This window comes from Ictalurus furcatus, chromosome 6 (genome assembly GCF_023375685.1).
Source record: "Ictalurus furcatus strain D&B chromosome 6, Billie_1.0, whole genome shotgun sequence".
In the NCBI taxonomy this organism is placed as follows: Eukaryota; Metazoa; Chordata; class Actinopteri; order Siluriformes; family Ictaluridae; genus Ictalurus; species Ictalurus furcatus.
In genome coordinates, this window is record NC_071260.1 from 2,220,932 (window position 1) to 2,293,020 (window position 72,089).

Sequence of the window (72,089 nt, forward strand, 5' to 3'; positions counted from 1 at the left end):
GACCGGCTCAGCCTCATCTCACACAACAGCGCAGTTCTTCCCTAACAAGCCGTTAATACACCTCCTTCCATTTCTCTCAAGTCGATCTTCTGATGGTATGTGCAACGAATCCAGGGTTCACTTTAAAGATCGTAAAGACCACGGGACGGTCAAACATACCGCCTGAGAAAGGTTCTGATCTGGGACGGCGAAATGATACGCAGCTCTGTCGTGTGTTTAGAAGAAGACCCTACATGATCTACACTTCAGAAGTTCACAGTATGGAAGTTCTTACACCACAGGAAAAGTCCAAGTGTGTTTTCTTTAGTAGCTCAACACCACTTTTTTTGAATTTGGATGTTCTCGATGGTTCTGGCCACGTTCCACTGTCGTCAACGTGACGTCGTGCGGATAAGACCTAGCGGCTAATCGGTAGCTAGGTTAGCTTTAGTTATTAGCGACAGTAATCGAAGCTCAGCGGGTCTCAGGTTTACAAGAAGACCCGATGTTCTTCATACTGACGTACGCATGGTGATCAACGGCGACCTGCTACGAATTACCGAAAGCGTTCGCGGCACTCAGCGACGCCCTCAAAACTCCATGAAAGGCAACGCTCACAGAGAGCTGAAGACTAAACGTCGAAAGAGTGCCTCTTTGGAAAAACCGGACTCAGCAAAGGAATTAAAATCATCTTGTGGCCCATGATAGACCTGAAAGATTGACTCTGAAGAAGGGCGCTGAGGAAGGGCGCTAGCGGAGGAAATAGAGCGATGCATTCATGGCCGTAAACTAAGCTACTGATGTAATTTTTCATTAGCACGCTAAACTTTTGTTGCATTATTCCAAGCAAGCAATGTTCAATCGACTCATCCTCATCAAATGATGATCACGAGCAAGTCCTGGAACGTCACTAAACACTGCCTCGAGCACTAAATCTACAAAAGGACAGGAAAACAGTTGAACCGCACTCTGTTTTCTAACAGCGTTCTAGCTGTGCGATATTCTCAGGGTTCTCTCTTGTACGCCGCGTCGATCCGCTTTAAACGCAACACCGACGTGTCTTCTGGTCACGCTCGGGTTCGAGAGTCTCAGTCCTCTTCCAAGTGAACGCGGTAAGGAAGTGATTCGACTCCGAATCGAATCGACTCGAGGAAGCGAATCAACCCAAACACGCGTTGCGTTTCGGGTTGCAGCATTCCTTTTTAAACCGAGCCGAAGTACCGAGCTGTAGCACTGCAGGAATGCCACGTGTTCTTGAAGATCGACTAAACAAACAGAAAATAAAGCCTACTAGTCAGTGATCAAATAAAATCAACTCATTTACTTAGCGCTAGCGCTGCGATTTTCGCGATACGCGAAAATGTTTACCGTACGGTTGTTTACGTATTTCTGAGCGGCGAATTTTTACGAGGACATTTTCAGCACACCTCAGACAACGTTTTACGTTTAGTTTTATGAGTGCAGTGCGAAACTAAACTGCAAACGAACCAAAAGCGACAATTTAGCTCCGATTCGAACTCGACAAACGGACCGACGGACGTAAAAGCACCTTTAAAGCCCGATTTATTTGTACTAGCGTGATGTTTTTCGATGGAGACCATAGTTCTTTTGGATAAGGATGTCTGCTAAATGCTAAGGTAAATGTAAAAAAAAAAAAAAAAAAACCTGCAGCCACACGGTCCCTTTGTGAAGACTGAAAACCTTTAAGCATTATGTCACGAACACGTTATTTTAACGTGTTTCTTCATGTCATTTTGCAACACAGAGTTGCGATTCTGCTCACAACACTCGCACAAGCAACATGGCAGCAAAGCAACAACTACTCTCAATTTTATGCAAATTAGCAATGAACAGAGGCCGAAATCGAAGTGATTGCCTCATAAGTTTTCCATTTTCTACTCTCGCAGCCTTTGTCTAGTTCCCACTCAACAGTAAACTTTCATATATAGATGTTATAGACATTAATACTATATGTAGAAAAAATAATTATCGAAATATTCTCATTTATAGTTTGTAGGAAGTGATCATTCATCCCTTCTGGGAAAGTGATTTAAAAAAAAAAAAAAAAAAAAAGCTTTTGATGATCCATATCTAAGCAGCACTTCATAATCGTCCAATTAAATGCTCTCTAGTATGTCCCACCCCTGGGGGGCAGTATCTCATTAGCTCATTAGTCAGTGTGCGTTCTCTCACGCGACATTCAGTTTCTTCGTTTTTAAAGGCGGTGGAATTTCCACGACAGACGCTTTTCAGACACTTATTTATTTATTTATTTATTTATTTTACAAACTCTACAGCTGGAGTACTGTACGCCGCTTCCTCAGACCGATCTTTACCCGACGTTACGGCTTCTCCATCAGTTAAGAATCAGTAGAAGGCTCTCGCTATACTCTTTACGTTCTCCGTATTCAGCTAGCTCCCTAAGCCGCCGTCGGGTTCGTTTAGATCGGACGGAAGCGTGGCGTATCTCGAACGCCAACGGCTGCTCGTGTGAACGGAATCATTTTTTCAACGCAACTTGCTTCCCATTCAAGAGCTTTTCCTGGGTTTAAAAATCCCACTAGTGCTGGGCAATATGACAACATAATATCAGTATCGTGATCTATATCCGGTCACAATGTAACTTTCCTAAATATTGTGGCTATCATGATATCTTTTTATAGTGTTTTTTTTTTGCTTTTTTTTTTTTTAAATAACAAGCTGTCGACTTGAAAGCTGTCCATTGTTTGTACGTTTACAGTTGTAAAATATAAACAGTTTCAGCATTTACGGTGTTAAATAATATTTTCCGTAGGCGATAAATGAAAGTAAAATCGACTACATCTTTCAGGAAACAGTTTATTCGGAAACCTAGGCTGTATACCGTGACGCACATCATGTCTCGCAGAAATGCCTTGAAATATCATATATGATATGATATTTTTGTCTAAGTCCCGCCCTCCAGATTTTCCCTGCCAAATCAAATTTCTCACCTACGGACTGAGATCCAAGTTATCTGAATAATTACGATAATAATAATAATAATACAAGTACAATCATAAGGTGCGTAATTTAATGAGACTAGTCACTAGTTTACAGCGCAGCACCTACAGTACGACATTCCCGTCTTGTTTTATTCCTCCACCGACAGCACAGCTCAGCGTTTCAGTATTAATCACAGATGTTTAGCGATAAAGCTCAGTACCAGCTCTACGCACGAGCCTCGCTTGTCCGTGATGAAAGAAAATGAAATAACGCTGACAGAATCACAAACAGCAGAACATCAGAGCAGCGCTCTTATCGATATTTGGTGACGCGGTGCTGCGGCTGAGCCGGACAGTACCACGGTACCGCTAAAGCCCGGTTTAGACTGTGCGATTTCAGAAGGCTTTGATCAAATCTTTGCCGAATATTAGAACAGGACGTGTTCTCCGGGTCTGATCATAGGACGAAGAGCCTGCGATTAAAAAAATAACTACAATCTGTTTAACGTCAACAAACCGGCGCGATCCGGAAATCTGCTCGTGCTGAAAAAGTGAGCTTGAGGAGAGTTTAAGTCCATTAGCATGTTTTGTTTTTGCTTCGCTACCTCCACCACCATGCTTCTAGCTCTCCCGTGAGTCTGGCGTCATCCTATTCCGTCCTCCCATTGGTGGATTTTAGATGAGCGCCGTAGCAGCGATTTCTTATTAAAATGATAATAATAATAATAATAATTATAATAATAATAATAATAGTAATAATAATTCCACACCCTTTCCAGAAAAACCAGCAATCTCGACCAACGAATTCTTTTTTTTTTTTTTAAACACAGCAAAAACCACACAGTGTACAGCTGGCTTTAAGTTTCAGAACCCACTCATCTGAATGCAACGAAGATTAAAGACAGACTCCAGGTTGAAATGTGCTCGTATCCAGTCACGATACACACCAAACTGCGTCGAATAAATAAATATCATCCCTCACCGATTCGTGAAATAGATCAACTCTGTGTTTGAGCAGCATACGTGAGAAATAAACCTACAGTGAAGCCATTAAAAGAAAACAAACAAACAATCAAAAAAAAAAAAAAACACCCCAACAGCGTCTTTTGATGTTTCCGCCACTCCAACATCTCCGAGCTGTAAAGTGTATCAGTGTGTGTGTGTCTCTCAGCAGCCTCACTTTAGCCAGCCGTATTGTGCTCGTGCCGGTCAGTCCCTCCCTCGGTGTCCTCGAGGTGGGCGGTCCCCGTGTCTGGGCGCTGCTGTCAATCACGTTTCTATCCATCTCTTTTACCCGTAAGAGTTTTTATGAAGTCTGGCCGTTGAGACACTCGCGCCTCAGACACTGCGCCGGTTTCCACCAGTCCCCACTGTGGCAGCGGCAGATGGTGCAGTCGTCCACCTTCACTTCGATGCCGGCCGGGATGATCGTCGTTCCGGCGTAGCAATTCGGACCTGTCGCGTGGGAAATAAATAGAGACAGAGAGAGAGAAAGTAATGAGACAGAGCTCTCAGGAGGACTTTTTTTTTTTTTTTGGACGAGATGGCGGAGTGACTCGAGACACCCAGGGGAGGTTTAAAGTCGGAACAGACGCACAGATCCATTTCACGGGCACTCAGTAGCGGGCTTGTTTTTAAACTCTCTGTTGAGTTCTCTCTCTCTCTCTGTACATCCTCCACACAAGTTCTTTGATTTATAATGTAGTTGACACGGTCAACACTGTCTCTTTCACACTCTCTCAGTCCAAAAACTATACCCTACCCTAGACACATCCATCAGTAACAGGGCTTATTATAACGCGCTGCTGAATTCTGGATTCGGATTGGCCAGAGGGTGTCGCCTCATTATCTAGAACAGCAGCTCCGACAGTCGTGCAGCTGCAAACATCGCACGTTTCTAATACGTTATCGTCGCTATAGTCGCGACTTCCATAACGACGTATGGTGGATGCTGTATAGAAACTGAGTCAAGATATGAGGCCATGTTTAACATTTCTGGAAGGAATCTCCAGGGTAACAATCTGTAACTCGATCGTTGGGGTTTCTCCGTAACATGACGAGCTGTTTTTAAAAACATAAAAGATAAAATCTTGATTAACTTCAAAAGTTCAAGAGAGATAAAAAGAACGGTTTGTGAGGGAGAAACAAATAAGAACTATATTGTCTCAGCATTAAATGTACCCATAAGAAACAAATAAAGATATATAGGGTTAGCACGTTCGCCTCACACCTCCAGGGTCGGGGGTTCGATTCCCACCGTGGTCCTGTGTGTGCGGAGTTTGCATGTTCTCCCCGTGCTGCGGGGGTTTCCTCCGGGTACTCCGGTTTCCTCCCCCAGTCCAAAGACATGCATGGTAGTCTGATTGGCGTGTCCAAAGTGTCCGTAGTGTATGAACGGGTGTGTGAGTGTGTATGTGATTGTGCCCTGCGATGGATTGACACCCTGTCCAGGGTGTACCCCGCATCGTGCCCCATGCTCCCTGGGATAGGCTCCAGGTTGCCCCGTGACCCTGAAAAGGATAAAGCGGTAAAGAAAATGGAAGGATAGATGGATAAGCTGTAGTAGAAGAATATAAGAATAAAACCCTTCAGGACATGCTGTTCTAGGAAAATAATCAACTTCAGGGTGGTAACAGTAACTCCGCCTCCTCACACCAGGCTATCATTGATTATTTTCCTATAACAGCATGACACGGAGTGTTTTATTCCTTATATACATATTTAAGCCACTTATGATAACGATAATGTATAATATAATATAAACGAGCGATCTGCAGCTGCACTACTGTCAGAGCTGCTGTTCTAGAAAATGAATCCGCGCCTTCTGTCCAATCACAATCCAGATCTCATCAGGTACAGTATAATGATAACGAGTCTTTATTGGTCACATATACAGTAGAGCACAGAAATACTACAGCCTATCAGGAAGCTGGGGTCAGAGCGCAGGGTCAGCCATGATACAGCGCCCCCTGGAGCAGAGAGGGTTAAGGGCCTTGCTCAAGGGCCCAACAGCGGCAGCTTGGCAGTGCTGGGGCTCGAACCCCCGACCTCCCGATCAGTAACCCAGAGCCTTAACTGCTAAGCCACCACTGCCCACCATAATCAGTGTCTTAGGTGCATTTAGGCCTGCAGCTTGTACACCAACGAACAAACGATTCTAAAACCACCGACTAGACGTTATTAGCATTTTAATACCTCAGACCGAGTCGCTCTCGTAGAGGACATCCACGGGGTGTTTTTCCAAATAAAATGGAAAAAAAAAGTTTGACGCGTTGAAGAGCTGAAGCGTGATCTGTCGACTTTTTAATCTAAGTTTGGATTTCACATTTTGTCGGAACATGGCTGAATTTGTCAGATATGAATTCGCTCTCATACATCACGTCTGTGGTGCTTCTTCAAGGTCTCTTTCATCTCCTGCCTTTTCTTCTCCTCTTAAGAAATTGAAAGTGGGGGGGGGGGGGCATAATGAAAAGCTCTTTTTCTTTGGAAGAGACATCGGTGCTCAGCACTCGCACGCCAACACCATCACGCCAACGACCAGCGAGCCGTGCACCTGCTAGTTCGCTCTCCGCCTTGTGTTTAGTGCGCCGTTGTGGTTGATGATGATAATTGGGTGGTGGAGATGACGACAGTGGTGTGTACAGTATATCTGAGATGGCGCTAACGTGTGCGTGCTGTCCAGAGAGCTTATTTCATGAGACTTTTATTTTATATTTATGACACAGAGGGAAGTCGAATGCACTCATGGCCTTGCTCGGAGTATCTTTCCTTTCCATTTTTCAGGTAGACTCTTCTTACATTTCAATACATTTAAAGTTAATCATTAGAAAGCCCTTGACACCAGTATGATATTAGCATGGATGCTAGTTAACCACTTTTTATTTATGTATATATGTTTTACAAGAAAACCGCAGTCTCCACAGTCGTGGAATCACCTTCATGTAATAGTATCAAAGCATTTTATAATTCAACGTTAATTAACGACTTATAGTACGACTTACGAACGTCAGCGGTCCGGGGATTTATTTTCTTAAAGGCCGTGTGACTTTGCAGGTTGTGTAGAGTATGTGAAGGTCTCCGTAGAGAACAAAACCGATTTGTAATGGATATGTTGAAGCAAGTGCTCAGCTGTAAAGCTCAGACTTCGATAGATAATAGAATCGGTAGATAGATGGTGCAGCCCGGTCCGATTTCATTTCTCATCTGGAACGTGTTCTTTTAAGAAAATGAAATTTTGGTCAAAACCAATCTGATCTGTGGTAAATAAATAAATAAATAAATAAATAATGAGCGCAAGTTCAAACGTTATGAGTTACAAGTTCCGGGTATTCAGAGTGTAATAATATTTTCAGCAGGGTTTTTTTTTCCCTCCTCCCTTTTACACAATACATAGAGGCTAGTACATTTTTATTGTGTGTTCCAGGTCTTTGGATCTTCTGCCACACTTTTTCTGTAAACTTGCTGTGACTTTGCCTGGTAATTAGTCTCGAGGCTTTTATTTATTTATTTATTTTTTTTAATAAAAAGCCAAACATGATAAATTGCATTATTTCTTCCCCCCTCATATTGCTTACAGAAACCATTAGGCACTTGTTTAAAAGCCAGTGAGACCGCCGAAGTCTGGCGTGCAGTCACTGTACTTCCAGCCTAATATATAATTTACTATTTATGACGCTACACTTTCAAGGAACATTTAGAGCTGCACTGAAGAACAAATCGCTCTTTAAAAAGCAATACTTATCCACTGGTGCAGTAGGTGGGTTTTCCGGAAAGTTCCGGGTTTCCAGTTCTGGAAAATAAATGAGTAATGGTACTTTGTTACTTTACTTAATGATCATTTTGGCATATTTAACCCTGTGACGCATGGTGGTCATTGCTATTCAATAGCCGTTTTCTTGTAAACGAAGGGGTTTCAATGATGTAACTGCGTATTAGCCGCTACAGTGGACACTACTACATCACTCCATAGGATTCCACCTAGTGGCTAGCAGTTGTAACTGCAGCTAAAATTCTTTTCAACCAAGATGGCTGACAGACAGCCGAAAAAGTTGATCACAGCAGCAATATCTTTGCCAATCCCTTCTATTATAGAGGACCCTTGCAGGGAAAAAAAAAAAAAAAAGACGACATTTAAGACAAGTATTTATTTCATACAAGGAGTAAATTTGAAGTAACCATGCGTCCAAGTTATACCGTTTCTTCAACGTTTGAAAATACTTCGCTTCTAGTACCTTTTTGGTTGTAAATCAGTTTGTTTACGTTATCGTTATGTATCTTGCAGGGTATGTAGTGTAAAAACAACATTTTGTGCGGATTAGTTCTACCGTATGAGTAACGGTTACCATCTTTCTCATCGTTTATATAAAGAATAGAGAGGCTAACTTTCATAGTGAGACGTGATGAACCGATATAAGAGTACGCTGGTACAGAGATTAAAATGATTAAAACTGAGCCATATCGACCTGCAGTTCTCACCTGGTGTCCCACTGAAGCTAAGCAGGGTCGAGCCTGGCTAGGACATGGAGAGACGACCAGGGGGAAAGCAAGGTTGCTGCTGGAAGTGGTATTAGTGATGCCAGCAGGGGGCGCTCACCATGTGGTCTGTGTCGAGCCTAATGCCCAGTATAGTGAAGGGGACACTATACTGTAAAAAACAGCACCGTCTAGATTTTTGGCAGTGGAGGTGTGTGCCAGCACCGCCAAAACCACGTACTCGTCCCCCTTGGACGCGAGGACAGCGCATCATTTTGGCTCGTGCTCAAGAACCGAACGCTCGACGTTAAATCCTTCCGTCACGAATATGAACGTGTTTGTTTTCTGCGCGTGCTTTGTTTCGTAGCTAATGAGCAACAGACGGTCGTGTAGTTCCAGACTTTACAATTATACTGTAATATCTCTGCGAGCAGTGCAGTAGAACTTACGGTCCTGTCTGAAAGTATTGGAACGGCAAGGCCATTTCTTTTCTTTGTGCTTTACCCTGAAGACTTGGGTTTGAGATGGATCAGAATTTCAGCTTTTATTTCATTTCCTGATATTTACATCTAGGCGTGTTAAACGACTTCGAACACGGCACCTTCGGTGGCAGACCAAACGATTTTTAGGTGAGCGAATGTAATGGAACAGATAGTCTTAAAGTAAATAACACTCTTGACGCATTTGGTCGCATATCCCTTGCTAGCAACAACTGCATCAAGCCTGCGACTCACTGACAAACGGTTGAGTTTTTCTTTTGTGTTACTTTTCCCGGCTTTTACCGCAGCTTCTTTCAGTTGTTCATTTCTGGGGGGTTCCTCCCTTCGGTCTCACCTTCAGGAGGTGTGGCCAAATGGACTATTTGGTGCATTCTTAAACAAAGAACTCTGTCATGAGCTCAAACAAAAAAAAACAGAAGACCACTGGAAGCTACTGTTGTAGAGGACAGAAGAATTCTTTCCAGGATGTACGTGTATCTGTGTCAAAGTCAACAATCAAGAGAAGACTTCACCAGAGTAAATACGAAGGGTTTAAATCCAGACGTAAACCATCGGCAAGCCTCAAAAACGTCAAGACCAGATTAGAGTTCGGACAAACGAGACGAAGATCAACTTGTAGCACAGTGAGATACTAAGAGTATGAAGAAACTGCTCATGACTTGAAGCATACCACCTCATCACTGCCAGCGGAAGTGATTCTACTATTCCGAGCTGCTGTTTTAGAGAATTAATCAACACCCTTTGACCAATCAGAATACAGAAATGTGTGTGGGGGGGCATGATGTGAGCTACACAGAGCAGGAAATGAAGAGTCGAGCTGTTGAAGAAGCTGCCATGTGTGAATGCTTTGACTGACTAAGGCTTGGCATGCTCCATGTCGGTGTCGATCTTCTGTCAGCTCCGCCGCTGCAGTGATGAGTGACTCCCGACGCGTCTCTCTGTCTCGCTGTCTCACGAACGCAGTTTCCACCTGATTAAATGACAGCTTGCGGTAAGCCGTCCGAGAGCGGCGCTTCTTCAGACGTGAATAGATCGAGCGGTGATGAAGTTGGAGATGATGTTTCATTTCCTCACAGCCTCTTGTTTTTTTGTTTTTTTTTTAAACCGCATGTACATTCCTTTCCTCTCACGACGCAGCCGTGCGAGACTTAATACGATTATCCGAGATGCGGGAAATTAATTCCGGTAAAGGCCCTTCGACACGCCGGAACGCTTTAGAGTTAAGCTTTGAATACTCGTCTTTCTTCATGTTGTGAGAATCCGTGAACTGACTGATTCCCTCGGGCAGCGGCTCTGATATGTTCTCCTGGAATGCCACCGCCGTGAGTGTGTCACTGTGTCCTGTCTGCCCACATCAGCTCCCGCAACTAGCTTCAGGCTACGTGTGTGTTTACCTACCACACCTTACAGCGTTCTGATGATTGTTGTAGAAGGACTCAGGGGTCAAGCTGAGCTCCAAGGCAACATCTGATGGATCTTACAGCTACAGTTAGAATACGAGTCTCTCATGATTTATTATTATTATTATTACACATCTGGAATGCTGTAAAGCTTCTCTGTGACAATGGCTGCTCTTCAACCTGCTATAGAAATCCAATTGAATTGTTTATTTAAATATGGAGTAATCAATGACATATTTCCCCACCCCCACATAGGCGTTTTAATGGGGTGGGCAATATGACAAAAATAGCATATCATGACATTCGAGGACATTGTTATGGTACATATCATTTATCACAACATGTAATCTTACAAGCGAACCGTCGGCAAAACAGTCACGCTACAACCGTAAAAAATTAAGAAGGGAGTTTTCGACGGTGGGTTTATTTAATGACTATAAAAACTAGAATCTGTTGCGAAATCTGTAATAAATAAATAAAATAAAAAATGAATAAGATTATAAAAAAGTAAAAAAAGGAGCCATTTCATCTGTAATGATTAAAACATAAAAAAATATTTCTTTATACCAACGATATTTCGAAAGTGTATCATGACTTAATTCATCACGATATTGAGATCATATCGTATCGCCCGGCCCTAGGCTTCAAATACAAATTTACAAGATTCCATGCAGGTTTCATTTAGTTAATCACTCTAATGACGTGATCCGACGCTCGTTCGGAGAAGCGACCTTAAACTCTCTGTGCCCCCTTTATTCGATTCCTCGTGTACAGAGAACACCTCGGCTGACTCAGGCCTCTCTCTTGCTATTGGAATCCAATATTTCTAATTTTGGGTTTGGACTTTTGCTGACAAGGAAATCAGAGATGGAGCTCTCTCTACAGGCTAATTAATCCCACTCACCATGGCAACGATCAATAACGTAATGATTCCTGTCATAATTCAGCATATACGTATATATTTTCTGTTTAGTCTGAACTAACCACAGCTATTCTTTCTCTGGCTTGTGGTCGACTGTGTAGATTTATACACTCGCACAGGATGTTCATGGCCGTCTTGTTCATCTCCCTCCGTATCCGTCTGCGGTGCGCTTCGTCGATACGCCGCGTTAACATCCGGCCGTCTGTATATCCGTAACCGTCGTTCGCAGGTCGTGCAGGAGGGAGCGTGCTACACGATCGCAACACGCTGAAATTTTCCTTTCTCTTCTTAGATTTTATTGTGTGCACTTTAATTGTGTTTTTATTGTGTACCCTCCATAACCTTTAAATCCCACCACTGTATAACGTAAGGCGTAAAACACTCGGCATCATGCCTCGATGAGAAAATCATCAACAACGGGGTTGTGCGATGAAGTATAATTTCAAATTGTAGTACTTTTTATCCCCTTACAGTTACAATTAACGTTGCGAAATGAGTTCGTTCCTGTTTTAATGTACATTACAGCGGCATAAACACCAGCCTCTTGTTCCATCGCCAGGCTCGCCGTTTCTTTCACTAGTATACAGAGTGTCATGTTAGGAAAGAAACTAATGTGTGAAAAAAAGTGCTGACACTGGAGACTCCTTCCGTAATTTTTTTTTTTTTTTACGTACAATTCTAGATTGTAAAATACAGCATATAATTTCCACATTCCAGTAATTATTATACGGCCCCTCCCCCGCCCCGTGTAAAACTAAACCAGTCCGAACAGGGCTGTGCACTCTTTCTCCTTCTATAGGGTGCCATTTCTTATGTCCTAACTGAACGGCTAGTCTTCTTTGTCTTAAATTCTAGACGTAGAAAATCGACTAGTTTATGATATTTCCCATGGAAACAACCTGAACAACCCTTAACAATCTAAACTCATCATACCGTGCATGTAGCACTCTGGTGTAGTGAAATCCTTTCTAACACGTTGGCGTTGTGCGCATGACCGTGTCACCATGGCGACGACATCATTAGACCTTACACTACACATATAATTTACTCAAAAATGGATTTTGTGATCAGGACATAAACGTAATGCTTTATGGAATCCCGCTGGGAACTGTGCATCCGTCCTGTGTGGTTTTCTGCGACAGGAAACAGGAAGTGGGTCTTACCGTTTTTACATATGGGGCAGCACTGTTCCGGCTCGTACACCGGGTTAACACACTCAGGAACGGCGCAGTCGGCCACCACACAGTGCACCTCGCTGTTCGGCTCACAGCGACACCACTCACACGGAGACGGCTGCAGAGAAACACAAACACACACACACACACACACTGCTGTGAGAAAGCTTCACAGGACATTCCATTCCATACACACTCATGTTTACACACCTACAAAGAAACTCCATGTCATACTGTTCGAGCAAAAAAATTCAACAAAAAGGTGGTGTGATGAGCGGAGTTACTGTTGCCACTCTGTTGAGTAAGTGCTCTGTGAGTACACTGATAGAAGAACAGTTCTTCACGGGTTCTTCAGAGAGTTATGGCTCCTTCCCTTCCTAATCAGGTTATACACAGAAGCTTTACAGGCTTTTCGTAAAGGGGCATTAAACAGTTCGAGATATTTAACATTGATATTCCCCGAGAGTGTGTATATATATATGGCACCTTTTGTTTGAACCCACCCATATTACAAGCTATTAAAATATTGGAACATGTGACTGACAGGTGTTGCCCAGGTGTGTCCTGTTAGATCGATTGTTTAAATAATCGACAGCTCTAAATGTCTACTCTTGGTTTGAGCTCTAGGTTTCGCCTGTGAAGACTGCATTCGTTGTTAAAAAGGATAAACCAACATAAAGACCAGAGAGCTGTCTATGGGAGAAAAGCAAGCCGTTCTGAAGCTGAGAAAAGCAGATAAATCAAGCAGAGGCATTGTACAAACATTGAGCATAGCCAAAACTACAATTTGGAATACCATGAAAAAGACAGAAACCACTGGTATACTAACAACCAGACATGGAACAGCAGTCAACAGTCAGTGACATCGTCAACAACCTCCACAGGGCAGGGTGAAGCGATCAAAATCCACCGTTCGAAGAGGACTTTGAGAGCAGAAATATACAGGAGGTACTGTACCACAAGATGTTAACCACTCATCAGCAGTAAGAATCAGGAAAGTCAGATTGGAATTCGCAAAGAAATACAGAGATGATCCACAAAAGTTCTGGAACCAAGATGAACCTCTACCAAAGTGATGGAAAGGCCAACGTGTGGAGAGAGAAAGCATCTGCTCATGATCCAGAACATACAAGCTCATCTGTGAAACATGGTGGAGGTAGTGTCATGGATTGGGCTTGCATGGCTGCTGCTGGAACATTCTCACTAATCTTAAATGATGATGGATCCAGAAGTTTAAAGGAACATTTTGTCTGCCAATTTACAGAGAAATGCGTCCGAATTAATTTATGAGGAACTTCATCATGCAGCAAGACAACGATCCAAAACACACTTCCACCTCAACACAGGACTTCATCAGGGGGGAAAGTGGAAGGTTTTAGACTGGACGAGTCAATCACCAGACCTTCACCCAACTGATCAGCATCTCACCTCCTGAAGAGGAGACTGAAGGGAGAAACCCCCCCCCCCGGAACAAACAACTACTCAAAGAAGCTGCAGGAAAAACCCGGAAAAGCAACATAAAAGTGATCGGTGATGTCACCGGCGTGATGCGGTTACTGCAAGCAAGGAATATGCAACCACAAAGCAAGTTATTCACTTCAAATTGACTCCAAGACCATCAGTTCCTCTAGTTTTGCTCACCTAAAAATTGGGTGGTCTGCCACCACCCATGCCACTTTCCAAGTTGCTGAACACGTCTAGATGCAAATATCAGGAACTGAAAGATGGAATTCTGATCTACCATCTCATTCATCTTTTGATGAATGAAACCCAAACGTCTTCAGTGTATAGCAAGAGCAAATAAACTGGCCTTGCTGTTCCAATACTGTATATAACGATATCTCTGATAATCGGATCTTGATAAACTGTCAATATTATCTCACTCCACCATGCGGATGTTTCACAAACGAGTCATTTGTATTCCATCTGAAAGATCAGCACCATCTAATCTGCAACCGCCCCCCCCCAAAAAAAAAAACCTCCCAACAACAACAAAAAAACACAGCACCGTGATTGTGTTTGTTCGAGATCCTATTAAAATCTTCGACAAACATAATCCCCATCGGCGTTCAGAGCACATTTACTTATTGCCGTAATAAAACATCCTCCCCGCGAGTTAATCAGGGTAAACAACTCTCAATTGCGTCTGGCTGCAACTTTGCGAATGTGAAAATGGTTTTGTTTGCCGACCGTTGTTTACTGATGTAATGTGTGCAATACTCTGGTGGGAAAAAAAAAAGCAGCTTTGTTTTTTTTTCACACCAGGGCTCGAGTAAAGCTCAGCTGTGCACACGTCTGCTGAATCGGTGATTAAAAACCTCGCTCAAATCTCCAAATCGGCTTCCCCACGAACAACCCGAGCCGTTTTATTACAATTAACCCCATCACGGATTCATGCTTCTATAGAAACAACTCGTTCACAGGGACGTGTGCGGCGGACGCTCGGCAGAAACGGATTAAAGAACGTGTGTAATCGTCGATATGGTAAAGTTTTCCTAAAGTAAGATGTTTATGTCACTATTATGGAAGGAGTCTCCAGTGTCAGTGGTTTGTGACGGTCAAAGGTGAAGATTTAACTCTTTCAGGGAGCTTTTAGATTATTTACGACAGGCTTGTGTCGAGTTTTACGCAGCGTACGACTCTTCCACTTTCACAGCGCTTCGTGTGATGATCTTTCCAGTTTCAGGTGTGTATCTGCGTGTCACGGCATGCCAATTACTCGGATCTGGACCTGGCTACATGTTTATATCGAGCTAGGTCACTATAGGTCACTATGCCGGACCTGGAGGATTGTGGGAGCTTGGCCTGCTGGTCCACCAGTGGACACGGCTTTCATTCTTCACACACTGTGTAATTGGCACCAAGCAAAGCCCGGGCTCTAATAAACGTCTGCTCGGCATCGATAAGGGCAGCCGATTCCGCCGGGAACGGGGGCATGTGAACTTTCCCTTTAACTGTGCGAGGCTCGTTTCAGAGGCTAAAGAACGCTTGTGCACTCTGGCAGAGCTGAATATGAACGAGTTTTTGCCCATATAATGTTTCCCATTTAATACTTTACAGCCTCGAGTCACAGTCTCTAAAGAAAGACTTAAACACTCCACTTTGTGAAAGGTCACCAGAATAAAATAGCCACCAAAGGGCAATGCTATAAAGGAAATAAAGTACCACAAGTGCACTAATTCTCAAGATCAATCAAGTATTGCCTTAGCATGCCTCTGCTTTTTTCCTCCCCTGTGCCAAGAGTCTCATCCGTTATCCGTTACAGGAAGATCTTAGTAGCAAACTGGATCATTCACGTAAGCTCCTCAGCCCCTGGACAGACAGACATTCTCATCTCCACGGAGGGATTCACGCTAAACCCATGGAAAGCTCATATTTAGACAGAAACTGATAACCTTGTGGGATTTTCTCACCCAATGGTGTGAAAAACAAACAAACAAACAAACATCAAGAGAGATGCAGTTCTGCAGATGAAGACACCTTGCTGTTAAGAGGGTCAGAGGAGAATGGACAGACTGGTCTGATCTAACAGGAAGATTACGGTAACTCCAATAACCACTCTCTAATACCGCCGTGAGCTGAAAAGCATCTCACAACACGTTAAACCTCGAGTCGGACGGGCTACAACAGTAGAAGACGACATCAAGTTCCACTCCTGTCAGGCAAGAACATGAATCTGAGGATACGGTGGGCACAGACTCGCCTAAACTGGTGTCATCGTCAATGATTTGAAAAAGACAGGTGATGTTTTTACAATCTTTAGCCGCCCATTGTAGCATCAGATTCCACTTCCCGCCATCAATCACTTCGAAATTCATAGAAATTTGGTTAGCACTCAACGCTAAGTGTAAGTATAATGCCATATTAGTCTGACCGAGACATTTCTTAGAATTTAAACACCATATCTGAGGGAAATGTTGATATTTATGAAAGGTTTGTCTCATATGAGCTGTAATTCTTGCCTTTACATGGTCTACACAGAACACGTAAAGCCTACGTACAAGCTAGCTTAATTGTGAATAGCTTAGCTATTAGCAAGTATAGGTTTGGAGCCGATTTTCTTCTAACGTTTAAAATGACGGATTTTGCGAGTTACAGCTGTCGTCACCACGACAACAAGCATGGATAAGGGATTATTTTCCCCTTTAACATCTGGATTTTTTTCTTCAGCAGCTCTCAGCCAGTCGGTTAGAGCAGTGGTCTTCAAAGTGGGGGCCCGGGGGGGGCTCAACAATTTGGTGTCAAAAATAAATTCTCACTCTCAGACAACCACACACACACAATCAATTCCTAATGTAAAGATGTAAGATGTAATTATTAATAAAATTTAAAAAAAAGGGGGGATATATTCAGAAGTCTGTATTTTTTAATGGGTTTTGAAGACATCTTGCAAAAGGGGGGGCCTCGGTCAAATGTTAATGCCATTTGGGGGGCGTTGCCCTGGAGAAGTTTGGGAACCTCTGGGTGAGAGCACAAAACCTGCTATACACACAAATTAAATATTGCCATGCTAATGCGCTCCATACCTTCAACACTCATTAAGTGGGCTATAAAGTAGGCTGTAAAACTGGCTATAAAATAGGGAACACATTTGGGCCCTGAAAGATTTCCAATTCACAAATCAGCGCACAAATAACGTAGGAAACGAGTCGCTGTGTAATCGCAGCAATAAACCGAGTCTAAATAGTTTCTATCAAATACCAGACTCACTGACGTGCCGTGAGGATATGATATGAAATTGTGTGTACATGACTTTGAGACCCACCTAGCTAACTGTTCGCCCTGAACCTGACACATGGTTAAGTAAAGAATAAAACATTTGGGGGTGTGCAGTTAGAGGAAATGAATCAACTACGGTGTGGTGCGATGAAGCCGAGTTACTGTTACAGCCTCCAAGTTTTCTTTTCCAATAACAGCACGACTGCTTATAAATCGACGTGAAATATATACCGACGGGACAGGGATGGGAGAGGTGGGAAAGGGGCATGATGGGGTGAGAGAGAGGGTGGGGCCGAATGGGACAAGAACAGTGCTCAGTGGGACAGGAATTAAGCAGAATGGGACACAGATGGGGCAGAGTGGGACAGGGATGAAGCAGAGTGGGACAGGGACTGGGCGAATTGGGACAGGGATGAGGCTGAATGGGACAGGGATGGGGCAACATGAGACAGGGATGGGCAAGACGAGACAGTGATGGGGCAGAATGGGACAGGGATGGCAGGTGGAGTCAGTGATGGGGCAGAATGGGACAGGGATGGCAGGTTGAGTCAGTGATGGGGCAGAATGGGACAGGGATGGGTAGGGTGAGACAGGGATGGGGGCAGAGTGGGACAGGGATGAAGCAGAGTGGGACAGGGACTGGGCACATTGGGACAGGGATGAGGCTGAATAGGACAAGAATTAAGCAGGATGGAACAGGGATGGGGCAGAATGGGACCGGGATAGGCAGGGCGAGACAGTGATGGGGCAGAGAGGGACAGGGATGGGGCAGAATGGGACAGGGATGGGCAGGGCGAGACAGTGATGGGGCAGAGAGGGACAGGGATAGGCAGGGTGAGACAGTGATGGGGCAGAATGGGACAGGGATGAGGGATGGGCGATGCGAGACAGGGATGAAGCATACTGGGACAGGGATGGGCCAGATCGGGACAAGGATGGGGCAGAGAGGAACAGGGATGAAGAAGTGTGGGAAAGGGATGGAGCAAAGTGGAAGAGGGCCATGTCAAGGAGGCACAGAGAGGGAGGGCTAGGATTGGGGTGAGGATGCCAGATAGAGGAGCAGGATAAGGCAGGTACAGGGTAGCTGGAGCCATGATTGACGTACTCCTCAATGTGCTTCCAGAGCATGCTCACAAATACAGATCTCTGTAGAACGACTTCCCTAAAAAAAAAAAAACAACAAAAAAAAACAAGTGTCACAATATTTGTGGTGAATTTTTCCACCTGCTCCGGTGCCTCATTCTCCTCAGCCTATGATCACTCGCCTGACAGACGCAAATATTACACCTCACATGTATCAGTCTATTAGGAAAATTGTCATAGTGTCATAACCGCATCTACTGGAAGGAGTTTACCAGTAATTACATCCTGTTTGGCAAGCAGCCGGCAATTAGCTTAACCGCGTGACAGAGATGTTTTTCTCTCTCTTTGTGCTTTGATGGCACTCTTGCAATCAAGGATTTGTCACGGTTGTCATCATGAGGCGCAGCATGAATCCCAAAACGTTATTAACACATGAATAGACAGTTAACCCTGCTGACTGGCGCTCTCTGGATGAGTGTACTCGATCTGCTGCCAGATATTTCTGGAGAGTCGATGACTCTGAAAATATTAAGTGCAGCCCGTTAAACCTACGTTTATGTTAAAACAAGGGTCGTCGAGGAGATCTTGGTTATATAACTCGCAACGCAGGTGAGATATAGTTTTAGAAACGGACTTAAAAAGCACAGAGCTTTTAAGAGTGCTGCTACTGGGATCATAGCAAAGGCATAAGATGGCCCGATTGTCACAATCACACGTAACTGATACATCTGTACCATCTGCACAAAAACCTGTACCTCTCAAGGTAGAGCTTAACTCTGTAGTTAATTTGGAAGTCTGAATAATATAATAGCATGCAAATTCAGTATTCATTTATTTCTGAATACAAACCCCTTAGGACCCGCGCGTTACTGTTTGTCAGTCAAGTTTGTTGGTTTATTTTTAATCTATTTTTGTGTGATATTCCACATACCCCCCGAGCTCCACACACTTCCCCTGAAAGGTGAAAAGCAATAAATCCATTCAAATACCGGAATGTTTGGAAAAGCTTATCTACCTGTCTAGCTGTTCAAGCAGAATTCTCAAGTGAGGGCAGAAGACTCGGCCTCATATCAGGCTTCGAGGTATCGGCGCCGTCTGCCTTCGCTTTACTTGCTGTATTTTTCAGACTATAAGTCATGCTCCCTAAATCCCGTCTGCTCACCAAAAAAAAAAAAAATGCATTACGTACTGGCGTGCATAAGTATTCACCCCCTCCTTAAACATTCCCACATTTGGTAGTTTTACAACTTGAAACTGAAATGGACTTCATTCAGATTAAGTCATCAATCCACATAAAACAGCCCATGATATCATAGTGTATGAATATGGTTTGCAAAATTACTTACAAATATACAAACCATTTGAGAGTTGTGATGACATAAGCGTTCACCTCATCGCTGTACAACCCATCAATCAGCTCTGGTGCAGCCAGTTTCTAACAGAAATCACATAATGGAGTGTGTGCGTAACGGATGTACAGTATAGTGGACCTTTTCACGCGTGAACCATCAGGAAAGTTTCCCAACGATTATCCCGACGAACATAAATACTAACTGCTGCGGCACATCCTTAAATCTATACATGTATACTATTAAAACTGTACATACAGTACAGCGTCGTATCAGGAAGACCCACCAGACGGAGCGTTACGTGTCCGAGGATACACTTCATAGTTTAAAGATCGAAATCAGTCATTGCATAAATCTTTGATATTTGCTCATTCTTGTGAAAGGTCGCTTACAATTCTGTACTTGACTAAATATTGAGCATATACACCATATATTATAAAGCAGCAGAGAGATCTGAATCTACATAATCTTCACGCTCATTAAAGTTGTAAACACGTTGCTTTGGATCAGGAGTCGTCAAACGTTTGGCAACCAGGGGCCCCATTAACTATGAAATAAATTCCAGAGACCCCCTGATTACAGATTTAATTAACATAATCCAGCTTAAATATTAATTTATTTGTGCCATGGAGATTTTAGTTCCTGAGCTTTGCCCCCCCCCCCCCCAAGAACACACTAAACTTATTTATAGTCTTAGTTGTTTTGGAGTTATTGGGTTTTTGGATTAAACACAGACCCCCCGGCTATACTTCATGAATCCCTGCGGGTCTCCAGACCCCACTTTAGCTAAGAGGCAGCAATCCGGCAAGTTAGTGACCAGGTAAGGTGGGTATTAATCAGTGAATCAAGGGGCTAAGTGTAACAGCTTATACAATGCTACCACAACCGTGCTTCACAGACTCGACTTTGAGAAACACTGGCCAATGGAAGGCATCCACCAAAAGTCAATAAACGGGTAAGGGGGCATCGGTCAGAGAACCAAAACATGAAGGGTAAATCCAAACATGATGCTACCACCACCATGCTTCCCACACTCTACTTCGAGAACCACTGGCCAAGAGGCGGGCATCCACCAAAAGACAGTGACCAGGTAAGCGGGGCATTAGTCGTCAAACCACTGGAAATGCCCAACATGATTCTACCACCACCGTGACCCCAATTTAAAAACCACTACTTTAGAAACCAGAAAATTCCGACCACCGTCCCTAATGCACTTTGGGTTTATACAATCATTCTGAAATCAAATCATCAATCTTGTAACTGATAAATAACGAATATGCATGAATTACTTTATTACACATTCTCGGTTTCTGCAGTTGGAGATTTCGCTCCCGTTCCGAACCATTCTGCATGTTTCACTTCTCATTTCAGCCACTCCCAAACCAATTTCTGAAGTAATCATCAAGCTCTTGATGACTTGGCTCAGACACGCTGTAAGCAGAACACACTTAATAACGCAAAATGCCTCGTATTCCCCGAGGGCGCCGGGTCGCCCCACTCTACTCCTGTATATGGGGAACTAATTCCAAACTGGGACACTTGTGCAGCGATGAGATGAGTGCCGGGGAAAACTTTTAACCAGGAAGGGAAGCTCTGATACACGCGCCTTTCGACGCGGAGAACTTCATTTGCTGCAAGAGCAGGCTCATTTACAATCTCTGTGCATCAATATCTACTGTTCTCCGTTTCTGACTCTGGAAAATGAAAGAAGAGTGCAGCCGTGGGAAGCATCTCTAATTGATTCGTGGATGCTGCACTGCTGTTTCGACTCTATAGTGGTGAGGGAATCAGTTCGTCCGTCTGGCGCGTCAAACTTGCCTGAAGTTGAACCTCCTACGTGAATCTTTACATGCTCAAATGGCCCCGTTTCCCACCTGCAAATCGTAATTACCAAACAGCTACAGCCCATATTTGCTAGCTACATTTAGTTCCCAAAAGCACTGAGGACTCTACCAGTAATCTTAGTACTGTGAGTGGATTCCGGGTACTCGTGTCCAATTATGAACGAACTCAGACTCGGCACGCACTCGGGTAAATCCCCTTTATTTGGGGCGGCTGTGGCTCACGTGGTAAAGCGGGTTGTCCACTAATCGTAGGGTTGGCGGTTCGATCACCAGCCCACATCCCAAAGTGTCCCTGGGCAAGATACTAAACCCCACATTGCTCCCGATGGCAGGGGTGTGAATGGTTGAGTAGTGTAAAGCGTTGTGCAGAACCGCTAAGGTTAAAAGGCGCTATATAAGCGCACACATTTACCGTTAAATATATATACACGTGTGATTTTAAGCTGCACTGCACATAGAGCTGCTGTTAAAGAATTAAAACACCTTCTGACCAATCAGAAACCAGAATTCACTGTGAGAAGGCAAAAATATCATACTGTGATTCCTTATAGATATCGTTATGATACAAATACTGTACATCACAATGTTTAGCTTAGCTGAAGTTTTGCTAACAAAGCAAAAAAAAAAAAATTTATTCAATATTCACCAATTTACTATCCAATCAGTTACAATAGAGTCTCATGGGAAATATGATTATACAGTAATATCGATATTGTGATTAAAATACGTCACAACAGACGTTTCTATTCTGTTCTTGCTATATCTCATTATATATATATATATATATATATATATATATATATATATATATATATATATATATATATATATATATATATATATATATTTAAACATATAACAAACTCAGGAAGAAGCTGATTCAAGGCTAAAATTTTCCTGATTTAATAAATCCTATTTTTCGATGGTAAATAATGTGTTTTTTTGTTTTATTTAAAAAGTATCAAACTCGTATTTCCTACTTAAAAAAATAAAATAAATAAAAAATCATAAATGCAACACTTGCAGTTTGTTAGCAAACACAATACTGTGTATTTTGAAATGTGTGTGTGATATTTTGATCATATTACTGACTTTTGGTGGAACTTTTTGGTCATATACATCAATATTAATATTGTGAAAAAGTATCACAATACACAATCTACTGTACTTTCTAGAATATCGTGCGTATTGACTGAAGGCAGCTGATTTGATGCTAAAACTCTGTATTGAAACTTTATCTTTATCCCCCCCCCACATACTGTATATTGAATTAAACACTCCCGCTTTATAGGCACTTTCTTAGCAAACCTTATACATAATACATATCGTCTTGAAATATCGTGATAGGATCTCTATATCATATCGCCCACCGATACAGGAAAAACCTATCCCGTATTAATACACTGTGATATCGATATTTCGTTACATCTTCCAGCATCTGAACTATTCCAGTGCCATAAATGTCAAATATGTTTAGGCTGTGCCTTACTCTACTTTGTCTTACAGGTAGCTGGGGATTTTAACTCATCGGAACCAGTTCACAGCCCCAGTTTTGGTGCTGGCCTACTTGTTTGATTCTCATCGGCGTGTGAAATTAAAAACGTTCTTCAGGCGAGCGGACTGGAACGTCATTCGGAGCGTTTCGTTTCAGGTGCTTTTTTATAGGCGTTTCTCTTGTAGGTATCCTGAGCAGTAAGTGGTGACTCAAACACCACTTACAAAGGAGTGAGAGAAGAGGTAAAAAAAAAAAGTGTGTGTGGGGGTGTGTTCGTGTAGGTTTGAGCGTTCGATGTGGACGCTGACATTTAAGCTGAGCGTAGAGCCATCCATCATTTCACTCGAGTGTAATTCCTCAGCCTCTTCATTAAGTTTTATTCCTGGCTGATTCATTTATTTTGTGCTACGAATCGTCCTGTGCTTCGTATCGAAGTCCACGTGTCGGTTGAAAAATCATTCAAGCAAGGCGCAGCCATCTACGCACAAGCAACAACACTAGATGAGACTATTCCAACACCTCGAGAACGGCGGGAGTTATCCGATTCAGTCGCGCCCGAATGCCCCGAGGTCCCCAAGCTGTAGATCTATACGCAGTGTCTGGTTTTTTTTCTTTTTTTCTCTTCTGTGGGTGGAGGTACTGCGAGATGCACATCGACTCTAATCACCGCCTCTCAGTCTGGAGCTCCCACGAGCTCGCCTGAGATCGTTTAGAGCTCACGTCCCAGCCCTCGCTCACGGACTCGGCCATCTGAACTCGCCCCGATGCTTCAGGCTATTCGCTGCAGCTGGCCAGGTGTTAAGTGGCTCCACCGGGACTCCTGAGTGGCACAACACTTTAACAAGTAAATACCAAGCCACCAGAGATCCGAGCTCACCGACGCCGACTTCTACACGATTTACAACACTGAAATTTTTTAGATAGATACAGGAGTGAGGATATTGGGAAGGTTAGAGGAAAAATTTGAAAATCATGCAACAAATTCACCTTCACAATCATGACGCTGTGGAGGATTCAGTAGCCCGGGTGTGGTGTCGCAGTAGGCTAGCTTTTTTGTTTTTTTTTTTGTTTGTTTTTTTTAAATCGCCGTTTCTTTCTTCTTTTATTAGTAAAAGGAAAAAAAAAAACCCTCACTCACTACTGACTTTTTTGTGATATGTATATTTAAACATCATGCACTATAAGCAATCACACAATAGCGTGAGCTACCCGTTCTGAATCCCACCAGCTGGGCCTCGGGTATTAAACAGGATATTAACCGATTTATTTGTCAATCATCTGTACGGGAAATTTGGGATTCATGAAAATCTTGTAATTTCAGTAGTCCAGTGTCTCAACCACTGCCCGCATTACGTCGTTTCTCATTCTCACACAATGCAAGAGCCTGAAATCGGGAGCAACCCGGGGGTTCGGCGTCTTGCTCAAGGACACTTCGGCACGTGGAGCCCGCTCTACTGCCTGAGCCACGGCCGCCCCGGGTTCCCTGGGATCGGCTCCAAACTCCCCTGTGACACTGCGTAGGAAAAGCTGGATGGATTTGCTAGTCTAAATTACTTCTAGGTACGTACGAGTGTGTGAATGTGTGTGTGTCCTGCGATAAACTGTCCCCATCCAGGGTGTATTCCTGCCTCACGCTCAGTGTTCCCAGGAGTGGCTCTGGATCTACCACAACCCTGACCAGCATAAAGTGTTTACTGAGGATGAATGAATGAATAATGTAAGGCTGAAATGAATATTAGATTTGTTTTTTTTTTTCAAAAAAGAAAATAAAATAAAAAAATAAATAAAAATAAATAAAGTGTTTATACAGAACCCCTTTGTTCCAAAAGCGTAGTATTAAATCAAGCTATAGTCAAAGTTATATCGCAACAAACACTGTCATGATTTTAACTAATATTTCCTGGCGAACATGCACATAACTGTTAGATATCCATCCATCCATCCATCTTCTATACCGTTTTATCCTTTTCAGGGTCATGGGGGAACCTGGAGTCTATCCCAGGGAGCATGGGGGGCACAAGGCGGGGTACACCCTGGACAGGGTGCCAATCCATCACAGGGCACAATAACTGTTAGATATCATACATCATAATTTGACTTCAATCATCAGCATTACTGTAAATGAAAGCTGGTCCTCAGTGCGTTTCCTGACCCTGGGTTTTACTGGTATTGTGTTTTGGATTAAATTTCCCTACCTCCACAGTAATCTGCTGTAATTACTGACGCATCAGAAGCCCACAATCCTTTCCCAACCCCCCCCAATCTGGCCCTGGACGAGAGACGTCAAATTAAATGCCAGTTTGGCCCTCGCCAAAGGTTACCCTGTCGGCTCGTCTTAATTGGAGCCCTTCTCGGGATCCGCAGTGCCGTTTTGTTTCCCATCTCACAGCTGGACCTCGGCGCTCTCTGTGCCTGATTCAAAGAGACAGATTGGCATTCTCTCTTGACACAAATGAGCAGACGATACCCCCGGCATACGTAATTCCTGGCACAAATCGTCTGCGAGATACACGAATCAGAAATGTATTCTCAGCTCCGCTTTGTGCTGGAGGTTCGTCGTTCCTGCTGGGTTTGATGCAGAGGCATATAAAGTCATAGTGAAACCTCGAATTATGGCTGTGCTGATAAAATGGGTGAGAAAGCCAGTAGAGTAGGTGTTTAAGCTTCCTTTATAATTTATGCATATATATACACACATTCCTTGATAAGAACTCAGAAAGGTAGGAAGTACTTGCATTGACTTCTTTATTATATATATATATATATATATATATATATATATATATATATATATATATATATATATATATATGAAAGAGTCCATAGCATCAAAGACTGAAGACTCCTTGAAAATCAGGATCAGCATCATTCGATGGATAATTAAAAAAAAAACCAACCAACCAACCAAAAAAAACCTAGTCAACTAGTCATTTTCCAGAGTTCAAACCAATTCTATTTTTAACCTATTTTGTCAATGCTGTTAAATTCATAAATGAATTCATACACGGGCTACAATCTACATTCCCAGCTCCAATGATTCTTCAGTCTACACCGTTAATGACGGAAATAAATAAATCAGCCCGATAAGCGTGCAAAAATAATAATATTGTGCATCATTACAGTATTTAAGGATATAATAGTTCTTAAAATGGACTTGTACGGACAGCTCGGCTGAAACTTGCATGGAAGCGCACAGCATGGAAGCTCATGTCCATCAACCGAGACCTCTTTATAGTTTAAAGCATAGCCTCAGCTAAGTGTACGGCAGCATTTGGAAGGTTTTTACAGCTAATAATGACACGGAAGGTGAAAGACCTGGAAGTTCAACTCCAGAACACAATCCGGAATGCCACAGTGCAAGGACATTATCTACCGATTCTGTAGTTTTAAAGGATAAAAAAAAAAAATAATCGCAGGATAAATTCTTTTGGCAACCCCCCCCCCAAAAACAGTCTTACGCACACACACACACTTCATATAGTGTATAAGTGTTAACATTCAATTTGCACATTAAATTATTGTTCGTTTTTTTTTTTAAAGTCTTTCCCAAGTTTTACACAATGCATAGTCGACTGTAGAATCGGCATCATTGATTCTAAAAAAAAAAAAAAAAAATCATTTACGACTAACAAAAGTGAACGTTCCTGCTTCCTCTACTGTCTGCTTCATTGTTTTCTCCACCATTCCAACCAATCCACGTTCCCACAATAATGACGAATAAATGATTTAGTCCACTAGTTCGTGCAGCCCTGAGTGTGCACTCCTGTCAATGGTGATGTTTGAAATTAGAAGCTAACTTGATTCTGTATAGATCTGCCTTGCTGTCGTAACAGTCGGTGGTTTTCGAAGGCGGAGTATTGATACCTATGAAAGTTCCTGTAAAGAAACTGGCTTCAGAAGAAGCAACATGTCATGACATTGCTAAAATACTAACATATTCTAACGGTCACGGTTCCCAAAGGTTTGTTTAGGCTTAAAGGAATAAAGTAGTGTTTTAGCTGTTGATGCTTAGCTGAGCTGACGCAAGGTGAGGAACATTCAATGCAAAAAAGTCAATTTGGAAATGGTGAAGACGTGCTGCATCCAGGAAAAACCATCAGTTCTATACAGTCCATCCGGAAAGTATTCACAGCGCTTCACTTTTTCCACGATTTATGCTACTGCCTTATTCCAAAATGGATTACATTCATTATTTTCCTCAAAATTCTACAAACAATACCCCATAATGACAACGTGAAACAAGTTTGTTTGAAATCTTTGCAAATTTATTAAAAATAAAAAAAAAACAAAAAAAAAGCCCATGTACATAAGTATTCACAGCCTTTGCTCAATACTTTGTTGAAGCAGCTTTGGCACCAATTACAGCCTCAAGTCTTTTTGAGAATGATGCTACAAGCTTGGCACACCTATTTTTGGGCAATTTCTCCCATTCTTCTTTGCAGGACCTCTCAAGCTCCATCAGGTTGGATGGGGAGTGTCGGCGCACAGCCATTTTCAGATCTCTCCAGAGATGTTCAATCGGGTTAGGGTCGTTGTCCTGTTGGAAGATGAACCTGAGCCCCAGTCTGAGGTCCAGAGCGTGCTGGATTAGGTTTTCATCAAGGATGTCTCTGTACATTGCTGCATTCATCTTTCCCTCGATCCTGACTAGTCTCCCAGTTCCTGCTGCTGAAAAACATCCCCACAGCATGCTTCACTGTAGGGATGGTATTGCCCAGGTGATGAGTGGTGCCTGGATTCCTCCAGACATGACGCTTGCCATTCAGGCCAAAGAGTTCAATCTTTGTCTTGGTCTGAGAGTCCTTCAGGTGCCTTTTGGCAAACTCCAGGTGGGCTGTCATGTGCCTTTTACAGAGGAGTGGCTTCCGTCTGGCCACTCTACCATTCAGGCCTGATTGGTGGAGTGCTGCAGAGATGGTTGTTCTTCTGGAAGGTTCTCCTCTCTCCACAGAGACACGCTGGAGCTCTGTCAGAGTGACCCTCGGGTTTTTGGTCACCTCCCTGACTAAGGCCCTTCTCCCCCGATCGCTCAGTTTGGCCGGGCGATCAGATCTAGGAAGAGTCCTGCTGGTTCCAGACTTCTTCCATTTATGGATGAGGGAGGCCACTGTGCTCATTGGGACCTTCAATGCTGCAGAAATGTTTCTGTACCCTTCCCCAGATCTGTGCCTCGATACAATCCTGTATCGGAGGTCTACGGACACTTCCTTGGTCTTCATGGCTTGGTTTGTGCTCTGACATGCATTGTTAACTGTGGGACCTTATATAGACAGGTGTGTGCCTTTCCAAATCATGTCCAATCAACTGAATTTACCACAGATGGACTCCAATGAAGTTGAAGAAACATCTCAAGGATGATCAGTGGAAACAGGATGCACCTGAGCTCAATTTTGAGTGTCATGGCAAAGGCTGTGAATACTTATGTACAGCTGCTTTTTTTTTGTTTTTTATTTTTAATAAATTTGCAAAGATTTCAAACAAACTTCTCTAATGTTGTCAGAACACATTTATTTAACATTAAATCTAGGATGTAGGGTATATTAAGTGTTTTTTTTTTTGTTTTTTTAAACTTACAAAAAAAAAAATAATTAATTTAATTCCATAAAAATAAATGAGGCACCATTTTTTTTTTTTTTTTATCGTTCTGGACCTACCCTTTTACCCTGCGCCGAAACCCCCCTCTGAAGATAAACGTCCACTAGGAAATGTCAATGTGTCCGGTGGGAAAACCAGAAATCCAATACTGCATTTTATAAAAAACCTTCTTTCCCCATTGTTTATGGTTCATTTCAGCAGAGCCTGGACGTCCATTCCTGGCACCAGGACAGGATGCCAATCAAGTCCCGGTCCAGGTTACAGCAGATCTGTATCAGGTTATGAGAGGAAAATGCTGAAATCATGGCATGCATCATAACACGCAGCTAATCAGCCTCACGCTATACACCACGGGATGAATTAAGTGTTAGATTACGGAAGCTGATCCCAAACCCCCTAATTAGCAAAATAGTGCTTTACTTGGCCACACAGCCCAAGCTAATTATTTAAAGCAGCCTTCTTGTTAGCCAGCTAAAAGCCTAATGCCTTTGCCAATGTGGGTTTTAAATATTTAAAACGATATATGTGTGATACTAAATATCGGTCACTTTATAAACATTTCCATTCTCGGATTTTTATTTTTTGGTTCTAATGCGCAAGTGTTTGTACAAGTAGAGTATTAATTACATAAAACAGTCCCTGGAGGATTTTGCCATCGAAAAATCAAGGAGACGCCGCAATATTCGCAGGAGCTTGCGATTTTTCGAAATTACAGCCGATTTACCGCAGATGACGCGTCACGTGACGTCATCACAACCAACTGACGCATTCAGCCAAAGCCCTCGTCGGGTCACGTGCGTCGCTCGTGAGTACAGCTAACAGGCCTCGTTTACCAACAATCACGGCGAAAGACGGTGCGACACAACTTCACGCCGTCGCAAATTTCGGCAGTAGTTTTCCGCAAATTCAAGCATTTCCGGCCACAACAATTATTTTTAAAAAAATAAATAAAAACAAATTAAAAAAAAAAAAAAAAACAACTCTGCGACACTCTGTACGGACTGAAACACCCAAAGGATAAAAGAAAATATGAGTTACGTTTATCTTATTTATATAATTCTAAGTTAACTGATCTGTTGACAGGTGCAAATATAGAAACTCTGAGATTAGTTTATCTTCTAATAAATAAACGAATTCTGTCGAACACTCCATTCTGCCCTTGGAGGTGTTGATTAGTGATCGGTTTCCACAGCCATCGTTGCATAAAGTCCTTATAATTTCAACATGAACACAAGTAAAATGTTAAAACTGTTAACTAGTTGCAGCTTTAATTACATTTCAATTATAATAATAATAATAATAATTATTAACGATGACTATTACGTATGTGGGAAATAGCCGCGTAAACAAGTCACAATAAGCACAGTTTCAGTGCTTATTGCTAATTCCGATTCCTAACCTGATGTCAACGATGTCGAATATAAGCCCCGCCTACTTCTTAACAACTCTGCATCCAACACAGATGCTACTGCGCAAAAAAAAAAAAAAAAAGGCTTCAAATGCAGCCTTAGATTGGGATTTTCTTTTTCGAGCATAAACACAAAATCCCAGCGTGAATTATCATCAACTGTTTACCGTGACACAGATTTGATCGCACGTCACTGCTAAGATCTAAGCCGACGAGTTACACGGTGAAAAATGAGCGGCTGTCAATGTCAACGCCAACGCTGAACTATTAATGTCACTTTCTCCACTTTGATCAAGGATTATAATTTTGAAAGAAGTAAAAATTTGCTGCTAGATCATCCAGCGTGGGGGGGGGGGGGAGCACTTAAAGGAATGAAAGTTCTCCCTCAGTGATTGCCAAGAGGCTCATTAACTTCAGGAAGCGTCTCTTGCCTCGTGGAATTAGTTACATTTAACGTTGATGAAGCGAAATTTACGCCATATAAATAAGTAATCTGAACAGACTGAACTTTGCACTAGCTGTTGTATATCTGTGTGGTGGTTGTGTACTGACTCCGTTTCCGTGAAACCCTCCCTCCACGGCTTTTTATCTTCACATTATTCCACTTCCCGCATCCTGAATGCATTAAGAGACGCCATGTTATGACAATAAGCTACACGGCCGAGTTTTACTCTCGGGTCACATGTACACGTATTTTCTTGGGCCAAGTTTTTGTAACGCCGCTACAGAGAATATTAATAATGCATAAACTTGCTGCGCTACTCAGCGTTTTTAATATTTTACCATACGGTACGCGTTATAATGTATTTTCGGATACAAAGCAAAATGAAATCTCATGTTTCACGTCAAGGGAAATTCCTTCAGTATGAAATATTAACTTGGCTTTTTTTTTTTTTTTTCTTTTTCCATTTACAATAGCAAAGTTACCTCAGGAATGAGACTCGGGCTGCTGTAGGAAAGTCTATTTTGGGTGAAAATTGGGTTTCACATTTTCTGATCCATATCTGATGTGACGTTTGGTGTGACGCGTCCAATATTTGACTTCGAATGGACGTCGCGAACGATTTCTGAATTCTTAGTACAACGCGGTCACGGAAAGTTACGAAGGTTAACGTTGATGTTAAGACGGCGAGGCTAGCGCTTGTACGTTTCCTTAGGACTCCATTTATAAATAAATAAATAAAACCCAACGACATTGATTGTTGCCCCGTCCCAAATGGCGCACTACGGCCTTGCGGCACTCCTCCGAGTCCACGCTTTGGTGACGTCGGCTACGGGGCGCTAAGGCGCGAGTCCACGAGGGCGATTGGGCAATTAAGAGACAGCTTTTGGGACGGACTCGACGTCGTGATGTGCAATGTGACGTTTTTATCAGATAACCATTGATAACGGTCATATCTTCAAGTTCAGTGTGGTACACTGTTGAGGTCTCAAATTGGATCTTGAGCTCATAGGATGCATAATAAAAAAGGTCAAAAGTCTGGGATTTTATCGTATGGATAAGATCTGTGCGATATGTAAAGCTTCCACGATCCATCAGCAGTCTAATGTAGTCGGTGTAAATGGCTAATACGACTAATATACGTGCACGGTTGATGACATCCACAAAAATTTTTTTTTAAAAATGTCCAAGCTGTAACAGTTACAGAAGTCCTGAACTGCAAGGTGTGAAATTTCATCTTTTTTTAATAGGTCGTTATTTTGACAGAGTGTATTTTCACTTACGATGTCATTATTTTGACTTAATATGACATTATTCTGACTTAGTAAGTCAAAGTAACGAGATATTAAGCCATTACTGTGGCATTGTATTGCACTATGTTGATTTAGTATCTCGTTTTGATTTACTACATTGTTATTTTGACTTTTCATTATATTGACTTACTAAGTCATTATTCTGAGATCCTAGTATCTCATTATTTCAACTTAATAAACTGTTATTTTAAATTAGTATCTCATTAATTGGACTTAATATTGTGTTTTTCTGACTTTGTATCGCATCATTTTGACTTCGTTAGTGGTTATGATTGACTAAATTGTTATACCGACGTTGTATTTCATTCTTTTGATGTACTAACCCGTTACTTTATCTTAGTAGGTCAAAGTAACGAGATATTAAGTCGTTATTGTGGCACAGTATTGAATTCTTTTGACTCAGTATCTGGTTTTTTGACTTGCTAAGTCAGTACTAACTAAGACCATCGAGTCAAGACTTAACTTTTCATTATTTTGAAATACCAAGTCGTTATTTTGACTTAGCATCTCGTCATGTTGACTGACTTAATCTGTATTTTGACTTAGTAATGTATTACTTCAAGATATCGTTATGTTTACTTAGTAACAAAGAGATATTAAATCAAAATAATGACTTAGTACATCAAAGTAAGGAGTTACCAAGTCTAAACTTTCTCAAATTTAAATTAAATGACACAGCACTTGGACAAAGGTTCAGGGCTTCAATAAACATTCTACGGAGGATTTACATCTTCCACATGGCGGTATGTGCATATTTGCAAGACTTAATATCATCATGTTTGTACTGTTTGTATTAGATATTCACCGCACATTCACACCTGTAAACACCGATACTGTTTATTTGATTATTTCACGTTCATCCTGCATCCGCTCTTCTCTTCTACGTTACACAATGTGTGCTTGTGACCAGTCTCAGGTTTAGTTCGACCCTTCCGGGAGTCTCAGGAACGACATGCACGAGCTCCGAAAAATCAACCTAAGCTAGCGCGTAACTCGACTCTGAAGACGTGAAACTTTCCCCCTGTGAATATCGATAGAACTTTTGGACTCAAGTTGCACGCTCTGAACGTGGCTCTTTGATTTTCGGCACCACGGAGACGGAGGAGTTATTAACGAAAAGAGTTTTTTTTTAACTCGATGAGCTTCAAGTCCTGCGGAGTAGAAGGAGGATTCATTCGCAGGGCATTAATGCATGAACATGGACTTCTGAAGAGTTTCTGGCACGCTGGAAAACTGCTCATCGAAGCTATACTGCGAATGCTGAGGCGTCTGTTCGAGACTGACAGGACTCTTTAGACACGCCGAGTGTTTCTGTGCATGATTGATTGGCTTGCCATCTCGATGAGATCAATACAGACAAGCTAAATTTCAAACAAGGAGAAATATGCTCACTGATGCACGCAGAAATCAAACGGATTACTTCGTCAGGTGGATTGCTGCTCATTGCACGGACCTGATAGTGCTTTTTATGGTGATGGATGAGCTTTAGATAGGCATCACACGTCGGCACGCTGCGAGGGCAGTCGACGACGCGGGAGTTCATTTATCGCGTGACGTTCGCCCGAGTCACATGGCACAGACACCACACTTCCATATTTACTCGATTTAATCAGGTCGGCGAAAGCGTCTAGACCATTTTCAGGACCTGCATCAAGCTTAACGATGTACTGATGTCTGTTTTTAATGCATAAAAATTCTGAGATTGGCTTTCTCCCCCTCTATTCACCAAGTTCCTTAGTGGTTCCTTGCAGATCGATCAATGCCATTACTTTACCGATTTTAAGTGCTGCGTGTTAATGGAGCTGGAGGTCCTTTTCACATTGTGTTTAGATGCCTGGATGTACGCAGATAAAGCTTCTTCAGGGGGGGATTGTGATTTGAGTTGTATGGGCATATTCATTCATTCATCTTCAGGGTTAGTGGGTCTGGAGCCTATCGCACAAACACCGAGTGTGTGGCAGTATTACACCATGAATGGGACACCGGTTACCACAGACGCACATTCACACGCAATAACTAATCCACCTCCTGGCATGTTCGGTATGTGGGAATTAACCTGAGAACCAGAATCTCAACACCAACACTCTCTTTGAAGCTTTTCACTCGGCTTTCTGTCCTTCATTGTACCGAGCATGCTCTTCTAAGAGTCATTAACGATCTCCATTCTGCTGATGCCTTCTTTCTTCTGATTCTGTTTGATTTGGACACATTTTGACATTCTGCGTTTCTTTGATCAGAATTTCGTGGCCTGAGCCATGTTTGGTTTGCGCCTCACCTTTAAGACAGGCACGACTTTATAACTACCGGTAAAAACAACCCCGCTGCCTGCCTCCGTCCTCGGTCGCCTTCTTTTAACCATATTTCCCTTAGCCACATCGTTCACAAAAGACGGTGTTCGCTTCCAGTGCTATGCAGATGACACTCACATTTCTCTCAGTTCACCAGGATTCACCACAGCTCTTCCTACCACCTCTTTAGAATGCTAAATCATGGATGGACACCAATGTTTTTAACCCCGACCAACCAGAAATCTTACTCGTCTCCACGAAAAACTCCGGAATGCTTAGTTGCTATCGGTGGCGTCGTCATTAAACCCTCAACAAATGTTACAATACAAAATTAAGCAGATTGTAAACACATGACATAAGGAGTAAATATATAAGGATAGAAGATTTTTTAAAAAGGAAGCCTTTTGGAAGCACACAGTCCGCATTGACACAAACCAAGAATGAAAATAACCAACTTCCAGCATCTCACCTTGAACTCCTCCAGTATTTTGTACGTCTTGCTCCTGTACTCGCAAAAGTTCTTGAGCTCCTTGCACTCGGGGCAGCAGCCGTTGTGCTCCACCTTGGTGCACTTGGGGTGGATTTTGGGGCACTCGGGCTGGTCGCACACGGGTCCATCCTCGGTGCATACACACGGGCAGTTCGAATGGCCGGGGAAGAAGCGCTCGCCGAGCTTGTAGACGAAGCCGCTGTCGTCCACGCAGCCTTTGCCGCGGTAGTCGTCGAACAGCACGTCGTTGGTGTTGTGCTCGGCCTCGTCGGCTGCGTAGTCCTCGGGAACAAGGGAGGCTGAAGACAAGGAGGCGGTCAGGACGAGCAGGAGCATGCAGCTCACTCCCAGGAGACGGCCCATCCTGCGCCACGCCAGGCCTGGAGCAGAGGGAATAGCTTCTTTATTCCACGTCCAGAACATTCTAGATGTCCTATAACATGACGTTTAGTCTAACGCAGGAGAGTCCGATCTTATCCGCAAAGGCCCGGTGTGGGTGCAGGTTTTCATTCCAACCAAGCATACCCGATTCCACCTGTTTAATCACTGGATTCAGGTGTGGCTTCTTCTTGGTTGGAATGAAAACCGGCACCCACACCGGACCTTTCCGGATAAGATCGGACACCCCTGGTCTAACGCAATAATTACGAGCCTAACTGTAGATTTTCTGGTCGATGCGACACGTAGAACATTGTACCTACGGTAATATATAAGACGCAAGTCGTCCTAACTCGTTACTCTGGAAAATTTCAAGGCTTAACGTAAACAAAAAAAAAAAAACCCTTGAGCATTGTAAGTGTTTCTCCCATCATGTCTTACGACTCTGTATGAAAACCCGACAAACCCAAACAATACTGTGACGTGAATCAGTGAGGTTACTGTTACCACCCTAAAGTTGATTATTTTCCAACACCACCACGTCCTCAATCGTTTTATTCCTCTTATACAACAGCAATACCAATACTTTAGTTCTCCAACACCCAAGCAGTGCATGTTCTTTCCTGTTCCATTTACCGGTTAACGTCATGTGGTGGTCCTTATGATGCACGCACTGTCTGAAGCGGCTACTATCGTGTTCACACTCCAGAGGTCATGCTCAGGTCATTTCAATGTCATAGAAACAAGGTGAACATAGTTAAAATGAATGCTGTGGAACGCTATCGGAGCTGTAAACAGTAATTCCCTCAATGTCTCTCCTTTTTCTCTCTCTAAGTTAAACAACTCAACGAGTATACGTCATCTCATGTGTCAAATAACATTTTTAATCGGTTTATTATTAGTCTTAGATGATCCGCTGCGAATGGGTTGTTACTATAGAAACCATAACGTATTAGAACGACTTGTGATTAGCAGTTGGACCTTCTGACCAATCAGAGAGGTGTAAAATGTGATCTTCAACATTCTGACCAATCAGAGAGGTGTAAAATGTGATCAACATGCGAGATAAATTAAATATCCGTACTTTGTTCCGTTCGGCAAGAGGCCGATTAAGTAGCGCGCATACGTCTCAAAAAATAGTTCATTTTGGACAAGCTTCACGGAGCATCGAGTGTCCTGGGATAATATCATAAGCCATGATAGAAGGTGAGGTGATTATCACGGCAAGAAATTATTCTGTCGGAATCAAAACTCAAAATAAATAGAAAGAAATGGGATCGGGACACCCCTGCTGCTTATTTTGGTTTTGCATATTCATGAGCATGAGATTAGCATAAGGCTTACGTTTTTTTTTTTCTTCTTCTTTTTCTTTAAATAAAAAAAATAAATCTATTTTTTCATCCAGCCCAAATGATTTTGGAGCCAATAACAAAGCGTAACCCAAATACACACGACTCTCACTGTGCACTATCGAATGCTCAAAAGCAAATAAATAAAAATATGATTTTACAGTACAGTTACGTTGTCCATGCCGTCTATGAAAAGGTCACATTAAACTATCAGACTAATAATATCTATAATATCTATAATCCTCCTGAATATGAAGCTAAATGAGGAGAGAGCTGCTGCGCTCACCATGAATAATGGGTTTATTTTCTCTCAGTGGGAGAGACGGGGAGAGAGAGAGAGAGAGAGAGACAAGGATAGAGGGTGTGAGAAAATGGTGATAGAGAGAGAGGGGAGGAGAGAAAAAAGGGAGGGGGAGAGAAAAAGGAAGAGTGCTAAGGTGAGAAATCAAGAGTTGAGACAGAGGGAGATACCAAGATACAATGATAGAGAGAGAGAGAGAGATGCAAAGATAGAGAGACGGTAAGACAGATAAAATGGGAGAAAGACAAAGATGGAGACAAAAGTTAGAAAGACAAAGAAAGAGGGAGCGAGAGACAGTGTATAGGGTAACAGAGGAAGATGGAAAGGGAAAGATCAAAAGAGAAGGGATGATGGAGGCGGAGAAAGAGAGTGATTGAGAAACTGGGAGGTGGAGAGGTTGCGATGTGAACTTAAAGAGCTGGTGAGACAGGTGTATAAAGAGAGAGGGGCAGAAGACAAGATAAGCCAGAGGACGATATGAGACGGATGGGGAAAATGGAGAGATTCAGAAAGGAATGGAGAAGCGAGAGACATCAAGAGATGAAGACAGAGGTTGAGGATGAGAGAGAGCGGTAGAGATGGGAATTCAAAAGGGATATTAGGATGGAGAGAGAGAGAGAGAGAGAGAAGGAAAGAGCAAGAGCGAAAAGAAAGACTGAGAAATTAAAAAGAAGGAGAGAGATGGCAAGACAGAGGAAGATGACAGGAGAGGGATTAGAAGGATGGAGATGGCGGGATGACAAAGTGAGAGAGGAAGAGATGGACAGAATGGTGAAGAAAAAGTGAAAAATGAAGAGAGGGAGGCTGAAAGAGAGAAATATAAAGAAAGAGATGGAGAGATGAAAGAAAGGGAGATGGACACAGTGATAAATGATGAAATCAAGAGAGGAAGACAGGCAGGTAGAAAGAGTGGGAAGAAGCAAGAGATGACAAGAAAAATAGAGGTGGAGATAATTGACAGGACAGAGACAGAAGGAGAAATGAAGAAAAGATGAGACAGAAAGAGAGATGAGGAAGGGGTGAAGTCAGGAGAAGAAGATGGAGAGATACGGTCATAGAGAAGACAAGAAAAATCGCGGGATCAAAAAAAGAAATGGACATGGAGACCCTGAGAAAGATTGATAAAGAAGGAGAGCAATCGAGAGCGGAAGATGGAGTGATGTGACATCAAGGGAGAGGGACTATCCCTTATATCAAAGAGAATGCCAGAGAGATGGAGTGATTACGGGAGAAACGGGGAGGGAAAAGGGATAAAGAGTGAGGTGGAGCGAGAGATTGAAAGATGAGAGAGAGAAAGAACAAGAAGAAGGAAAGAGATTGAGAAAGAGAGAAATTAAAAGAGAGAAGGGGTGAACAAAAGATGAAAAAAAGAAGGATGGTGACAGGAAGAAAAAGAGAAAGTGGGGTGAACAGAGGTGCAGATGGCGAGAGAGACGGAGGAGGAGAGAGAGAGAGAAAAAGACAGACAAAGAGGAGGGATCAACAGAGGACTAGATGAGAGAGAGAGAGAGAGAGAAAGCAGAAGGAATAAAGAAGGAGACAAAGAAAGAGAAACAAAGACTGAGGAAAGAGAGAAAGACGGAGAGGGTGAGTGACGGACAAAGATGGAGAGAGGAAGAGAGAAGGAAAGAAAGATGGATAGAGACAGACGGAGGAAGAGACGAGAAAGGACAGACAGAGAGAAAGAAAACGAGAGAGAGAGACTGAAAGGCGAGCGAGAGATTAAAAAAGAATGAGGGCAAGAACGTGAAAAGAACTGGAGAGAGATGACAAGAGAGATTGAAGAGAAGGTGGGATCAGGAGTAGATATCAAGAGTGAAAGGCAGAGAGAGAGAGAGACAGACAGAGAGAGACAGACAGAGAGCGCAGATTCGGGGAGGCACACTGGGAGACAGCTATCGAGAAATGGAGAGATGAAGGACAGTGAAAGACAGAGGAAGAATTGAAGACAGACGAAAAGAATACAAAAAGAAAAAGAAGGAGCGGGGGAGGAGGAGGCAGAGTCGGAGAGAGAGAGAGGGGAATGGAGAGATTAAGAAGGATAGAAAGACAGAAAGATGGAGAGAAACGCATGAAATTAAAAATGCATGAGAAGAACTGGAGAGACAGAAGACAAGGAAGAGTCTGAAAAGAAGGCAGGATTAGGAGACGTGAGACAGGAGAAGATATCGAGAGAGAGAGAGAGAGAGAGACAGAAGGAGGAGCAGAGGAGAGGCGAGGCGGCAGAGTGGGAGAGAGATATTGAGAAATTGGGCAGATGAAGGAGGGAAGGGAGAGGCGGAGAGAGGGAGGGAAGGGAGAGGCGGAGAGATGGAGGGAGAGATGGAGGGAGAGATGAGAAGGAGATAGACCGCGCGCACCGCGGTGTCTCGCAGCTTTGCGCATGTACTGCGCAGCAACATGTTGCTCTGTAGAGGATCACAAACACACACCGAAGCCAGAAATGTGTGAGAGTGTGTGTGTGTGTGTGTGTGTGTGTGTGTGTGTGTGTGTGTGTGTGTGTGAGTGAGAGAGAGAGAGAGGTGTGAAATAATTCTCTCTGAACTCCAGCAGCTCGCGGAAAAAAAATAAAATAAACCACCGTACCGCTGGAGAGGTTCTGAGAAATAATCCGCGCAATGAACTTCAGCATCTGTAACACCACCCGAACACATCTGGACACATCTGCTCAACATTTCTAATAACAATCAACATCATAACAAACAATAACGCACGTTCCCAGGCGGCCGCACAGCGCGGCACCGCAGCACGGAAATTTCCGCCAGTGTTTAACTTCAGCTGGAAAAATGCGAATTATCTCAATTCTTTAAAAATAAATAAATAAATAATAATAAAAGATTTATTGTTCTAATATTTAATTATGATTAAAAAAAAACAACACACACTCACCAGGTTGAGCTGTCTGCTTCCACTTTGCCGGAAACACCTTCCTGATGCTCCTCAGTGGAGTTTCAAAGAAAATCCAAATACAGAAATAATCCGTCTTGGATTTCCCCCCTCCAATAAAAAAAAAAAAAAAACAAGAGAGAAGAAAAAAAAAAGAAAAAAAAATCAGGAAGGATTAGTGCTCATGCTCCATGTAGCCGGTTCAAATCGACCTGGATGATGATGAGGAGGAGGAGGAGGATGAAAGATCCACGGACACGTTTCGCGTAAACATTATTCCTCCTTTCTGTCTTCATATCGCAGAGAGAGAGAGAGAGAGAGAGAGAGAGAGGGAGATGCGAATAAAAACCCCAAAAAGATCCAGAATAAAGCGCGCGTGCGTGTGTGTATATTTATAATTATTTAAAAAAAAAAAAAAAAAAAAAAAAAGGATAAAATACAGATGTCAGACTTCCCTGTGGTGTTTTCCGATTAGCTCGCCATCCATCTGCGGAATTTCAATCACCTTCTTCCCAGAAAAGGAGAAAGGTCTCATATCTACCGCTTTGGGCCGGGCTGTGGGGTTTAAAATAAAGATCCCGCACTCGGAGAGTGGATGCAGTCATTACGCTTCCTCTGAGCAGAAAGAAGAGAGAAAGTTGGACGTGCAGTGGAGATGCCCGGCGCAGCGCTCAGACACCGTGCTGATGATGGAGAGCTTCATCTCATCACTCTGTGCTTCAGTTCAGCACCGTAGCACAACACCATGGGTTGCCAGATTGGGTCAAACAACACAGAACTTGTCGAAGTGCTGCTCCAATCCTTATTCAGACCACATGGGAATCTGTTTGTGTGTGACGTCAGGACTACGACATACATACATACATACATAGACATGTCTGTAATTCACATGAAATCATCCATTTTCCGACACAGGGTCATAGGGGCCCCAGACCCTCTCTCAGGGAACAAGGCAGGGATCCCACCCATCACAGGACACAAACACACACTACGTACAATTTAGAGAGACCAATCAGCATACAACGCACGCACGTGCTTGGACTCGGGGAGGACACCGGAGGAAAGCCCCGAAGCAAGTGGAGGGTCTACATGCGAACTCCACACACACGGCACAGAGGCAGGACTCGAAACCCCAACCCGGGGGTCACAATACACTATAATACAATCCAATTGTTTTGTCCTTTATTCTGAGCGCTTGTTATTTTGAAGGGGTGTGGCCACTCAAAAGCTGCTCTCAATCGATCCTAGCATGTAGCTACTCTAAGCTATACACATAGCTGTGCTAGAAGCTCACTAACTCAACCCCAAACCTCCAGTTCCTCCCACACTTCTTCCGGTAATACTTTATTGCCCTGCGATTGAAGTTTGACTTGGTTTCGAATCGGAAAAGACTTTTCGGAGCGTCTTTATACTGAAGAAAACCCCCTTTACCACAGGATATAATGCACTCTACCATGTCAACATATCAATTCAGACTAGATATATGGTACTACTACCTGGAGTTATTCACGTTTCCCATTCTGACTTCTATACGACGAGGATCCTCTCGATTCCACCGTTTCCTTCCATGCCGTGTCCCTCGTCGCATTGCGACGAGAAATTAAAAATGCCATGTTTCACCATCACCATATTCATAGCTGCTCCATAAGTTCATCTTCATCTTATTCGGCCGTCCTTTCTCACACTGCCAGAAATTTGATGTCGGCTGTCTTTGGTCACAATAGCACTAATTCAGCTGCTAGTGAGGCACTACGTATAGAGGAATTCATAGGCGAGATTTATACATGCCACTGTGTGAAAAATATCAACACAAATCTAGGGGGCGCCACTGCGTAATCACCTGACACGACTGTCACGGATAGGACGAATGAAGCTACAAGTACAGTCCGGGCTGAAAAGAAATCAGCCCCAGCCTCGTTTCTCAATTCTTCCTTCCGTTCGGAGTAGTTTCCTTACGAACTTTCTCAGTGATCTCGGTGCTTCGTTCCACAGAAACGTACAATAATCCACTTTAATATATTTGTTAACATTAAATCCATCCATCCATCTTGTATACCGCTTATCCTTCTTCAGGGTCGCGGGGCAACCTGGAGCCTATCCCAGAGAGCATTTGAATGGAGAATCTCCTTAGAATCTCCTTTCTGAATGGAGAAAAGCGTGCGTGCTGAAATATGCTTATCCACAGAAAAAAAGAAGACAAAACTTGTACAGTTCATCGTGATGGTTGATTTCCATCCATGGGATTAATTACTGACCGTTTATTCTCCCTGTACTGATGTGAATATGTTGGTTGTTTAATATTCCATTTGTTGAAAAAGAAATTTCTATAAACTCCTTCAGTTGTAGGAAGGAGCAACAGCAGTGTGAAATCTGGCAACCCGGCCAACAGTTCAGCCTGAACGAGGGCGTCTTTCCTGTCTTTGGGAAACCACCAAGGAGAACACACAGCTACAGAAGTGCGGACTCTGCTGGAAACTTGTACTTGTGCACTATTTACCTCAGTGTTGCTGTCTGGTTGAAGAACCAAAAAAAAAAACAAACACCAACCCCCCCCAAAAAAAAACCCCATAATACAAGGATACAATTAAAAAGCCACGATCAATCAGTTTGAACATGTCCAATGAGGGAAAGGAGAGAAATGAAAAGAAGTTTGTTTAGACAGGGCGGCCCATAGGGGCCACTGCATTACTGCATTTGGAGGAAATGTGAGGTCGATTTTTATGGAGCAGGGGATAATAGTAGAGGAGATAATTGCAAAAAAAATATATAGACTAAAGGCGTGATGTAAAATGGGTCTTTGAACAAGGCAATGAACAACGCAGATCCGGGATCGAATTATTCCATTTATTCATTTTACAGACAGTTTTATTTCAAAGACTTTTCAATGCAAGTGTCTAGCAGTTTTGCAGAGCCAGACACAAGTATCGCAGAACCGAGGATCTACCAAGGAATTAAAGGCAAGGAAAAGAACCTGAATCAAGAACCATGGAACAACTAGATTAAGTAACGCTACACAGGAGAGTTAGAAAAATTGGTCAAAAATCCAGCAGTCCAGCAATGATGCCTAATCATTCTTCATTAATTGCTCTTCAGTTATCCTGGTCAGGGTCGCAATGGATCTGGAAGCTATTCCAGGAATACTGGGCACAAGCTGGGAATACATCCCGGATGGATGTACCTCAAGTATCCGTGCTTGATCCTCTCCTCTTCCAACCGAACCCCACAATGTTGGGCTCAGCCATCACGATTCACAAGATTTTCTCTACTTCCTGATATGATGAAGATACTCAGCTCTTACCCATTCGTCAGTCCAGAGAACACCACACAATCGTTGCCCCAAGGTTCCTTGATGGTAGTGGTGCTAAAGAACCAAGTTTGACACTGGTATTATTTTAGACTGATGGACTTGCCAGGATGACACAGAGCTCAGTTTAAGCTGGAGGTGGTGATCTGTAAGGTAAAATGCTAAAACTGAGGTGTGCTCTGGGCTGAACAGAGACAGAGCTGGAATGCAGATACTTGAGGTACATCAGGCACAAGCGGATGTTACTGGGATTCTTTGCCCCTTTACTAACATGTTAGTATCTGCATAGACACAGCATTTGACATATTATTGAGATTTGGCTCCCGTCATCCAGTACGGAAGTTGACAAATCAGTAGCCCAGGACTGGCAGATTTCATGTCCATGCTATGTTGTAGTTGGTCACCGAACAAGTAGGCTCAACAAACAAAAGAAAATACTCATTGACTTTAGCAAAACAACTTCAACTGTAGCTTTGTTTAAACTTGGTTATTTTTGGTGGTGTGAGTCACCTCGATACTGTAACTATATTGTGAGCTACTTGTTCATGAATCTCACCACCTGCTGCACTACACACATCAGCTAAAGCGTGATTTGTTTGGTGGTAGATGACACGATCTTGTCACCACAGTTCAGAACTGAAACACAGGCCAATGACTTATGTTTCATGATCATCCATCCACCTCTACCGCTTATCCTACACAGGGTCGCAGGGGGCTTGGAGCCTATCCCTGGGGACTTGGGGCATGAGGCAGGGGACACCCTGGACGAGGTGCCAATCCGTCGCATGGCACAATCACACACGTACACACTAGAGACTAATTGGAAATGTTAATCAGCCTACAGTGCATGTCTTTGGACTGGACTTGGGGAAGAAACCAGAGTACCCAGAAGAAACCCCTGAAGCACGGGTAGAACATGCAAATCCCCAACGTTCTAGCCACTGTAACCGGTGCGAGGCAAACGTTCTAACCTCTAAGCCACTGTACTCCCCACTTCATGATTATATAGTCTTTAATATCCCTTAATCCGTATTCGATTAGGTGAGGTTTTAGGGCTGCTTTAAATACTCAGTTTTCTTCCTTGGGTGAAGAAATACTGAGTTTTTAAAAAAGATCTACTGTATGAAGGCCGGTCCAAACAAACAATCACACCGCCTGAACAGATATTGACGAAACGATAACCGCTCGTTTCAGGCATCTCAAATGGCTCCTGAAAAATGAGCAGAGAATGAATCAGCAGGTATAAGCGTGTGTGTGTGTGTGTGTGCCACAAAAACAGCTGAAATAAAAATTAAATACTCTTAAAGACACAGTAGATCTGATCGCACACACGAAATTGCAAAATGAAAGATGGGATATTGCCTCTCGGTGCCTTTTTACACGTGTATTAATTAGGCGCTGGTAATTGATACTGGGATATTAAATAACATGCTGGAATAAATTCAAATTGATCTAGTTCTCACAGGGCCGTAATCAGAGTAGAGTTACGTGCGTAGTGAGGATTTAACACTGAAATTGTACTGTACACATCGGTATTCGGACCTCAGATGTATAGTAATTACAGACTTTCCAAGAACGGCTTCTGACCTTGAACGCAAGTCTTGGATTTTTCACGTCTACGTTCAAACATGTAGACCACTGAGACCAGAGTTGGAAACGTGTCTAGTTCACGAGGCATAAAAAGAGGATTTTTGTTTTACAGAGCGCTATTTTATCATCCGGCAGTTGAATAATGGTGGGATGAAACCGTGATACCCCACCTTGTGCCCGATGCTCCCTGGGATAGGCTCCAGGTTTCCCCGTGACCCTGAAGGAAGGGGAGCACACGGTAGCTTAGTGGTTAGCACGTTCGCCTCACACCTCCAGGGTCGGGGGTTCGATTCCCACCGTGGCCCTGTGTGTGCGGAGTTTGCGTGTTCTCCCCGTGCTGCGGGGGTTTCCTCCGGGTACTCCGGTTTCCTCCCCCAGTCCAAAGAGGCTGGTCACCTCCATGGTAGGCTGATTGGTGTGTCCAAAGTGTCCGTAGTGTATGAGTGGGTGTGTGAGTGTGTATGTGAGTATGCCCTGCAATGGATTGGACAGGACAGTAACAAGGACAGGAAAATGCTGAATTTAATATTCAAGATACTGGATTTTTGATCTCCGTGAGCTGTAAGCTGTAATCAATGAGATTGAAACAAACGAACAAAAAAGGCTTGAAATATTTAACTTCATGTGTAAATGAATCTATAATATATAAAAGTTCCACTTATTAAAAGTTCCACTTATTATGCAAAAAAAAAAAAAAAAAAATACTTTTCACATTTTTTGAGATGCATAAATGAAATAGAAATCAAAGAGTGAAAGAGAAGGAGCGAGAATCCTGAAGCTGAGAAAGCTACTGAAAGTGGAGTCAGAAGTGCAACGAGAAAAAAAAAAAAAAAGAAAGAAAAAAGAGAAGCAGCTTTTGCAGAGGCGGCTGCGCTTGATGAAGCGTTCGAGTCTGATGAAGGTTCAGCTTATCAAATAAATCCCAGCAACTCCGACACAAAAAGTGGAGCTAAAAGGATCGACATACCTCTGCAGATCAGAAGCACTTACAGCATGTGTTGGATGCAAATGCACTGTGTATGTATTAAATAAATAAATAAATAAATAAATAAACAAACAAACAAACGCAGCAATCAAGAAGAGCAATATCGTCATCAAACCCTCACAACCATCCTGGCTTGTGCGTCAGCACTGCTGTGTTTAAAACGTTGCGTTTAATGTTTACACAGAAGTTCCCAGCATGCCTCATTAGTGAAATCTGAGATTATACTTTGGCTAATTCATGGGCAGGCACTGTAGCACAGATGCAGACATTACAGCTTCTTCCTGAGGCAGCAGTCACTCACTTGAAGCCACATGGAGTGTTCGGTTGATGACACGGTCTCCACGTAATGAGGTCGTGTTTCCTCACGCTCTTGTTCCCGAGCGTGTCAGGTTTATTTTTTTGGGAAAATGATGCGAGTCTAATTGGCCTCGGCCTCCTTGCGTTTCGAGTCTGCTTGGGGTCACAGCCTTCCTCATTATGAGAATCTCAACACCAGGACACGCGCTCATGCCCATCGGCTTAGCAAACCATGCTGGGAAGGCGTGCAGTTTGTTTTTCACCAAGATGCTGATAACTACTCGCGCAGTAACCGTGACTAGGAAGCAAATTATGCATATCTTTTTTTTTTTTTTTTTTTTAAACTTTCTTGTAACATTAGCTGATGCTTAGTGGAAGCAAGTTAAGGAGGATTTAATGCGGGACACCATCTTCTATCACGATGGAGGGTCTCAATTTCAGTAAAGCTGGTTCGATATGAATGGTGTGATGGTACTGTATACCGGAATGATGACCCTGATCTTATGAAACATGTATACTGTACAGTCCCCTCTGAAATGATTTGAACAGCAAGGCCAATTCTATTGTTTTAGCTATACCTTGAAGGATATGACGTGATGGATCAAAATTTGTTGGTGATGTCACTAACTGCTGTTTTGGGGTTTTTCTTCACAGCTTTCTTTCCTTGGCTGACCTGTTCAATGTCTGGTTGTTAGTACACCAGTGGTTTCTTTTTTTCCCCACCAGGACATTCTAAATTGTTGTACTGGCTATGCCCAATGTTTGTGCAATGGCTCAGATTGATTTTCGCTTCTCTCAGCTTCAAAAAGGCTTGCTTGTCTCCCATAGACAGCTCTCTGTTCATGTTGGTTTATCCTTTTTAACAAACGCAGTCTTCACAGCGAAACCTAGGCATTCAGAGCTATTAATTCTTTAAACAATCAATTTAACATGGCACACCTGGGCAGCAAGAAACACCTATCCCGTCGCATGTTCCAATATTTTTGATCGCTTAAAAAAATTGATGGGTTCAAACAAACCGCGCCACGTTCCAAGTTGTTTAACACGTCTAGGTGACGTCATTTCCCAGATGAGGACGTGAAAGCTGAAATTCTAATTGGTTGTCTCATTCATCTTTTTTTCATCTCAATCCCAAATGTCTTCAATGTGTAGCGAGAAGAAAAAAGAATCGGCCTTGCTGTTCCAATACTTTCAGAGGGTACTGTATACGTTATATGTATTTATTTGCGAAATACAGCATGTAGTGTTCTTTTAAACCTTACAGTGTACTACGCTGCTGTCGGATTCTCCATTCCGATTGGTCAGAATGTGTTGATTCGTTTGCTGTAACAGCAGCTTTGACAGTAGCGCAGCTAAAAATCACAGGCTTATATTAATGCGCTCCGTCTAATACATTAAAAACGTGTGCAATTGTGAATATGGCGAAGCTTTTTGTAAGGAGATGTTTAGTCAACATTTATGGAAGGACTCTCCAGTGTCAGTGTACCTTCAGTTTTTCTGACATCTCCAGGACAGTTTACACTGTGGTTTCTCAGTGGGCGGGGGGGGGAGGGGGGGTTTGTTGAGGGAATAGCTATGGTATTGCGAGTAACTTAAATAAACTAACTTATTTTACAACATTAAATGTAACTAAGCAGATTACAAAGGATGACGTTCTTTAAAAAATTCATTAATCATTGGCAAATGGCAAGTGTGGTATAAGAGGAATAAAAGACTTCAGGACATGCTGTTATAGGAAAGTATTCAACCATGGGCGGGTTACAATAATTCACCCCCAGTAACACCACCCTGTCCTTGATTATTTTCCTATAACAGCATGACATGTCATCCTCCAGCATGTACCAATTACAGATACTACTCCAAAACCATTTTTTTTGTTTACTTCTTGGTTTTATTATTAATAATTTGTTTATTTTATTACTGTGATGGTCTAAGCAGTTGTTATGTAAACTGTCTTGCTGCTAAATGAGCCATTTAGTAAATATCCTCTATCTATCCATCCATCTATCGATCCATCCATCCATTTATCTATCCATCTATCCATCCATCCATCTATCCATCCATCCATCGATCCATCTATCGATCCATCCATTTATCTAGCCATTTATCCATCCATCTAGCTATTCATCCATCCATCCATGTATCTAGCTATCTATCCATCCACCCATATAGCTATCCATCCACCCATATAGCTATCCATCCATCCATCTAGCTATCTATCCATCCATCCATTTATCTAGCTGTTCATCCATTCATCTAGCTATCCATCCATCAATCTATCTAGCTATCATCCATCCAGCTGTTCATCCATCCATTTATCTAGCTGTCCATCCATCTAGCTATCCATCCATTTATCTAGCTATTTATCCATCCAGCCATATAGCTATCCATCCATCCATTTATCTAGCTATCCATCCACTCACTCATATTGCTATCCATCCATCTATCTATCTATCTATCTATCCATCCATTTATCAACTACTTATCCATCCATTTATCTAGCTATCCATCTAGCCATCTGTCCATCCATCCATCAATCTGTCCATCTGCCCATCCATCCATCTGCCCATCCATCCATCTATCCATTTATCTAGCTATCCATCCATCCATCCATTTATCTAGCCATCCATTCATCCATCCATTTATCTAGCTATCCATCTAGCCATCTGTCCATCCATCCATCCATCCATCTGTCCATCCAGCCATCTGTCCATTTATCTAGCTATCCATCCATCCATCCATTTATCTAGCCATCCATCCATCCATCTATTTATCTATCTATCCATCCATCCATTTATCCATCCCTCCATTTATTTAACTATCCATCCATCCATTTATTTATCCCTCCATCCATCCATTCATTTATTTATCTATCCAACAATCTAAACTGAAATGTCAAGCAAGACCATGAATTATAGAGCAGGCAGAACATTTTAGGTGCTTTATATGTTTGTCTCTTTCCCCCAGAAAAAAAAGCGTTGCTACAGAAGCATCTCCACAGGACGAGACATCAAAAGCCTCCCCAAAAGCCTCTCCCAGATAACTCAATCCACACACACACACAAAGTATTTTACATACCATTTGGCACAGGGATTCATATCTCATTCCAAGAGAGACAGATGTGTTTGTTTTTTTAATGCTGTTTTGATCTTGACTTTCCTGACGAGCCAGAACATTAAATTTTAACATCACTGTCAGAATGCTTTAAATGGAAGCTCAAGTTAAACCTCATGAATTTTCTCTACTTTAAAGCACGAGGCTATGATCCATCAATAACCTACTCGATGATCGACCACGTAGGGTGCATTCAGTGTGTAGTTCATGCCTCCAAGGTAGAAGACGGAGTTTGCCCAATAGTGTCTAGAACACCACCTTTAAGCATAAGCACGTTCCACATAAACCCAAAAAAAAAAAGTTTTCTCTACAAAGAAGTTCATCTAACATGTATGGAAGGAGTCTCCAGTGTCAGTGCTTTGTAACAGTCAGAGGTAAAGCTGTAACGTTAAAGTTCTCAGCCATCTCCAGGGCGGTGGATTTTACGCTTCTTTGTGGTTTTTCGGTGACATGACGATCCAAAAATTAGCATACGCAAGTAACGCATGGAGTATATCTCAACTTGGAGACGTAATGGTGTATAATTCAGTGCGGTGCGTTAACTATATAACTAAATAGGAATAAAAGAAGGAAAAACATACTGTAAAAAAGTGAAGACTGGAGGCTGTAAACACTGTTTACTACAATAAGGTCTCAGGGTTCAAAGATGATTGTGTGCTGTAGCAGAGAAATAATAGCCTGCCTCTAGAAAGTGGACATTCCCTCAAATATTCACACAATTCACATAATAAAAGGCAGCTCTTCATCCTCCATCCTGACAAATGAGCTCAAATTGGGCTCTTATGTGTCAGAATTCAGAGGATTGACAATCACTGGCCTTCTACAGACATCAGTTTAACTCACAGAGAGCAGAGAGTGGAAAGGAATGAACTACATGTACTCTAGTTACTGTAGTTGAGTTCACTCTATCCTTTTTCTTAGTATAATTAATCAAATAAAATATTCAAGTTTATGCCTGGAAGACTGCAAGCCAGCGTATGAGGTTAGCGCATTTGTTTCACATCAGAGGTCATTTTAAAACAATCCACTAGCAACAGATTTATTTCAGAATTCCAGTGAGTTTAAATACACAGAATTGACTGTCTTTAAAACAGTCTGGAAGATTCCAGATACTCTACCAAAATTGTTCAGATCTACACAGAGGAAAAATCTCTGGTGGGATTTGAAGGCGGCGGTTGCAGCACGCGAACCCAAGAATATTACTGAACTGGAGGCCATTGCTCATGAGGAATGGGTTAAGATTCCTCAGGAACGCTGCAGAAGATCTGCATCTCGTTTGCAGCAGGTCATAACAGCAAAAGGGTGCTCTACCAAGTACTAAAGATGCTTGCCATTAAGGGTCTTGTATATAGTGCATTCGGAAAGTCGAGGCACAGATCTGGGGAAGGGTACAGAAACATTTCTCTAGCATTGAAGGTCTCAATGAGCACAGTGGCCTCCATCATCCGTAAACGGAAGAAGTTTGGAACCACCATGACTCTTCCTGGTGCTGGCCGCCCGGCCAAACTGAGCGATCGGGGAAGAAGGGCCTTAGTCAGGGAGGTGACCAAAAACCCCGATGGTCACTCTGACGGAGCTCCAGCGTGCCTCTGTGGAGAGAGGAGAACCTTCCAGAAGTACAACCGTCTCTGCAGCACTCCACCAATCAGGCCTGTATGGTAGAGTGGCCAGACGGAAGCCACTCCTCAATAAAATGTACATGACAACCCGCCTGGAGGACTCTCAGACCATGAGAAACAAGATTCTCTGGTCTGATGAAACAAAGATCGATCTCTTTGGCCTGAATGGCAAGCGTCATGTCTGGAGGAAACCAGGCACCACTCATCACCTGGGCAATACCATCCCTACAGTGAAGCATGGTGGTGGCAGCATCATGCTGTGGGGATGTTTTTCAGCAGCAGGAACTGGGAAACTAGTCAGGATCGAGGGAAAGATGAATGCAGCAATGTACAGAGATCGCTCTGGACCTCAGACTGGGGCGAAGGTTCATCTTCCAACAGGACAACGACCCTAAGCACACAGCCAAGATAACAAAGGAGTGGCTACAGGACAACTCTGTGAATGTCCTTGAGTGGCCCAGCCAGAGCCCAGACTTGAACCCGATTGAACATCTCTGGAGAGATCTGAAAATGGCTGTGCGCCGACGCTCCCCATCCAACCTGATGGAGCTTGAGAGGTCCTGCAAAGAAGAATGGGTGTTCCAAGCTTGTAGCATCATACTCAAAAAGACTTGAGGCTGTAATTGGTGCCAAAGGTGCTTCAACAAAGTATTGAGCAAAGGCTGTGCATACTTATGTACATGTGCTTTTTTTGGTTTTTTATTTTTAATAAATTTGCAAAGATTTCAAACAAACTTGTTTCATGTAGTCATTATGGGGTATTGTTTGTAGAATTTTGAGGAAAATAATCAATTTAATCCATTTTGGAATAAGGCTGTGACATGACATAAAATGTGGAAAAAGCGAAGCGCTGTAAATACTTTCCGGATGCACTAAGTGAGACTGGAGAAGTCACTATAAGTTGCATTTTCAGTTGAATTTGGGGAAACCGCTTGAAGCATTCGCTGTGTTTAACTATTTCGATCTCTTTCGTTTGAGGTTTTCATTGCAAACAGCTGAAAGTCTGTACATTTTGACAATGGGGGTTGAATCATTTTGATCGCAGCTTTATGAGGCTTAAGAGATTCAAACTGATTGCTGAATATGCTCCAGGGAAAACTTTGCTAGTGGCTGATCCCTTATCACGAAGCCCATTAGCATGCAGGGAAAATGACCTCTATATACACTGCTGCTGTTACTGAAGGTGTGCCCGCAAGCCCACTAAAACTCAAAGCCATTAAGGCCGCTACAAAGGCAGACAATTTGCAAATCGTACTGAAGTATATGCGGTCAGGATGGCCGAATTACGAAGACAAAGTTCCAGTGGCAGTTCGACGCTTCTTCCCTTTCAGGAACGAGCTGTCTGAGCACAAGGGAATACTGACAAGAGGAAGCCATATGTTGATTCAAGAAGTCTTGAGAGCATATAGTCTAAACAGAATACACAATGGACATCAAGGTCTGACAAAGTGTAGGGAGTGGGCCAAAACATCTGTGTGGTGGACAGGCATCTCGAATGAAATCAAACAAAAGCTTCAATCCTGAAAGACATGCTTTGAGAAGAAGCACACACAGCAAAAGGAGCTTTTCATCTCGACTCCCCCTCCAAACCGGCCTTGGAAAAGGCTTGCTATTGATCTGTGTGAGCATAACAATCATACTTACCTTGTTGTGTTGGGCCATTTCTCTCGATTTCTTCAGATCCTGCACATGCCAATGACCACCGCCTCAGAATTAGTGTTAAAACTAGTTGTGAAATTAGTGAAAGCACGCTTTGCCTGGTTTGGCTGCCTTGACGAAATAGTGTCGGACAATGGCCGGCAGTTCGTGAGTTCCAAGAATTTGCAAAGGAATTTGACTTTCTGCACATCACATCTAGTCCGCACCACGCTCAAGGAAAAGGACACGCAGAGAAAGGGGTGGAGATTGCAAAGAAAATTTTGAAACAGAAATATCCTCTTCTGGCTCTGATGAGCTACAGGCATAAGACCGGCTGAACTCATTATGGGCAGGAAGATTAAAGCACTTCCAATGCTTGAGACAAATCTTCAGCCTCAATGGCCGAATCCGGACAATGTAAGGAGAAACGATTCCAGGGAAAAGCAAAAGCAAGCCTTCTACTTTAATCATCACCATGGAGCGAGACCCTTACCATCGTTAAGGACTGGTGATGCCGTGCTCACAATGCTAGGCCGTCAAAAGGCCCGAGGAACTCCTCGATCTTTCGTCATTGAGACACATCAAGGGGCAACACTGCACTGCAACCGCCATCATTTGCAGTTCATCCCTGCATCAGCTTGAGGAAGACGGTCTCTGGTGCAAAAGGAACAATCACAGGAGCAGCAGCCTGAATCTACACTGAATACAGGGAGTACAGTTCGTCTTCGTTATGGTACCGTATACAGTTTTGAGTGTTTCATTTTTTATTTTTATGAAAGCTTCAAGTGCAGTTAATTATTTGTCGTGCTGTACGTGCTAATAGACGACTGCTTGAAGCCGTGGGCTGCGTCCCAAACCGCGTACTAACCAACTATATATTAGCTGGGGTACATGTATATCTCCTACTATATAGCAGGTAAGTACACGGTTTGGGACGCAGCCGTGTTCTCTCGTTTGCCGTAAAACGGTTGAGCGCTGCCGTGTGTGATCGTGTCCCGTCACCAAATGCGGTGAAAACTCTCACACGACGTTAATAATGTGATTAAGGTGTGTACAAACGAACCTACACATCAGCTACTGCACCGAGCTTCATAAACAACCTCCCAGAGACATCAATTAGATTTGGATCACCGTCTGATCCGATAGAACTCGATCAGGCGACTGAATGCTTGGAATCAACACTCCGCTACACGCTAGATAGAGTGGCTCCACTCAAAAGAATAATAATTAGAGAGAAAAAATTAGCACCCTGGTATAACGATCAAACACATACCTTAAAACAGAAGACTCGACAATTAGAACGTAAATGGCGTCAAACCAAACTGGTGATATTTCAAACAGCATGGAAGGAGAGCCTACTGAACTATAGACAATCTCTTAGTGATGCTAGAAAAGTCTATTTCTCCACCTTAATAGGAGAAAACAAAAACAATTCTAGATTCCTTTTCAACACGGTAGCAAAATTAACTAGGAATAAAACCACTACAGAAAGAAACAATCATTACATAGCAGCGAAGATTTCATGAAATTTTTTCATTGGTAAGATTGCAAATTTTAGATGTGAAATTCAGGCTATTAAATTAAAACCGGACAGCATTATAACTAACCCTATAGATGATAATATAGCAATATCAGATCAATGTTTAGAATATTTTACTTCCCTTAGAGAGACCAAACTAGCCATATTAATCTCTTCAGCGAAATCATGAACTTGCATACTAGACCCTGTACCTACATGTTTCTTTAAACAGATTTGTCCTGGAGTAACTGAACCACTTTTAAATATAATCAATTCTTCCCTTAGCACTGGCTATGTACCAAAATCACTTAAATTAGCAGTTGTTAAACCCCTGATGAAAAAACCTGACCGTGACCCCTCTCAACTGTCCAGCTATAGACCGCTATCAAATCTCCCCTTCATCTCTAAGATCTTAGAAAAGGTTGTAGCGCAGCAGCTCTGCTCGTACTTGGATAGGAATAACATTCATGTAGTGTATCAGTCAGGATTTAGACCTCATCATAGCACAGAGACAGCGTTAGTTAAAGTAGTAAACGACCTTCTACTGACCTCTGATCAGGGTTGTGTCTCTCTGCTTGTGTTACTCGACCTTGGTGCAGCTTTTGATACTATAGATCATGCTATTCTCCTTGATAGATTAGAAAATGTTGCTGGCATTAAGGGAACGGTCCGCTCCTGCCTCAGGTCTTATCTGACCGATCGTTATCACTTCGTAGATGTGAATGAAGACTTCTCCACGCATACCGAGGTTACCTTTGGAGTTCCACAGGGTTCTGTTTTAGGCCCACTGCTTTTTACTTTATATATGCTACCCCTAGGTCAAATTATTCGTAAGCATGGAATCATCTTCCACTGTTATGCTGATGATACACAGCTGTATGTTTCAGCGAAGCCAGAGGACAGACCGCAGCTTAATAAAGTTGAGGAATGTGTAAAGGACATTGGACGTTCGATGCTAACTAACTTCCTTTTACTTCATTCTGATAAGAGAAGTACTTTTACTATTCAGACAAGTGTGTTCATTAGGAATCGTTAGAGACAGCAAAGTGAAAGCGTAGGAGTGGCATCACAAAGCTCTGACCTGAATCCTGCAGGAAATTTGTGGACGGAATTGAAATGAGGACCGAGTTACACCAGTTCTGTGAGGAGAAACGAGAAAATTCCAGCAAAGTATTACGAGAAGCTTGTGGAAGGTTACAAGAGTTTCATTCATGTTAAGCAATGCAACCAATACTAACAAAGTGTAGGTAACCGTTTGACTCACTGACATATCCGATATAGTAAATACATAACAGCTACGTATCTTAGCTATTCAATTCAATTTTATTCTTTTCAATTCAATTGTATAGCACAGCAGTTTTACAGAAACATGTAAACACAGGATAGAGATTTAAAGTGTGTGAATTTATCCCTATTGAGCGAGACGGTGGTGAGGAAAAACTCCCTGAGATGATATGAGGAAGAACCTTGAGAGGAACCAGACTCAGAAGGGAACCCGTCCTCATCTGGGTCGCGACGGATAGTGTGAAAGGAAAGGAAAGTTCATTATGGTTTTAATATGAAGCTACTGTTTTGATAGGACATCGTAATAACGGAAATAAAGTAGATTCTCTAACTGGCTTAACACGGGAAATGTTACTCAAGGAAATTACTCAAGTTCCCCCCAGACGACTTACTCTTAGCTGAGTAATTTCCATGAGTAATGATCACTACTTTTACTTTTACTCAAGTGAATTATTTCTCCAGCAGCAGTACTTTCACTCAAATCAGTGTGTTTTGTCTTCTTTCCAGCACTGCCGAGGACCGTCAGAGAGAGAACCGTCTTCACGCTACATCACTGCTCCTCATTTAGCCTACAGGCTGTCAGGCTGCAACCAGAGTGACAGCTTAATTTCACCATTTTAAACTCAGACAGAGGAGTGTACTTATGGGTTGGCAAAACACAAAAAGTACTTCTTCCAAATAGCACACTGGAAGAAAAAAAAAAATTAGGCGCAAATCACTATTCTGTGCTGTTATTATCAGCTACTCTCACAAGCTGATTATTTTTGTGCTGAAATATCACCTTGTGACAAGAGGGGAAAAAAAAAACCCCTTCACTTTCTCATTTTGTCGCAAAACGCCTTGTGCTTATATTAGAAACCTGAGGTTTCTCCATCTACCATGACAACACACCATTAGCACGCATAGGACGCTGGGTAGCACGCTCCGCGCTCATTTGAACAAACGCATACTACAATCGGGTGACTACTGTTTAAGAAATCTTGTACGACGTAGCGATAGAGGGGAAAATGGGAAGGTTAGAATTGGTGTGAGTTTAATCTAGGGCTGAGCGAGAGATTTCTGAAGTGTCTGATGATCTATAGTATAGTAAGGTTTGCTAATAAACCGACCATTACAAGGTTATATTTAATAGTAAAAGAAAGTGGATACTTTTATTCTAAAGTCTACAAAATACGTTATTTAATTCAAGATTTCACAGGTTTGAAAAAGACTGAGCTTTCCAAATCTTTAAATCAGGTGTTTTAAATCAAATTTGAACAGATATATATATATATTTAAGTGATACAAAGACTCCATCTCAGAAAAGTGACCATTTATTATATTCAATATCGATATGATGTTATATCATAACGCCCAGCCCTAGTTTGTTAACTTTTTTTCGTTGTAAAATGTGCAGAACTACCGTTAGCAAAAAGCCAATCTCTCAGTAAAGGTGCATCTTGTATCTCATACAAGTGTTATTTCGGTAAGAGAAGGTTGCCAAGTCCTGGCTTTGTAAATATAAAATCAGAAATCAAATAAATTCTACAGAATAAAGCATTTTAGAAAGGATAAAAAGAATAAAAATGTAACTCGGTAGCAGTAAAACTATTCGCTATTCATGAACACTTCATTCGGATATCATATAGGAAGAAAACAAGGTGTAATGCAGTTAAAGAACAACAATCAACGACGGGGTGGTGGGATGAAGTGAAGTGTTACCACCACAAAGATGATTATTTTCCCCAATTACAGCACGCTCATTTCCTGCGATTAGTTTTAATTTTTAAATTTGGTAATAATAACCTGTCTACTTTTGATCTGTTTATAGTCACGTTCATTGCTACTGGTTACGACATGTTTGGCGTATCTGTAGTGCAATTGAAACAACAAAAAATTCGGCATTTTCCGGCTAGGCCTGCTTTCTTAGAGAGTTCGGTTCTGTTTAATGAGGTGTGAACGCTGTTTTTGAACTCAGGACTGGTCCAGAGAACCGAACCCTGGTCTTCTTGAAAGCAGTCGTCTGGGGCATGCTTTAAGGGTTTAGCGGGGCGGCTGTGGTTCAGGTGGTACAGCGGGTCGTCCACTAATCGTAGGGTTGGCAGTTCGATTCCCGGCCCACGTGACTCCACATGCCGAAGTGTCCTTGGGCAAGACACTGAACCCCAAGTTGCTCCCGAGGCAGCTCTGCTACCATTGGTGTGTGTGTGTGTGAATGAGAGTGTAAAGCGCTTCGGATAAAAGCGCTATACAAGTGCGCCATTTACCATGTTTCACACTTGAGTCTTCTTTAAAAGAACCAAACTCGTCCACCTTGAAGTGGACCAATAGGTGAACCAAGTGTAAAAGGACCCAGTTCTCTGTATGTCCACGCTGCCCCTGTCCCTGAAAAGAGGACTCTGACCACCTCCCAAGATGGTCTCAGTTCCGTTCGCTTTAACAGATCGTTTCTAGTGTTCACACATGGGCCAAAAATCCAGCAAACCGTGCTCAGACCCCTGAAAAAGGACCAAGAGTGAGAACTGTTGCGGGTTCCACATCATTACTCGTCGTACAGAGTAACGTGATTGGCTCAACTGGTCATGTTACTTACTTTTGGTTTTCAATTCAAGTTTCGTTTCAGTTAAAGTTTTTAATGGTGCATAAATAGCTTTGACGCGAATTTTTTTCTCTCGAAAATCATTAGTTTTAGTATCGTTTCAGTTTTAATATCATGTAATCATACTCAAAAACAAAACAAAATCGGGCTCTGTCTTTCCTACCTATTAATTTCACCATTAGCGAACCAGTGCTACTAAATCGCTGCTGTGCTGACGAGTTCTAATACGCGTTACTCTGCCCCCTACTGGTCATTTATGATCCGGCAACAACTATGATTCAACTTGTGTTCTTAAGTCAGACCACGCAACAATTAAAGTATGAAAACAAGTATGTTATTCGCTGAAACTAATTTTTGTTCGGATTGCAGGCGGACATTATAGTTACATTTTAGTTTTCATTTATTCGGAAACTCACATTTTTATTCTTATTTCAGTTAACGAAAACGTTTTTTCACCGACAGTTTTAGTTCCCGTCATAGTTTTCGTTCACGATAAACTTGAACCAGACTTTTGTGAGACCGGAGCGCCGTAATCAGCTCACGTTTTTGCGGTACGAGAGCTCGCGGTGAGAACGTCGCGTGTACTCCGTGTAACCCCTGCACGCACAAAAGTAAAGTACGGAATTGTACAATCACTCTACCGTTCCTGAAGGAACTCTGCTGCGGGACAACACGCGATTATTAGCTCCGCCACCAAATGAACACGATCTGCCTCATGTGAAACCGCCCTTAATCTAACTCCTCTGGGTCCAGAATATGGATTAGCCCTGACTTAACACACAGCTGATGATTCTCAGGACTCAGGAAATGAATAGAAACCCATCGGGTTGGAACGTAGCATGAAGATTGAGCTGGAACGTCACAGATAGATCCTAAGCTCAGGTTACTGTCTGTGTAGAGACGTGACTCGACTTATGTAAATTGCCCTCACGTGCATGTGAGGAGGTGCCTTGCTATGGATCGGCATCTCATTATCCTCTGACCAGGATAAAGCGCTGACTAAAGATATCTGAATAAATAAATGGATGCATGAGGCAGACTAATACATAAAGATCAACTTCATCAAACGGCACGGAAAAGTAAAAACAGCCTCGCTGGCACGAAAGAGCATCCGTACTCCGAAACGTATCATCAAGAATCGAAGTATGAATATGTGACCTTAATGTAGTACACTGAAGCCGTATTCAATTAAATCACATGCAAACACACAGATTTTTATAGTGGCTTTTTCCAACGCTCTGGAATTTCTTTTCTTCCATGAATGATTTGGTTTCCATCTCAGTTCAAAGATATATACCTACAAAGTGTACTAATATATTACTAACGAGTATATGGAAAAATATATCTGAGCACTCTTTCATATAAACTGTTGATGCTGTTCATTTGCCCACCTCCTGTACACTGTTTGAAGCGGACACAAGTTCACCAACACCACGTCATGCGGTTATAAGGAAAATAATCCACGACGTGATGGCGTGATTGGACTAAAGCGGAGTTACTGTTGATTATTTTCCCATAACAGCGCGTCTTGACGCGTTTTATTCCACTTACACCAAAGCAAGTTGCCAATGATGACATAAAATAAATAAATTATCGAACACACCGTGCCGTTTCATCCACTATTAGTTCCAAGTTGCACTACGTACGCATTCGAAGTTAATTATCGAACTCGAGCACTCATGAGATGGCGGCTCATATCGATAATGATTCACTTCCATCCCCGCTGGACAAAAATAAATAAAAATGCTATAGAAATGACAGAAATTCTAATGGCTTCCACAACAAATACCATTGAAACCATTAACAAATGTAAACTGTGTTTTAGGCCATATTCTATTAGGGGATTTAACGGTTTGTATTGGTTTCCACTAGACAAACATGCCAGCAATAAAACCCAACAAAGTACCATTATAGTTTCTGTTCAAACCAATAAAATTCCCCATTATGACCATTAGAATTTCTGTTCAAACCAATAAAATTCCCCATTATGACCATGAGAATTTCTGTAATGGTTTGTACTGGGTATTTTTCCCCCAGCAGGAGTGTTTTTATACAAACTTAAGCTTTCAGTCACATGTGGAAAAACACATTTTCGTCTCACAAAAACTTTGGAGCCAAATAAATCTTCCTTAATGTAAACTACAGTATAATCACCTAAAAATGTCACTGATATTGACCTCAAGCTCGAGGAAGAGAAATCTCCACAGAAATCATTCTATTAATACAGTTACCTTTTTACTTTGATCAGAACGTCCTTTTCTTCTCGCTCATGTTCGTGGCCCGGCTGCAGGATAATTTGCATGTCCATGTCTCCAGGTCCCTCGCTGTGTGTGCCTTGCTTGCCCCTCCCCTCACGTATACCACTGGCCAGAATGTGATCATCTAATAATAAACACGCACACACTATGCAACACCATGATTGTGAAGACTTTTGGTCCATCTAATGGGATTTTCAATGGAAACAGTTTCTGGAGAACAATGTTCTCATCTCTTGTTTATATTTGACGGCATTTGGTAGACTTACATTCATCTCATTAATACGATTGAGCAGTTGAGGGTTAAGGGCCTTGCACAAGGGCCCAACAGTGGTAGCTTGACAGTGTAGGGATTTCAACTTATAACCTTCCGATCAGTAGTCCAACGTCTGAACCGCCGAGCCGCCAGTGACCCAATATTTTTGACATGCACATAATCTAGTGCGGATTCTTTTACACTCGTAGTGCTGGGCCTCATTTCTCAAACTGGATCCGAACGAATCGATTCGGTCGGTCATTCGCAGGAGCGTTTACCCAAGAGATGTGGTTTTGACGGAAATCCAGCCAGCCCAGATAAAACGTTTGTATCCTACAGTTAGGAGACTCGCTAGCGTCAAACCTCGACTTCAAATCGTCCCATCGTCGATGAGTTACGCCGATTAGATTTAAAAATCGTTCGCTACGTTTTCGGGAACCGACCCGGAAGAAAACGATTCTAAAACAAAGCCATAAACGAACACGGACAAAAGCTGAGCTGCATTACTGGAACCCTCTTTCACGGTTTTTTTGTTTTCACCTCTCTAAGCTTTTACGGAGGTTTGCGGCTGGGACGAAACGCAAGACAGCGGCGCCCTGAGCGTGCTCGGTGGATTTGTGGACGATTAGCATTCATTAACATATACGAAGAAAATCGGAAGCTCGTGTGAATTTGGTGGGGATTTTCAGTTCGGGTTGGCTTGCAAAAACATTTACACACGACCTGATAGATGAGGCCTTTTTTTTTTAAAAAAAAAAAAAACGTTACACAATGATTTTTAAAGTACTTTCGACGGGCGGCGATAATTCTATTTGTAGCTTTATGATTCACAGGATTGGTGCTGTGCTTTTTACTCTGCAAGGTTATACTTCGCTTCGTATATCTCCAGGACGTTTATACGCTCTTATATAACCTTTTATGCAAACCGTAACCCGTTTATTCTGTTCTGCAGTTTCCGTTCACGGCAGGAAGTGAGATTTTTTTTTTTGGCCATTCATTATTGGGAAGGAAATTCTCAATTCTCATGCATCTCATTTTGACATGCTTAACGTTTTTTTTTTTTTTTGTCTCTGGTTTATTCTTCATTTTCCTCTCATGGTCACCTGCTTTATGTGCATGAATCATGTCGAACCACTTTTAAAAGGCCAAATTTATAAATAACTTGAAACCTGTTGGTACCTCATTTGGGCAAGTGTTAATGATGCAATGTCACAAGAAAGAACTGAGCAGCCTAGTGACCAATAACTCAATGCCTCCTGAGGAGCACCGCGGTTAAAAATAGCTGCACGCTTTCCTCATAATGGCCGTACAAAACATTTAATTAATGACAGAATTCTGGACTTTAACCGCATCGTCATTGCTCGGTTAGAAATCCAGCGTATAAGAGAACACGCACACACAGAGAGAGAGAAGATATATCTTAGCAAGTGAAAATATCTTGAATATGAGCAAACCTATCGAATATTTATGATAGAATTAAGGCAAATATGAGATTATTCCATGTATAGAACAAGACTATTTCGAGCTTGAAAGGTCATTTGCAGTGCAGATGACAAAATCTGAACAGATACTGGGCATCATCACCTTCGTAATGAGTCATCAGAACTTTCTCTCATAAACATCACCCTGAAGTTCTCTTACTCTTTTTTTCAGTGATGCCGACTGATTAAGACACCTTGAAAGTATGAATCATCAGTTCCACACTATAGAACATCTTTTAATGACTTACATTTTCATGTATTTTAATAGCCGTACACCGAGTGTTTAATTCTCAACAGATTTCTAGAAAATTACCAATACAACGGTCTTTAGCATTCGCTATTTCTACATCTCAACTGGCCATCACAAGATCAGGCAACAACAAAGAGAACAATGCCATCCTGTGCATGCGTTAGTGGGTCTATAAAATAAATCCATCCATCTTCTATACCGCTTATCCTTCTCAGGGTCACGGGGAAACCTGGAGCCTATCCCAGGGAGCATCGGGCACAAGGCGGGGTACACCCTGGACAGGGTGCCAATCCATCACAGAGCACAATCACATACACACTCACACTCCCATTCATACACTACGGACACTTTAGACACGCCAATCAGCCTACCGTGCATGTCTTTGGACTGGGGGAGGAAACCGGAGTACCCGGAGGAAATTCCCGCAGCACGGGGAGAACATGCAAACTCCGCACACACAGGACCACGGTGGGAATCGAACCCCCGACCGTGGAGGTGTGAGGCGAACGTGCTAACCACTAAGCCACCGTGCGCCCCATATAAAATAAATATCCGTTCAAAATCAACTGATCTTTACAAAAAAATGAAATGAAAGGCTGTGCGGTGAATAAATAAATAAATAATCCATCAATCAACCACTCTGCCCTCCAAACTACAAAGTAATACGCGAGTCATTGTATCATTCGTTCAACCGATCCATTCACGAACCAGCATCTATACGAACGAGTCATTGAATCATCGACTCTGCCGATGCGGTCGAAAACGCTGAACCGTTCAGGAAAAACCACTCCGTGCCGCTGGGAAACGCAACTGCTTTGTTTGGAACCATGTTCGGCGGCAAAAACGATCAAAATTTACAACACTGTGTAAAAAAAACTGTCACTTAACATTAACATATTGTTTATTGAACTGTTGCGTATATATAAGACGACTTGCAACGGTGCCGACGTTCGGGAAAACCACACTCTCGCTGGTGTGATATTGCTCAACTGTATTATATTAGAAATATAAAAAAAAAAGCAGAATTAAAACTTAAAACGCAGTTGCCGGGCATGCGCGTAATTGAGAATTGATGCCATGGGACACAATTTCAAAAGGGAAAAGATGTCTTGCAACAAGCGCACTTATTTAGTCAGAGGATAGAAGGGCAGCCATCTTGGCCCTCACGATGAACTTCTCATAACATGAGCTCTGTCACACACTCCTGCTGAGCCATTCTGAAATTTGCCCTCAGCTTGTATCCACTCTTCTTCCTCTCTCCGTGTGCGAGTGCGTACCCTCGGCGTGTGTTTTATTACGAGCAATCGTTTATGAAACAAATTCGCTCGGTTGAGGTCAGAAATTTACATACCATGTGCGGTATGTGCAAAATGTTAATTGCAGTAGGTTTTTAAATTTTTTTTTTATATAGTACCTCCATGAATAAGCTATTTCACATAACATGTTTTAACACATAGTCCACAAGACATAAGAATAGCTACATTTACACACGGGGGAAAAAAAAGTTTACGTACGCTTGATTCTTACTCTGTGCAGTTATCTGGATGATGAAGGACTGTTTTGTGGGAGTTGTGCACGAGTCGCTTGTTTGTCCTGAGCAGTTAAACTGCCCACTGTTCTTCAGAAAAATCCTCCAGGTCCTGCACATTCTTTACTTTTCCAGCATCTACTGCATATTTGAGCCCTTTCCAACAGCGGCTATATGATGTCGAGATCCGTCTTTTCACACTGAGGACGGAGGGACTCGTACACGACTATTACATAAGGTGCAAACGTTCACTGATGCTCGAGAAGGTAACACGATACATTAAGAGCCGGGGGCGGGGCGGGGGGGTGTAAACCTTTCAACAGGATGATCGGTGTGAATTATTTTGTTTAAAGATCTGTTTTGTTCCCATTTAGTACTGCCCTTCGGAAGCATAAGATATTTACAAGGTTTTTCTGTATGTTTGCTTCGCAGAACACGCTCCTCGTTTTGATTTCAGACGCAGCTGTCAAAAAACATGGGTGTGAATGGAAAAGATGATGAGCTTGGAGTAGCGGGAGCTTCGTCTCCGGCCGGGCCGTCAGGTTGCTGCACGACGACGGCTGAAAAATCTGAAAATAAAGCCAGCCGCGGGCAAAACGCACTCCGTGTGTTACATTAAACCCTGAGGGATGGCGAGAGATAAACATGGCGATGAGCTTACATGTGTTTTGATGTTGAGACAAAGAGTTCTCGGTATTAAGGGAATCAGCCCTAAGCATCACGCAGACGTGGTCTTGCTGCCGTGAACTCCAGTGTAGATGAGAATCAAAGCAACCTTCACTCCACCCTCCACTCCATCCGAGAAGAAAGAGCTCCATCAGCGAGTGCAAGTCATCGAACAGGATGATCCAGCCAAGCGTTTCTCAGCAGGTACACGAGAGCTGGATGAATTTAAAAAGCAGAAGGGTCAAAGGTCATCCAGGACCTGTCAGCTCAAAACTGGCGTCTCACTCCTCACCTGTGCTCGACTTTCAGTCTGAAGCTCTTACAGAGGACCAAGTAGACCTTATATTTTAATACCAGTACTTTAAATGTCACGTGCAATGAATCATGAAGTAAAAAATAATAATAATAATCACATCCAGAGACCATTTGCTCTTTTTGTGTGTTGGACCAAATCTCTTGAAGACATGGCATTTCTGCAGTGCCGTAGTGCTGTCCTTCAGCACCGTGTCTGATTCACTTCCTGCTTTTAAGTTGGATCAAAATCGCTTTCTAAATTGCACTCGAGATGCTTGCTCGGACACCCTCAGACCCGAGTAAGATCGTCATGTTCTCACCCGTTCTCTAAAGAACCGCACCGTGGCGGAGAACGCATATAAGAAAGCATTCCTAACACTATTTACAGGTTTGATCTAGATCCCGTGTTCCTCATCTTGAACCTTTGGCTCTCCCTCTTTCACAAGGTCATGGAAGATCACATGGCTGCGGATCAGGCGGTAGAGCGGGTCGTCCACTAATCGTAGGGTTGGCGGTTCGATCCTACGTCTACGTTATCCTACGAGATGGAAAGTAGTAAAACCCGAGCACGCACGACTCTTTCTGCAAGTGTGAGGATGTGAAGTGGTGCTAACGAGTTACAAATAAGAGGGTAGGCTCACGGCGGCCGATGTACCTGCAGGACGTCTTTTTCCATAGCGCAGATAATGAATGATCTCCCGACGCAGACGGACGCTTTTCTCAAGTCAGGGAGTAAATTTTTACACCCATCTCTGAATTTGGCCTGAGATTTATCCATGTGCTGCTAATGTGAGGCATATTTACTTTCTCTCATAAATCTCCTCATCCATCAGCCCTCAGGCCAAAAGGCTAAGTCTCTCTCTCTCTCTCTCGCTCTCACACACGCTCTTCCTCAGACAGCATGCAAAATGTTCACCCATTTAGCAGCGTCACTGGCTAGAACTCTGGCGTGGTCATGGGGAAAATTAGGAATAAAAACGAATCTGAATCGGCGTTGAGATCCGCGACTCACTGAAGCGATTCTTTGTCAGAATTTCATCCGTCCATCTCTCTGAAGCATGTCCGTTTCCTTCAATACTGTTTGTACAATTAAGATCAAATGTAAATAATCCGAAATCCAAACATCATCATTTTGATTGATCAGATTTGGCTCTTATTTTTATTTATTTATTTATTTATTTAAAACGATTCTTTTGCTCGGCACAGTTTCTTAAATTTTTTATTTTTTTTATCATGGGGGGAAAATGAGCTGTTTAGATTGAGCTGCAGCATTCTTCCCCATTACATGTAGACAAAGTTCAGACATTTATATTTAAAAGTTAACTGTATTCGACAGCAACATATGTAGGAGAGACTAGCAGATCAGCTCGGAAGGGAAACCTTCGCGAATGTTAGAATTTCTGATCAACTATTCGTCCAACGGATAAGTTGAAATTAGAGTAGTTATTAATTATGCGTTAGATATTACTTCCGTGGCCACCGGCAATAATATCCCAAATATAGTGAAAGACTATATTAAGAGCATAGTAACAAGATTGGCAGCTCAAGGCAGTAGATTTATAAAGCATTATAACATATATATATTTATATACACACACACATACACACGCACACACATGCACAGCAAGTATATTTAACTTGATGACCTATTTGACTTCAGACTTTTCTACTACACAGAAACTAATCTAACACAAGCACACAAAGGGGTGAAGATGGCTTTGAACACAGTGAATGAAGTTACAAGTTTCTAGTAGCATATGCTATTTCACAGACCATGGCCTGACGATCCATGAATTTACTGTCACTTCTTCTAGAATGGCTTTTAATTGTAATTCATTTATATGCACCAGTTCGGCGAGAACCTGGACGTGCTTCCTTAGGATTGTTGTTCCGAAAGGGGATTCCCTCGTTACGTCTTCGTGTAGAAGGGATTCCTGCGATGGGTCGTGGTCTGGTCAGCGTTCGAGCGGCGTCTTGGAAGACCAATCTGAATAACGATTGGAAAGGAGTCGTGTAAACGGGTCGCTTGATGAGCTTCGGTAGCTCAGGTAGTTCTACGTTGTGGCTCCAAGCAGAGACGATCTCCCCGAAGATATTGCTTGGGGGAGAAGTCTCTGATGACTCTAGACTCCACAGACTCTCTCGACTGTCCCTCTTCTGTTTGTTTAATGGAGACTTGGTGTCATCCATCCATCCACCCACCTAAACATGTATCTGAATTTATCCATCCATATCTCTATCCATCTATCGATCACATTATGAATTTATCCATCCATCACTACCTTATTGATGAGAGAGGTCAGAGGAGAATGGCCTGAGGGGAAGGCTACACTAACTCAAATAAATGTCATCTAGTCGTTATCCAATCTTCAATGGCCGAGTTTTGGTGTAATCTCTTTAAAATATGCATCTCAATTTGTTTTTAAATAAACGCTGCGTTTTACGATGAGATATTCTAGGGAGTCACAAAAGCCAATTCAATTCAAAGCTCAGGTCAATGAAGTGGCCATTGCTAACGTAGTTCTGACACGCTCAGTCTTGGCAATTCCAGTCATCATGAAAGGAAATTTAAAAAAAAATAAATGAATAAAGCATCCGTCTTCTTCCTGTTCTTTCCCCAACACTATTTACTGCTAAGATCTACAACCATATCTCTTCCAGTGTTTCTTCCTGTTGAACTTTTTGCTCTCCCCGTCAAACAAGGTTATTAAAGGTCACATAAAATTCTCCTATAAAGGCACCGATGAAGCTCCCATTGGAGCACCACACATCTGTGTTGATGTGCTGTGGTCTTCTGAAATAAAATGACCTTTTATCTGGAGCCGTTATTGTTTCTAGTCAGCTTGAGTAGCATTCAACCATCTTTTTTGTGATTTATTGCCTGGATTCCTTTTTTGTAATCACAACAGTGGAACATATCTATACATCTTTACGGCTCAATTCTCCTCCCGTCTCTCTAGCAGTCTGAGATTTTGATGCACTCTGCGACACCGGCTCTAAAGCTGCATCTTTATAGCATCACTTTTCATCATCTACGTCATCTACTCTGGAACGTAGATCAAGATCCCAGGGAAAACAAAGACCCTGAGTGGATCAGGGGTAGGGAAATGAAATGGAGGGCTTCCAGCAGTTCTAGCGTTCACTCACGTTGCCCCCTGAGATTAACATTAACTAAGGGTTTTATTTTGGGTCACACCCACAGTGGACCGATGAGTGTTAATGTGACCTAAGTGAATGGCGTGTGGGGTTTGGGACACTCCCGCAGTGGACCAATGATGATGTGAATAGAGTGTGGTTTGGGACATGGTCACAGTGGAACGATGAAGGTTGTAATGTGAGCTAATTTAAGTGTGCGTGGTTTGGGACGCACCCACAGTGTACAGATGATGGTGTTAATGTGACCTAATTGAATAGTGTGTGCACGGTTTGGGACAGACCCACAGTGGAACAATGAAGGTTGTAATGTGAGCTAATTTAAGTGTGTGTGGTTTGGGACACGCCCACAGTGTACAGATGATGGTGTTAATGTGATCTAATTGAATAGTGTGCGTGGTTTGGGACACGCCCACAGTGTACAGATGATGGTGTTAATGTGATCTAATTGAATAGTGTGCGTGGTTTGGGACACGCAGACAGTGTACAGATGATGGTGTTAATGTGATCTAATTGAATAGTGTGCGTGGTTTGGGACACGCCCACAGTGTACAGATGATGGTGTTAATGTGATCTAATTGAATAGTGTGCGTGGTTTGGGACACGCCCACAGTGTACAGATGATGGTGTTAATGTGATCTAATTGAATAGTGTGTGTGGTTTGGGACACGCCCACAGTGTACAGATGATGGTGTTAATGTGACCTAATTGAATAGTGTGTGCACAGTTTGGGACAGACCCACAGTGTACAGATGATGGTGTTAATGTGATCTAATTGAATAGTGTGTGCACGGTTTGGGACAGACCCACAGTGTACCGATGATGGTGTTAATGTGATCTAATTGAATAGTGTGTGCACGGTTTGGGACACGTCCACAGGGGATCGATGGTGTTCACATGACCCAAGTACACAGTAAGCGTGGTTTGGGACAAAAGATCTCTTCCATTGCCATCACAAATGTTCCCACAGTGTCCTATGTTCCACACACTTTATTGAGTAGGTGTCAGAAAATGAAATTTCTCGGAATTTTCCTCTGTCAACAAAATAATCGCACTAAAGTAGGTTAAGTTGGAGGAAAATATATTGTTCCTGACTGGATGTAAATCATGCCATTTGCAGCCTTTTTCTGATTGCTAGCTCAAGTTTCAGTGAAAAGCTGCTTTCTTTCTTAAACCCTCTCGAGCTCAACCTTTTAGTGGAACATAAAGGCAACCATGAACTTCAGCTCAAGTTCTCTGAGCTTTTCCCTTCTTTCTGCCATGAGGATTGCATTCAGTTTTCAAGGCAACCAAAGTGGATTGTACTTGCAAATGAAGGATCTATTTACCGTGTTCGTACATTCATTCATCCATCCATACAATCCTTTATTCATCCATCCATCCATCTAGTCACCCTGGTCAGGGTGGTGGTCAAATTCTATGAAGGTCATATTCATACACCGATGCCCACTTTGGATTTAAATCCAAACACAGATACAAATGTTACAGCTTACCTGCAGCATCTCTTTCATCTCCAGCAGGCAGATCTCTCACTGCTCCACAGAAGCCACACACAGAGTTTCATCCGTTTGGACAGGTGTAGCAAAACAATCATCTCCTCCACCGCCACTTGCAGCACACGCCGCTTGTTCTCTAACAAAAGCGAACAAAATAGAATCAAAGACGTCAGAAATCCAAAAATAAGATTGAGTGATCGAGGAGTCAACATCAGGGCAGGAAGTCGTATGTGGGGACTCGTCATGACTCAGGACTCGGGCCAGGCAGCGGAGAGCTTAGTCATCCACACCGACCCAGAAGAGCAAGTTAATTTTAGACCAAACTTATATAAATGGCGTCAGTGAGTGTGTCCCAAATCAGCATCCTGAAAGTTCCCGACGTGTGGAAAGCAATTACAGTAAAATTAACCGTTAGATTGTGTCGTAACGCATATTTCAATGTGTAAGCATTTTACTGCCTAAAAGTAACAAAGCACAGCTCGCACTACAACGAAACGTTAAGAGGTAATAACGTTTATTTGATTACTCGGTTCAAGTATCATTTGAGGCATTTTCGGGAATATGTACCATCACAGATTCCAGTCTACAACGAAAAACGTGTAAACGCGTAAAGCTGGAAAGCTAATCCCATCCCTAACTTGAACTTTTCTAACTTTAAACAATTTTAAACCGCCCATTGCAAGTTACTAATGTTTAGGAGTCTTGACTTGCAGAATTGCCTTAATTATGCTTGACTACATTAAATACACCATTATATTAGCAGGCTAGCTCGCTAGCTACATGGTTAACGGTTTTTGTGCATAAAATTTCTGATCTCTTTTTTTTGTTTTTTTTTTTTTTTTTAGATTTCTTCTCCTTTTAAAAAGACATTAAGACACTTAAGGATGTTTGAGCATTTGAATAAACATTTCAACGTCATTACGACCCAGACTTCCTGCATTAGAAACGGCCGAGTCTTTTCAGCGTCATTTGATTCCTTCAGATTCGTTCATTTGCATGGCTTGCCCAAATTTGAAGCCTGATCACGTCGCCATTTAAGGCGATCAACGAAAAAGAAAAAAAAAAAGTGTCAAGTGTAAAATAGCTAATACTTGTTGTGAATTTATATGGCTGTGCTTTGAGCGCTTTCTATTGAATTCACCGGGTGTCACTGAAATCATCGACTTAGCCGAAATTGGTCAACTCGACTGGTTCAACCGGTATTTGCAGACTTTGTCTCAAACCTGGTCGCGTCTGTAGATAAAGCATTAATCGTCGGAGATTTTAATATTCATTTTGGTGACCTGGAAGACCCTCTGAGAATAGCGGTTGTGTCCATCTTAAACTCAGTAGGGATTAATCAGAACGTAATCGGGCCTACTCATAATGGAGGTCACACTCGACCTCATACTAACATACGGATTAAGTATAGAAAATATTGTAATTTTTCCGCAGTCTGAAGTCGTCTCAGACCGTTATCTTATCTCGTTCATAATACGTATTGATCATAATATTTCCACCTCGCCACCGCGTAAAACGTACCTACACATCGGCTACTGCACCGAGCTTCATAAATAACCTCGCAGAAACAGCAATTAGATTTGAAACACTCAATCATTACATAGCAGCGAAGATTTCATGAAATTTTTCATTGGTAAGGTTGAAAATATTAGACGTGAAATTCAGGCTATTAAATTAAAACCGGACAGTATTATAACTAACCCTATAGATGATAATATAGCAATATCAGATCAATGTTTAGCGTGTCTTGCTCCGCTTAGAGAGACTGAGCTAGCTTCATTGATCTCTTCAGCCAATTCATGAACTTGCATACTAGATCCCGTACCTACATGTTTCTTTAAACAGATTTGTCCTGGAGTAACTGAACCACTTTTAAATATAATCAATTCTTCCCTTAGCACTGGCTATGTACCAAAATCACTTAAATTAACAGTTGTTAAACCTCTGATGAAAAAACCTGACCGTGACCCCTCTCAACTGTCCAGCTATAGACCGCTAACAAATCTCCCCTTCATCTCTAAGATCTTAGAAAAGGTTGTAGCGCAGCAGCTATGCTTGTACTTGGATAGGAATAACATTCATGTAGTGTATCAGTCAGGGTTTAGACCTCATCATAGCACAGAGACAGCGTTAGTTAAAGTAGTAAACGACCTTCTACTGACCTCTGATCAGGGTTGTGTCTCGCTGCTTGTGTTACTCGACCTTAGTGCAGGTTTTGATACGATAGATCATGCTATTCTCCTTGATAGACTAGAAAATGTTGCTGGCATTAAGGGAACGGTCCTCTCCTGCCTCAGGTCTTATCTGACTGATCGTTATCACTTCGTAGATGTGAATGGAGACTTCTCCACGCATACTGAGGTTACCTTTGGAGTTCCACAGGGTTCTGTTTTAGGCCCACTGCTTTTTACTTTATATATGCTACCCCTAGGTCAAATTATTCGTAAACATGGAATCATCTTCCACTGTTATGCTGATGATACACAGCTGTATGTTTCAGCGAAGCCAGAGGACAGACAGCAGCTTAGTAAGGTTAAAGACTGTGTAAAGGACATTGGACGTTCGATGCTAACTAACTTCCTTTTACTTAATTCTGATAAAACAGAAATACTATTATTAGGATCATGTGTAGCTAGCAGTAATCTTTCTGATCACATGGTTACTCTGGATGGACTTTGTTTCAACATGTACAGCAGTTAAAGACCTTGGAGTGATTATTGACTCCAGCCTATCATTTGACGCTCATGTAGATAATATTATTAGGATAGCCTTCTTTCATCTCAAATATTTCTAAGATAAGAAATACATTGTCACTATGTGATGCAGAAATACTAGTTCATGCATTCGTCACCTCTAGATTAGATTACTGTAATGCCTTACTGTCTGGATGTTCCAGTAGGAGTATAAACAAACTCCAGTTAGTCCAGAATGCAGCTGCTAGAGTCCTAACTAGAACCAGAAGATACGACCACATCACCCCGATCTTATCCACACTACATTGGCTCCATGTGAAATCTCGCATTAACTATAAAATACTTTTATTAACTTATAAAGCACTAAATGGTCTCGCGCCACAGTATCTAAGCGAACTTTTGGTTTTCTATGATCCGCCACGCCTACTTAGATCAAAAGATGCAGGCTATTTGACGGTACCTCGAATAGCGAAGGCTACACCGGGGGAACAGCTTTCACTTATAGAGCCCCACAGTTATGGAACAGTCTTCCAGTTAGTGTTCGGGACTCAGACACACTCAGTGTTTAAGTCTAGGCTTAAAACGTATTTGTTTACTCAAGCCTGCCCTGACTAGACTTTCTATTATACCAATTCCCAGTCCTAATAATCTTTTCTCTCCTCTCTCCTTCTGCCGAGCCACACACGATTTTATGGAGATACTAGAGATCCTGATCCTTTCTGCCTCTGGATGGAGGT

The 72,089-nt window shown here is 42.4% G+C and overlaps 1 protein-coding gene across 2 annotated transcripts; it reads right to left on the minus strand.

Moving 5' to 3' along the window:
• Window positions 1-3,709: 3,709 nt before the first annotated feature.
• Window positions 3,710-43,620, minus strand: vwc2l (von Willebrand factor C domain containing 2 like). 2 transcript variants are annotated; one of them, XM_053626220.1, is made up of 4 exons: window positions 39,355-43,620; window positions 34,417-34,817; window positions 12,400-12,529; window positions 3,710-4,397 (listed from the first exon to the last, which is right to left on the minus strand). In XM_053626220.1, exons 2-4 carry the CDS (start codon window positions 34,798-34,800, stop codon window positions 4,249-4,251), a joined length of 663 nt encoding a protein of 220 aa, XP_053482195.1. In that variant the 5' UTR covers window positions 34,801-34,817; window positions 39,355-43,620; the 3' UTR covers window positions 3,710-4,248. The 2 variants fall into 2 exon arrangements, with proteins under 2 accessions (XP_053482195.1, XP_053482194.1); XM_053626219.1 differs by lacking the exon at window positions 39,355-43,620 and having other exon boundaries at window positions 34,417-34,931.
• Between the last annotated feature and the right edge of the window lie 28,469 nt (window positions 43,621-72,089).

What these genes read in the sequence shown, in the direction of transcription:
- vwc2l (XM_053626219.1), bottom strand. Translation starts at nt 34,860, where the DNA reads ATGTTCTGGACGTGGAATAAAGAAGCTATTCCCTCTGCTCCAGGCCTG. An exon ending in AAATACTGGAGGAGTTCAAG is followed by an intron (nt 12,530 to 34,416) that starts GTGAGATGCTGG and finishes GTTTCTCTGCAG; the next exon opens with CCGTCTCCGTGTGAGTGGTG. An exon ending in CTGCCCCATATGTAAAAACG is followed by an intron (nt 4,398 to 12,399) that starts GTAAGACCCACT and finishes CCCACGCGACAG; the next exon opens with GTCCGAATTGCTACGCCGGA.